This window comes from Oncorhynchus kisutch, linkage group LG10, assembly GCF_002021735.2.
Source record: "Oncorhynchus kisutch isolate 150728-3 linkage group LG10, Okis_V2, whole genome shotgun sequence".
NCBI lineage: Eukaryota > Metazoa > Chordata > Actinopteri > Salmoniformes > Salmonidae > Oncorhynchus > Oncorhynchus kisutch.
The window spans coordinates 46508478-46580566 of NC_034183.2; the positions used below are offsets into that span (position 1 = coordinate 46508478).

At 42.0% G+C, this 72089-nt stretch overlaps 1 protein-coding gene across 1 annotated transcript; it reads left to right on the forward strand.

Moving 5' to 3' along the window:
- The first annotated feature begins 6276 nt into the window (after nucleotides 1-6276).
- Nucleotides 6277-46444, forward strand: LOC109898240 (ATP-sensitive inward rectifier potassium channel 12-like). Its single transcript, XM_020493132.2, has 2 exons — nucleotides 6277-6951; nucleotides 44174-46444. The coding sequence occupies exon 2, from the start codon at nucleotides 44362-44364 to the stop codon at nucleotides 45655-45657; it is 1296 nt and encodes a 431-aa protein (XP_020348721.1). The 5' UTR covers nucleotides 6277-6951; nucleotides 44174-44361; the 3' UTR covers nucleotides 45658-46444.
- The last annotated feature ends 25645 nt before the right edge of the window (nucleotides 46445-72089 follow it).

Genomic DNA, 72089 nt, shown 5'->3' on the forward strand with positions numbered 1-72089 from the left:
AAAATATTTTATTTTACTAATTGCATTAGTACTGTACTAAGTTAGATGTGTTATTTGATAGATTCGCCCGCTCCCCCTACCTCAGGCCTCAGTGGGGAGACCTGAGGTCAACCTATCACCTCCCCATCTCGTACAGTAGCCTGCCTAGCTCACAAACTAGAATCAGGGCACCCACTCCGACAAGGTTAATTGACCCACAGTTCCACACGGTGACATGATATCATTGATTTGATGTGCAAATGAATGATAGAAAACCAATCGCGCAAATGTCACCATTCAGATTACTTTTTTTGTATTTTCTTTGTGCAGGCGCCCCATGCCGCCCCCGGTAAAATGCCACCCTGGGCGGCTGCCCATGTCACCTATACCTAAATCCAGCACTCATGTCGATTAAGGCAGCCCCCCACACCTCTCTGTTTCAGAAGGGTTGGGTTAAATGCGGAAGACACTTTTCAGTTGAAGGCATTCATTTGTACAACTGACTAGGTTTCCTTAGTGCTTCTGCCAAGGTTTTAAAGACCAAAGTGACTGTCCCTACACACACACACACACTGCGATGGATGATTTTGGTGACAGGTATTTCTCCCAGGGCCTTAGCGTGTGGCGTTTTTGTGTGTGTGTGGCCATCCAGATGTATGGAAGACACTGCTGTATAGGACTTCCACTGTGTATCACGACACAGATGGGGCCATATATATGTGATTTTCCTGGTGTATCCTACCACTGTTCTGACAGCATCGCAGTATGCACTGTAGCCTTAATGTTTTATATATTCACCTGCACATGATCAGAGAGAAGGATGCAAGGATCAACAGCAGTGTAGAGGGACCAAGAAATATTGGTGACTGAGAAATAATAGAATAGTGGTTACAGAGAATGAATGGAAAAGGGAGAGGGCGAGAAAAAGCGAGCATGTGATGGTACTGCAGCCCTTAGCTGAATCTGGAATATGGTCACCCATGGCTGACTGTAGGTTGGTTGGGCCCATCCCATGGTTAGGCTGCCCCTGGCTAGGAAGCATATGTCTGCACTGGGCTACCAGGTGTCCATATGGAGACTTTGTTAAATTATTACTTAACAACTCCAGTTTCACCGCATGTTAGTTCACCACAGGCCCACAGAGCAGTCATTTTACCGTTAAAGCTATTGCCATTTTGCCTATTTACTTTTATTTTGTGTCAGAACATAGCAAACCTCAGCAAATATTTTAATATATCTTGTCTGAGCTACTCTAACATTTATTTAATGCCCCAACACACACACACACCGTAACCACAAACATTGTACACACACATCAGTAGCCCATTAGGTAATATCAAGGCCTCCCACACGGATGGCAGTAACCACAAATGTGAATCTGGGCGATCTGGACGCGATGAGATGTCTCATTGGATGTCTAAGACGTACTGTATGTTCCAAACCCTACACCAGCCCCCTGTTATCTCTCTGACTTGGGGCCTTAGAGAGGGGATGGAGGAAGAGGTATCTCATATACTTTCACAGATCAACCAACTGGACGTTTTGATTTCATTCAATTTCCAGCTTTCTGCTGTTAGTTGGGCCAGACAGGAAGCAGCTCCCAACGGATGTGGGTGTCTAGGCTACAAAAGAAAAATCACAAAAGGTCAGAGGAAGAAGGTTGTGTGACCGATATGTGAGCTTAGTAAACAAGTGATACTGGCAGTGGCAAGTGCGGTGAAGGATTTTAGTTACATTAGAGCAGACGAACAGGAATTGAAGGAGAAGGCTACGCTGCCCTTTCTACACACCTGTGCCCCTGTTTCAACATCAGTAACTTAATAACTCATGGGAGACCAAACAATGTGTACTATTTCCTGATGGCTTCAATGCGATGGTAGCCATTTCCTTGACAGCACATGGTATCCATTGTTTAGATATTACTCGCACAGAGTTGGCTCTGAGGACAACTGAGAGAGTAAGAATACATCTGACGAGTGGAAGAGATGTGATGAAGCTTATACAGTTGAAGTCGAAAGTTTACATACATCTTAGCCAAATACATTTAAAGTCCGTTTTTCACAATTCCTGACATTTAATCGAAGTAAACATTCCCTGTCTTAGGTCAGTTAGGATCACCACTTATTTTAAGAATGTGAAATGTCAGAATAATAGTAGAGAATCTTTTATTTATTTCATCACATTCCCAGTGGGTCAGAAGTTTACATACACTCAATTAGTATTTGTTAGCATTGCCTTTAAATTTTTTTACTTGGGTCAAACATGTCGGGTAGTCTTCCACAAGCTTCCCACAATAAGTTGCGTGAATTTTGGGCCATTCTTCCTGACAGAGCTGGTGTAACGGAGTCAGGTTTGTAAGCCTCCTTGCTTGCACACGCTTTTTCAGTTCTGCCCACAAATTTAATATTGCATTGAGGTCAGGGCTTTGTGTACCTTGACTTTGTTGTCCTTAAGCCATTTTGCCACAACTTTGGACGTATTCTTGGGGTCATTGTCCAAATATAATATTCTGTTTCTTGATTGAACAAGGACATTGATAATATATACAGTATCTTGCAGGTTTTTCCATGCATTGTCTAGATTGGAAAGCAGCCTCAGGTAAGACAAGTGGGAGGGGTGTTTCTCTTTGTTAACAGCAACTGGTGTGCGATCTCTAATGTTAAGGAAGTTTCTAGTTTTTGCTCACCTAACTCATGATAATCTGCAGACCAAACTATTTACAAAGAGTTTTCATCTATATTTTTCGTAGCTTGTCTATTTACTACCACAAAACGACTCTATCAGTAATACCGGACTCAATGAGCTGAATAGGACCATAAGCAAGCAAGAATGCACTTGTGTTCATAGACTTTAGATATATATATTTTTTTAACCATTATGTAACCTGTGCAACTAGAGGCGACAAAACTCTTGACTCCACACACAAACGCATACAAGGCTCTCCCTCGACTTCCTTTTGGCAAATATGACCATAACTCTGTCCTTATTTTTTCCTGCTTACAAGCAAAAACTCAAAGGAAGTACCAGTGAAACGCTCAATATGGAAGTGGTCCGATGAAGCGGATGCTATAGGAGTGTTTCACTAGCAAAGACTGGAATATGTTCAAGGATTCTTTCAAAACATTGAGGAGTTCACCACATCAGTCACCAGCTTCATTAATAAAAGCAGGAAGTACCAGTGACTCAATACAGAAGTGGTCAGATGCTACGCTACAGGACTGTTTTGCTAGCACAGACTGAAATATGTTCCGGGATTCACCCAATGGCATTTTAAGAGTATACCACCTCAGTCATCGGCTTCATCAATAAGTGCATCGATGACGTCATCCCCACAGTGACCGTACGTACATTTCCCAACCAGAAGCAATGGCTACAGGCAACATCCACATCGAGCTAAAGGCTAGAGCTGCCGCTTTCAAGGAACGGGACACTAATCCGGACACTTATTAGAAATGTATGCCCTCAGACAAACCATCAAACAAGCAAAGCGTCAATACAGGATTAAGATTGAATCCTACTACACCGGCTCTGACACTCATCAGATGTGGCAGGGCTTGAAAACTATTACGCACTACAAAGGGAAACTCAGACGCAAGCTGCCAAGTGATGCGAGTTTACCAGACGAGCTAAATGCCTTTTATGCTCGCTTCGAGGCCAGCAACACTGAAGCATGCACGAGAGCTCCAGCTGTTTTGGACGACTGTGATAACACTCTCAGTAGCCGATGTGAGCAAGACCTTTCAACAGGTCAACATTCACAAGGCCGCGGGGCCAGACAGATTACCAGGACGTGTACTCAAAGCACGCGCGAACCAACTGGCAGGTGTCTTCACTGACATTTTCAACCTCTCCCTGACCAAGTCTGTAACACCTATGTTTCAAACAGACCACCATAGTCCCTGTCCCCTAGGAAGTGAAGGTAACCTGCCTAAATGATTACAGCCCTGTAGCACTGATGTCGGTAGCCATGAAGTGCTTTGAAAGGCTGGTCATGGCTCACATCAACAGCATCCTCCCGGATAACCTAGATCCACTCCAATTCGCATAATGCCCAAACAGTTCCACAGATGACGCAATCTCAATCGCACTCCACACGGCTCTTTCCCACTGGACAAAAGGAACACCTATGTGCGAAAGCTGTTCATTGACTACAGCTCAGCGCTCAACACCATAGTGCCCATGAAGCTCATCATTAAGCTAAGGACCCTGGGCCAAAACACCTACCTCTACAACTGGATCCTGGTGATAAGGGTAGGCAACAACACGTCCGCCACGCTGATCCTCAACACTGGATCCCCTCAGGGGTGTGTACTTAGTCCCCTCCTGTACTCCCTGTTCACCCATGACTGTGTGGCCAAACACGACTCCAACACCATCATTAAGTTTGCTGACGACACAACTGTGGAAGGCCTGATCACTGACAACATACCAAGACAGTCATGAAGCGGGTACGGCAATGCCTATTCCCCCTCAGGAGACAAAAAATTTGGCATGGGCCCTCAGATCCTCAAAGTTCTACAGCTGCACCATCGAGAGCATCGCCGCCTGGTTGCATCACCACCTGGTATGGCAACTGCACGGCCCCTGACCGCAAGGCACTACAGAGGGTAGTGCGTACAGCCCAGTGCATTACTGCGGCAAAGCTTCCTGTTATCCAGGACTTCTATACCAGGCGGTATCAGAGGAAGGCCCAAAAAATTGCCAAGGACTCCAGCCTCCCTAGTCAAGACTGTTCTCTCTGCTACTGCACAGCAAGCCATAAGACTCTTGAACAGTTAATCAAATGGCTACAAGGACTACTTGGATTGTCCCCACCCCTCATTTTACGCTGCACAACATTCTCCAGTGAAGTCGTTAATGTAAAAGCCTCTGCCAATTCTTGCGATTTCAATATTACAATTCACTTGACTTTATCATAATGTTATTTGACACAAGAATTGTAATTTCAATGCTGCTTACCGCCACATGCTCTCCTTACCACATTGAGGCATTTTGAAAATGTAACTTTTTCAGGGACAATACTGGATGTCAAACCTTACAGTATTGCAGCTGGTGTTGTGCTCTCCAGCATTCCCTTTCACTCTTACATAAGGGGAGGGGGGGGGTTGTGTAACAATTGTGGGTACATTTTTATTTGGGATATGGCCTCACCTCCCAAACACTCCCCACTGAGCCAGAAAGGTTAGATCATCCACAGAGATCGCCCGGACAGGGGGCGGACAGGGGATAGGGAGGCAGACGAGGGTAAGGGGGAGGGTGGTTGGCAGGGGTATGGGGGTGGACAGCGGGACAGGGGGTAGAGGGGTTGAAAGGGTATAGCTATGGGTGGACATGGGCTAGCTAGGAAGCAGACAAGGAGAAGGGTGCAGGGGATTGGACGCACACGACTGGGCTTGGTTTTCCCCATGCAAAAAGCAAAATAACATGCAGTGAGCAAACTAACATTTGAAATAGCCGGTACGGCACATTATATTTTCCAAGGCAAGTTTGCACATACAATAGTGTCACAACTTCATGTCCTATACTTACGTAGATACCCTCTCGCTCCTTCTCTCTTTGCCCCTTATCTCGCACACAGACACAAACACATGCGCTCACTTGCGCACACACCGTGATGCTCGAGAGATTATGATGAATTACGATGTGAGATCAGGTATGATTTATTAGTCTCTCTTTGTGTGTGTATGTGTGTGTTGTAGGGCCCTATTCTGTCAGTGGAACAATCTGCTCCTCATGGTATATAATCCAGACTACCAGTCAGTTGCCTCTCGGGGATTACTACCAGATACAGCTCTCCTAGCACTGACACACAAACACACCCATGCGAGCACACACACACACACACTCACTCTCATACAGCGCATTACTGTAAGATATTAATAGAACAAGACCACACCACCTTAACCCCAAGACAGTTTTCAAGGTGGTGGCATAACAAAAATGCATATGCACACGCACGCACACACACATACACAAACAAACATCCGCAATCTATGTAAGTTTAAACTGGCAACAAGAACTCAACCAACACATGTTTGATTACAGCAACAGGTAGTGCAGGTAATGGACTGTATGTTTTGTGTATAAACTTGTGTGTTTTGGACTCTGCAATATTATAATTAATGTCTATGTATGGTGTTAAGGTCATTGCAAATGTGTGTTACTTAATGTGTGTTCAGTTGTTTGTGTACACTGAGCATCAGGCTGCCTCTCAGTGTCAATGCAGTTCTTCGGGAGCGGACGTGCGCACAGTCTGCAAATGCCAACTACATTGACACAGACAGAAAGGGAGAAAAAGAAACAGAGAGAGGGAGGTTGAGAGGGTGAGTGCGCAAGAGAGAACTGCAGCAGAACTGGATCAGATAGGTAGAGAGAAAGAAGAGGGGGGGTGACTGTATGGATTCGACAAGGTTGGGGGAAACGATTTAAACGAATGGACCCCTCCAGAGAGGGAGAGACCCTCAAAGATTGTTCCGACCGGAATATCATGCTTTTTTCTTTGCATAAAATTGTTACCTAGAGAGGTTACCATTGGGGGTTCTGGTCCTTTCCAAAGAGCTACTTCCCTTCCCAATTTTCCCATATACCTATTTCTGAAAACGAGAGCACACAGAAAGAACCCAGGGCACCTATCGAGTGCGTCTTGGTGGAACAGGTGTTTTGTTGTGCAGCGATACGGTCCCTGTCCTGTCACTTCATTGTGTAGACACATTTTCTGAACGGCGAAAGAGACCAGTGACGACCAGGAATGATCGAGATGAAGAACCTCAGCGGGTTTTTTCGGTTCTGCCTCACTCGGATGGAGTGGTTCTACCCATAAAGGATCTGAAGAGAATTAGCCAGAACCCAGCAGAGAACATGCTACAGTTTGGCTAAAGAACCTTAGCAAGCAGAGGGGGAACTGGAAAAGCTCTGTACCAGAGCAGTTGGAGAAAGGGAACTTTAACTGGAACAAATAGGGATCATCACAAGGTAAGCAGCTGGACAATCAGACTGGCATTGGTTGACACCTGTAATGGAATTAATTCACCACCTATTTCTTCAACAGCTGTCTAGTGCAGATTAGTTACCCTGAAAATCTGACAACTGACGTTTTGGATGTAGACTACATTCTCTGTTAAAATAAGTTGTTGTACAGACCTACACGTTTATAATCAGGTTATGATAAACATGCATATTGTTCTGAGGGCCGTAAAGAGTCAGAGAGGAGTCTAACAGAACAGTATGGATATTCATATCTCTGGTATGGTTCGATGCTGGCATCCTAGCAACTGTATTGAGCAACCTGCTGTTTATCTTGGACATAACGGATTGAAACTGGGGCAACATGCTTAAGCTGTTGTTAAACTGTTCTGAACCTGCATGGGTCTAATGGGAACACACAGAACATTGAGGAGGACAAAGCTTGAATTCATAGTCACATACAGGTACATATATCTAGGCTATTAGTAAAAGAGTCATTCTCCTTTCACTAAACAGTCTAGCCTAGACAATTATACTAGGAAGGAATGTTTCAAAGGCAATCATTATCAGTAGCTGGAGAAATTAGATTCTTCCTGGGAGAAATATTATATTTTTTGTATCTAGCCAAGTAAAATATATTGAACATTTATAACATTTAAAATAATTTCTCCCAGGAACATTATTGAATAGTTCTCATGGTTTTGGAGCTGTTTGATCCAAATATTTTGAGTATATAACAGTATACGCTTGTTTTGTTTAGCTCCTTGAAAGATTAATAAGCTAAATAAAGTTGATGTATCATGCATTTTCCCCCCACTATTAAAAGCAGAACAATAGCCTACTCATTTGCTATTACTGATATTTTATTTTATATTTATTATATATTTATTTACAGTATTTCTATTATTATTATTATTACTCACTCACCACTATTTCATTCGATCACTGAAATAAGCAAATGGCTGTCAATTACGTCAGAAGTTTAAATTAAGTACCTGAAAATACCTTGTACCAGCACTATATGCACAATTGCGTCCTGTAACACACACGTTTTGAGGTGCAATCATATAGTGCACGCATACTCATAATTGTGTCTATTCCTAGGAGTCAGCTGGTCTGAATGGGGATTCAGTTCAAATCAATGGCAGAAATAGCCATGCTTTTATTGTACTTTTTAGTTTTAGTTGAGTTTTAGTTGATCATCTGGTGAAAATGTATGATTACTGAATCACTGTATAGATTGAGATCAACAAGGTGGTTTATTTGGAGTGTATTTGATTCAGGGCAAAACTTACCCCATGAGCCTTTTCTGGATGTCTTCCATTTACAGTGGCATTTGCAATAACACATTGTACATAATGATTACTAGTTCAAATAGACAAGTATTTACTTGACAGGTTTTTCAGATACTCACAAACGTAAGTGGAATTCATTACATACAGCTACAACATATTTGAGACCTTCACAGAAGTTAAAATCATTGTAAAATGTCTGTTTCTGTTTCATACAATTAACATTTAATGAGTGGGCCACTTTACATTTCACCATATTCAATAGAACTTGTAGGTGTTTTTTTGGACAGTTAAATTAGCGTGTGTCTGTTACTGTCTGTCATCACCACCATCTGACACCCTATCAAGACCAGTGCTGTGCTCTCTTTCCCTCTTAGTCTACAGCAATAGCAGCACACACATGTAAACCCCCTTCCGCCTTTCTCCCTCCCTCCCGTTTCAGTTTCTGCCCCAAACCTGCCAGTTTCCAACACCAGCCGGCCAGTCACAAGCCTCCGAGCACCTTGGCGTGAACACCTTCCTAACGAACCAATCAGGTTTCTGTGCACGGCGGTGGAAAACCCAATCAATTAGACGATGATACTTCCAAGCTATGAACTATGGGCACACCTGGATTGTACAATATTTGGACCCTATTCAGTCCCGCTTTTAATGGCGTTCAGCTTATAAAAAGGGTGTCATGTTAGTCACATTACACCTAATCTCTTTCCCAGACACTTCTGCCCAAATGCAGAAGAAGTCTGGTGGACCAACACATCGAACTTGGCCTTCATTAGTTAGGGTTAGGTTTAAAATAAGTTTAAGAAGATAAACTGTAGAAATGGGCAGGGTTTAGCAATAATTAGGACTTTTTGGACTGTTAAGTAGTGACGATGACAAATACTTTGGTCCGTAAGGTCACTACCATAGAAGTCTATGGTCACTCCCACTAAGGCCAACTTTGAATGGTTGATATCCCTGGTTTATAAACGCAGCAAAAAAAGAAACGTCCTCACTGTCAACTGCGTTTATTTTCAGCGAATTTTAACATGTGTAAATATTTGTATTGAACTCAACAACAGACATAAACTGAACAAATGTGACTAACAAATGGAAAAATGTGTCCCTGAACAAAGGGGGGGGGTCAATATCAAAAGTAAGTCATTATCTGGTGTGGCCAACAGCTGCATTAAGTACTGCAGTGCATCTCCTCCTCATGGACTACACCAGATTTGCCAGTTCTTGCTGTGAGATGTTACCCCACTCTTCCACCAAGGCACCTGCAAGTTCCAGGACATTTCTGGGGGGAATGGCCTTAGCCCTAACCCACCGATCCAACAGGTCCCGTGCTCAATGGGATTGAGATCCGGGCTCTTCGCTGGCCATGGCAGAACACTGACATTCCTTTCTTGCAGGAAATCACGTACAGAACGAGCAGTATGGCTGGTGGCATTGTCATGCTGGAGGGTCATTTCAGGATGAGCCAGCACGAAGGATACCAAATAAGGGAGGATGCGTTCAGCGTTGAGATTGCCTACAATGACAACAAGCTCAGTCCGATGATGCTGTGACACACCGCCCGAGACCATGACAGACCCTCCATCTCCAAATCGATCTCGCTCCAGAGTACAGGCCTCAGTGTAACGCTCATTCCTTCGACGAGAAATACAACTCCGACCATCACCCCTGGTGAGACAAAACCGCGACTCGTCTGTGAAGAGCACTTTTTGCCAGTTCTGTCTGGTCCAGTGACGGTGGGTTTGTGCCCATAGGCGACGTTGTTGCCGGTGATGTCTGGTGAGGACCTGCCTTACTACAACAGGCCTACAAGCCCTCAGTCCAGCCTCTCAGCCCATTGCGGACAGTCTGAGCACTGATGGAGGGACTGTGCGTTCCTGGTGTAACTCGGGAAGTTGTTGCCATCCTGTACCTGTCGCGCAGGTGTGATGTTCGGATGTACCGATCCAGTGCAGGTGTTACACATGGTCTGCCACTGCAAGGACGATCAGCTGTCCATCCTGTCTCCCTTTAGCGCTGTCTTAGGCATCTCACAGTACAGACATTGCAATTTATTGCCCTGGACACATCTGCAGTCCTCATGCCTCCTTGCAGCATGCCTAAGGCACGTTCACGCAGATGAGCAGGGACCCTGGGCATTTGTCTTTGTGTTTTTCAGAGTCAGTAGAAAGGTCTCTTTAGTGTCCTAATTTTTTCATAACTGTGACCTTAATTGCCGACCGTCTGTAAGCTGTTAGTGTCCTTAACCACCGTTCCACATGTGCATGTTCATTAATTGTTTATGGTTCATTGAACAAGCATGGGAAACAGTGTTCAAACCTTTTACAATGAAGATCTGTGCTGTTAATTCGTAAAAATCCAAATATCTTTGAAAGGCGGTCCTGAAAAAGGGACGTGTCTTTTTTTTGCTGAGTTTGTGCTGTGTATTCAATAGCCTGCGGAAAACATTACACCAATAAACACTTACCTTGAACCCCCAACCTAAAGAAATAGAAAGTGTCTTTCTTCTGGAGCCAAGAAACATGTTCCCCAGTGCACAAACATGCACACAACAAACATTTGCCATACCCTGCAATACTGAGCCCAGTCATGTCATTGACACATTCACCCACTCCCCTGCTGAAAGATCAGCCACAAAATAGTGGCACCATTGTAACAGGTTGTAATCAATCTCTGGTCTCCACCATGGGAACAGAAGAGGAATATCTGGTGTGGTAGTCTCAGGTTGGACTACTCCAAATCAACTTGGTTCTGACACACACACACAAATACAAGCTTTGCAGGTCCATCAACCCATTTAAATACCTCTCACACCCTACAGTAACCTGTGGATCATGAGAGAACCTTCATAAATCAGCCTAACTGCCTATTTATTGATACTATGTAGTGTCCTGTAGTACTTAGTTTGAAATGAGACCCCTTCGATCATTCACAACACATCCATAAAGCCTCTATATTGCATGATGCTACACTTAATTTAAAGTCAGACCCCTTTCGTCATTTATGTATGTGTTATATCATATGATGCTGTAGTTACTATAAGGTCAATGTATAGTGCCAACTGTAAAGTTTGGTGGAGGAGGAATAATGGTCTGGAGCTGTTTTTCATGGTTCGTGCAAGGCCCTTAAAGTTCCAGTGGAGGGAAACCTTAATGCTACAGCATACAATGACATTTTAGATGATTCTGTGCTTCCAGGTTTGTGGCAACAGTTTGGGGAAGGCCCTTTCCTGTTTCAGCATGAAAATGCCCCCGTGCACCAAGCGAGGTCCATACAGAAATGGTTTGTTGAGATCGGTGTGGAAGAACTTGACTGGCCTGCACAGAGCACTGACATCAACCCCACCAAACAACTTTGGGATGAATTGGAACGCCAACTGCGAGCCAGGCCGAATCGCCCAACATCAATCAGTGCCCAACCTCGCGAATGCTCTTGTGGCTGAATGGAAACTAGTCCCTGAAGTGATGTCCCAACATCTAATGGAAAGCCTTCCAAGAATTGTGAAGGCTGTTATAGCAGAAAAGGGAGGAACAACTCCATATTAATGCCAATAATTTTGGAATGAATAGTGTAGGTTGTCCCTAAGCTGCAGGACCAATGGTTCTTGCCTCTCTTCCTGCTGAAGGAACTGCATGTTGGTTCCATGCTTAAAAGTAACAACAAAGAAAGTTAGTAGGTCTGTTAGGAAATGCCTTTGTCACACCATCTGGATAAAGGCATATCTGTGCTGTGCCAGAAACTCTACAGTACATGAGAAGATGGGTAACTCCATTCAATTAGTATATTCCTCTTTCATTTACAAATCTTATGTGACTGAGACATGGCTGTATCTAGGGGGATGTGTATTTAGCTGAGCTTGCTAGCAATTACTTTGAAGTCACCAAAATTATTAGAAATAACGATTGAGGTAGCTACAGTATGTAATCTACTTCAACGCTTAACTACTACAAACTAATTTAAATTACAATAAAGGTCTGTTTTTCACTGTCCAGTGGCAGCACAATACAGGACATTTGATTTGCAAACTCATCACATGATCCGTGTCTTGTTAGCAACACTAAAAAAGTACTTCCGGGTCAGGAATTTCAGAAATGTTCCATATAAAAGCCTCCCACTTAATAGTAGAAGTGTCTAACCATTCATGATTAAAAAAAACAGTTGTGCCCTTGTATATGTAGTGGAAATTTCCTGTATTTACCAAATCATGAGAGCAAACCACACACAAGTCAGAGTTATCATAAAGTTCATCTTTAATTATATGAGCTCCATCACAACCCTGTGACTCTCAGATCAATACAGTGTCTATAATTGAATTATCTGAGAGTGCTTACAAAACAGTTCTTAGTATCATTTATAGCCAAGACACACCCATCTCAACTCATGACATGACGAATAACAGATCTTAGGAATATTACAAAGGAAGACTTTACTTGAGAGAGGAGTATTCCATAGCCAGACAGCATTAGCTATAAATTATCGTTCAGTTTGCTCTCCTAAAACGAGGTTCTACTTCTCGTTCTTGGTACAACATAGTACCAAGACATTAGGATATATATCAATTGTCATTTTAGACACTCCCATTCTGGACAAGCTCACGGAGACACAGTGACTGGCACACAGACATTGTGGAGCCAAGAGATAATTGGTTCCCCCTCAATCATCCCTTCACATGGTTTAAAAGATATGTTTACATATGAAGACAAGCTTGACCTCTCCCCTCTCTACGGCCCAAGTAACTGACCCCATGACAGAGAAATGATAACTGCAAATGGCCACCACTATAGTACAACAAGATACATTCTATTTGAGAAGTAACTCACAAGCATATAATGAAAATAAAACATCTTATCTATGTTACCCAACTATTCTGATTAATCCCCAACATATACAATGCCTTGCGAAAGTTTTCGGCCCCCTTGAACTTTGCGACCTTTTGCCACATTTCAGGCTTCAAACATAAAGATATAAAACTGTATTTTTTTGTGAAGAATCAACAACAAGTGGGACACAATCATGAAGTGGAACGACATTTATTGGATATTTCAAACTTTTTTAACAAATCAAAAACTGAAAAATTGGGTGTGCAAAATTATTCAGCCCCTTTACTTTCAGTGCAGCAAACTCTCTCCAGAAGTTCAGTGAGGATCTCTGAATGATCCAATGTTGACCTAAATGACTAATGATGATAAATACAATCCACCTGTGTGTAATCAAGTCTCCGTATAAATGCACCTGCACTGTGATAGTCTCAGAGGTCCGTTAAAAGCGCAGAGAGCATCATGAAGAACAAGGAACACACCAGGCAGGTCCGAGATACTGTTGTGAAGAAGTTTAAAGCCAGATTTGGATACAAAAAGATTTCCCAAGCTTTAAACATCCCAAGGAGCACTGTGCAAGCGATAATATTGAAATGGAAGGAGTATCAGACCACTGCAAATCTACCAAGACCTGGCCGTCCCTCTAAACTTTCAGCTCATACAAGGAGAAGACTGATCAGAGATGCAGCCAAGAGGCCCATGATCACTCTGGATGAACTGCAGAGATCTACAGCTGAGGTGGGAGACTCTGTCCATAGGACAACAATCAGTCGTATATTGCACAAATCTGGCCTTTATGGAAGAGTGGCAAGAAGAAAGCCATTTCTTAAAGATATCCATAAAAAGTGTTGTTTAAAGTTTGCCACAAGCCACCTGGGAGACACACCAAACATGTGGAAGAAGGTACTCTGGTCAGATGAAACCAAAATTGAACTTTTTTGGCAACAATGCAAAACGTTATGTTTGGCGTAAAAGCAACACAGCCCATCACCCTGAACACACCATCCCCACTGTCAAACATGGTGGTGGCAGCATCATGGTTTGGGCCTGCTTTTCTTCAGCAGGGACAGGGAAGATGGTTAAAATTGATGGGAAGATGGATGGAGCCAAATACAGGACCATTCTGGAAGAAAACCTGATGGAGTCTGCAAAAGACCTGAGACTGGGACGGAGATTTGTCTTCCAACAAGACAATGATCCACAACATAAAGCAAAATCTACAATGGAATGGTTAAAAAATAAACATATCCAGGTGTTAGAATGGCCAAGTCAAAGTCCAGACCTGAATCCAATCGAGAATCTGTGGAAAGAACTGAAAACTGCTGTTCACAAATGCTCTCCATCCAACCTCACTGAGCTCGAGCTGTTTTGCAAGGAGGAATGGGAAAAAAAAATCAGTCTCTCGATGTGCAAAACTGAGAGAGACATACCCCAAGCGACTTACAGCTGTAATCGCAGCAAAAGGTGGCGCTACAAAGTATTAACTTAAGGGGGCTGAATAATTTTGCACGCCCAATTTTTCAGTTTTTGATTTGTTAAAAAAGTTTGAAATATCCAATAAATGTCGTTCCACTTCATGATTGTGTCCCATTTGTTGTTGATTCTTCACAAAAAAATACAGTTTTATATCTTTATGTTTGAAGCCTGAAATGTGGCAAAAGGTCGCAAAGTTCAAGGGGGCCGAATACTTTCGCAAGGCACTGTATTTGCTTAAAGCAGGAACTATTCTGGGTGCAGCAGTAAAAGTATGTGAATACTCAGTAGGGTCTGTAGAATGTATACATGGTGTCATTTCATGGAGCTCTGAATAATACTAATAATCTGAGTGTTGCTGACATTTTACTCCACCCATTCCACTGGCGGCTGCATCACATCACGTGCACTTGCTGCACTACAGAAAACCTGCTAACCAAACAGTGCAGGGCATGCTCACTATATTAAAGGGCAACTACACTCAAATCTAAGTTTCTTAGACCTCAAAAGTCATCCCCTGATGTGGTTTAAGCATTGTTGTAAACAAAGAATCCAATTTTGTTGTTTTTCTAAAAGAAATGGGGTAAACCAGAAAAAATGGAGGAAGTCCGAAACCTGGATAAACAAAACCAAGAAAATGGAATTTGGGAAAAAAGCTGTAGTAGGCAAACCTGAACAGATTTTAAAAGGTCCTCCCAATGTTTTTTGGGGGATGTTGAGGTCAGTCCCAAAATGGACTATTTTCCCAAGAGGGAAAGGGGTTGGGCCATGCTAGAAATGTTTTTGTGAAATATAATATATACAATTTTGCAGACACTTTTATCCAAAGCGACTTAGTCATGGCATGGGTAAATACATTTTCATGTATGTGTGGTCCGTGAATCGAACCCAATGTCCTGGCGTTGCAATGCACTACCAAGATGCATAACAGGGTTAAGAATGCTTTGTGAAGCCTCAATTTAACATGATTTATAAGGCCTTTATTCAGCGGTGCATTTGCCACCCTTTATAAAGCACATGTTTATGTCATATTTGACAAAGTGGGTTATGTCACACATGGCATACAGTTATAGATTTGTAACACGTATGTAGTATTTATGAAGACTTTATGAAGCCTCTATAAGCTGCACGCAATTTAAAGCGGGACCCATTATTCTTTTAAAAATTATTCAAGCACTGTCAAGTTGGTTGTTGATCATTGCTAGACAGACATTTTCAAGTCTTTCCATAGATTTTCAACATGATTTACGTCAAAACTGTAACTTGACCACTGTAACTAGACCACTCCAATGCAGTGTTGGGCATTGGGCCAGTAATCGAATGGTTGCTAGATTGAAACTCTGAGACAAGGTAAAAAATCTGTCTTTCTGCCCCTGAACAAGGCAATTAACCCACTGTTCCAAGGCCGTCGTTGAAAAAAAGAATTTGTTCATAACTGACTTGCCGAGTTAAATAAACCAAACACCAGTGCCGTCAGAAAATATTCATACCCCTTGACTTATTCCACATTTTGTTGAGTTACAGTTTCAATTCAAAATCAACTGAATATATTTTTGTCTCACCCTTCTACACACACTATCTAACTCCATAATTACAAAATGAAAACATGAGTTTAGATTTGTTTCTCTCACATTTATTGAAAACTAAATACATAAATATCTAATTTCCATAAGTATTCACACCCCTGATTCAGTACATGTTAGAATCACCTTTGGCAGCGATGACAGCTGTGAGTCTTTCTGGGTAAGTCTTTAAGAGATCTACACACCTGGATAGTACAATATTTGCACATGATTCTTTATCATTTCTGTCAAATTGGTTATTGATCATTGCTAGGCAGCTATTTTTAAGTCTTGCCATAGATTTGAAGCCAAATTAAGTAAAAACTGTAAGTAAGCCACTCAGGAACATTCAATGTCGTCTTGGTACGATACTCCAGTGTATATTTGGCCTTGTTTTGGTTATTGTCCTGCTGAAAGGTGAATTTGCCTCTCAGTGTCAATTGGAAAGCAGACTGAACCAGATTTACCTTGAGGATTTTACCTGTGCTTCGCTCTATTCCATTTAACTCCCTAGTCCTTGCTGATGACAAGCATACCATGATGCTTGAAAATAAGAAAAGCGGTACTTAGTGATATGTTGTGTTGGATTTGCCCCAAATATAATGCCTTGAATTCAGGACATAAATTTAATTTACTTGCCAAATTTTTCAGATTAGTAGCAAACAAGATGGATGTTTTGGAATATTTTTTTTCCATACAGGCTTCCTTCTTTTTAGTCTGTCATATAGGTTAGTATTGTGGAGTAACTACAATATTGTTGATCCATCCTCAGTTGTCTCGAATCATAGGTATTAAACTCTGCAACTGTTTTAAAGACCCCATTGGGATATCCCTGTGAGTTAGGAAGGATGCCTGTATCTTTGTAGTGACTGGGTGTATTAAAACCTCTTAGGGTTTGCGAACCGCTAGCGGGACACCTGTCGACAACATCCGGTGAAATTGGAGTGTGCTAAATTCCAATTACAGCATCGTAATATTAAATATTCATGAACATATAAGACACTTGTATAATTTAAAAGCCTAACTTCTTGTTAATCCAACTGCGTTGTAAGATTTCAAAAAGGCCTACCATGCGATTATCTGTGGACAGCGCCCCACATCAAAATATTTTTTCTGTTGTATGATCTAAAATAAGGACGCGCGACAACAAGGTTCTAGCTCCAGCCTGTTTATTAACCTAACCCTCGCATATCGTACATAGGTACGGATACCCCCAAGGGACATCCTACTACATCTTCCCCTCTCCCATGAACAAGAACTCAACATGCATAACCACTGAAGCATAACTGAAATGCAATTTGGAAACCAGTATTATTCTATAACATGCTACTTCCCATCCTGAAACAGTATGAACGCATTAAATCACACAGTATGAACATTAACTTAGATACAGTCTCTTTTTGCTGGGTATGGTCCCCAACAGTATGTTTTCTCTTCACGTAACAGTCTTTCAGCCAATCTGGTGGCTTCACATCCCTTTTTGGGCGCGATTGTGGCTCTGTGAGCATTCTCTCTCCTTCACCCTCATTTTGTGCATTTTCTGTGGCCTCAGTCTGTGTGGCTGGTAGATCTGGAAGAGCTCTAAGGTTCCTTAGTACCTCTTCCGAGCCTGTGTCCACCACATAGGAGCGTGGGGCATCCGCTTTCCTCAGCACTATTGCTGGTGTACCACCACCCCACCTGTTGCACGCGCTCCAGCGGGTTATTCTCTCTGGTCACCCCCAAAACCAATTCTTTCTTTGCCTGCCTCTTCTTCCAGTTCTCTGCTGCCAATGACTGGAACGAACTATAAACATCTCTGACACTGAAAACACTTATCTCCCTCACTAGCTTTAAGCACCAGCTGTCAGAGCAGCTCACAGATTACTGCACCTGTACATAGCCGACCTATAATTTAGCCCAAACAACTACCTCTTTCCCTACTGTATTTATTTTGCTCCTTTGCACCCCATTATTTGTATTTGTACTTTGCACATTCTTCCACTGAAAATCTACCATTCCAGTGTTTTACTTGCTATATTGTATTTACTTTGCCACCATGGCCTTTTTTGCCTTTACCTCCCTTATCTCACCTCATTTGCTCACATTGTATATGGACTTTTATACTGTATTATTGACTGTATGTTTGTTTTACTCCATGTGTAACTCTGTGTCGTTGTATGTGTCGAACTGCTTTGCTTTATCTTGGCCAGGTCGCAATTGTAAATGAGAACATGTTCTCAACTTGCCTACATGGTTAAATAAAGGTGAAATAAATAAAAGTGTCTTTGAGTTCGTAATCGACACACGTTGACCTTCGGTCAGCTCTGGCCTCTCCTCTTCATTTCAAGGCCTCGTTGAGACAATTATTTATCAGTGACTCAAGCCCGGCTCAGATAATCCCTACCATTGTGTCTCTGGGTTGTCGTTCACCCTGCACCCTCAGCTCCAACATAAACATCACTGTCATGTCTACCTCTGCTAAAAGATTTTGACTAGGCAAGTCAGATTAAAATTCTTATTTACAATGACAACCCACTGTTCCCCAGTAGGCTAACTGCCTTGTTCAGGGGCAGAACAACAGATTTGTACCTTTTCAGCTCGGGGATTCAATCCAGCAACCTTTCCGTAACTGGCCCGACGCTCAAACAATTAGGCTACCTACCGCCTCCTAGTAAAGCAATAAAAACTATCAAGAATCTCCGAAAAGCTCCCACATGTAACATATATATGTAGCCTAAGTAACAAGGTTCATGAAATCGATTACTTGCTGGTAACATAACATTCATATACTGACCATCTCTGAAAAGCAATTAGGTGATACCGTGGTAGCAATACATGGTTACATCTTCAGAAAAGACACTAATGCCAATGGGGGTGGGGTTGCTGTTTATATTCAGAGTGATATTCCTGTACAGCGGTCCCGTGTAAGCTCAGTTGGTAGAGCATGGCACTTGCAACACCAGGCTCGTGGGTTTGATACACACAAGGGACCAGTGGGAAAAAAGTATCAATGTATGCACTCACTACTACAAGTCGCTCTGAATAAGAGCATCGAACTGACTAAAATGTAAAGTTTAGAGAGGATATCATGTAAAATCCCATGGAAGTAATATGGCTTCAGGTTCACCTGCCTCACCTAAAGCCTATTCTTGTGGGAAGTTGCTAAGCCCACCAAGTGCTAACAGTCAGTATCTGGATAATATGTGTGAAATGCTTGATAATAGAGGTCGACCCATTATGATTTTTCAACGCCGATACCGATACAGATTATTGGAGGACCAAAAAAGTGGATTCGGCCGATTTATTTGTAATAATGACAATTACAACAATACTGAATGAACACTTATTTTAACTTAATATAATACATCAATAAAATCAATTTAGCCTCAAGTAAATAATGAAACATGTTCAATTTGGTTTAAATAATGCAAAAACAAAGTGTTGGAGAAGAAAGTGAAATATGTGCTAATGTAAGAAAGCTAACGTTTCAGTTCCTTGGCCGGAACATGAGAACATATGAAAGCTGGTGGTTCCTTTTAACATGAGTCTTCAATATTCCCAGGTAAGAAGTTTGAGGTTGTAGTTATTATAGGAATTATAGGACTATTTCCCTCTATACCATTTGTATTTCAATTGTATTTCTGAATGTGCCATCCTGTCTGTTTTAAAGTACTTGCACACAGCTCGGACACCCATGCGTACTCCACAAGACATGCCACCAGAGGTCAACCGATTAATCGGAATGGCCGATTAATTAGGGCCGATTTCAAGTTTTCATAACAATCAGAAAATCTGTATTTTTGGGCGCCGATTTGCCGATATTTTTTAAATATACCTTTATTTAACTAGGCAAGTCAGTTAAGAACACATTCTTATTTTCAATGACGGCCTAGGAACGATGGGTTAACTGCCTTGTTCCGGGGCAGAACGACAGATTTTCACCTTGTCAGCTCGGAGGATCCAATCTTGCAACCTTACAGTTAACTAGTCCAACGCAATAACGACCTGCCTCTCTCTCGTTGCACTCCACAAGGAGACTGACTGCCTGTTACGTGTATATGCAGTAAGCCAAGGTAAGTTGCTAGCTAGCATTAAACTTATCTTATAAAAAACAATCAATCATAATCACTAGTTCACTACACATGGTTGATGATATTACTAGATATTATCTAGCGTGTCCTGCGTTGCATATAATCTGACTGAGCATACAAGCATACAAGTATCTAAGTATCTGACTCAGGGGTGGTAGGCAGAAGCAGGCGCGTAAACATTCATTCGGAAGTGCGTTTTTCCAGCAGCTCTTCGTTGTGCGTCAAGTATTGCGCTGTTTATGACTTCAAGCCTATCAACTCCCGAGATGAGGCTGGTGTAACCGAAGTGAAATGGCTAGCTAGTTAGAGCACGCTAATAGCGTTTCAAATGTCACTCGCTCTGAGCCTTCTAGTAGTTGTTCCCCTTGCTCTGCATGGGTAACGCTGCTTCGATGGTGGCTGTTGTCGTTGTGTTGCTGGTTCGAGCCCAGGGAGGAAAGAGGAGAGGGACGGAAGCTATACTGTTACACTGGCAATACTAAAGTGCCTATAAGAACATCCAATAGTCAAAGGTTAATGAAATACAAATGGTATAGAGGGAAATAGTCCTATAATTCCTATAATAACTACAACCTCAAACTTCTTACCTGGGAATATTGAAGACTCATGTTAAAAGGAACCACCAGCTTTCATATGTTCTCATGTCCTGAGCAAGGAACCTTAGCTTTCTAACATAGCACATATTGCACTTTTACTTTCTTCTCCAACACTTTGTTTTTGCATTATTTAAACCAAATTGAACATGTTTCATTATTTACTTGAGGCTAAATTGATTTTATTGATGTATTATATTAAGTTAAAGTAAGTGTTCATTCAGTATTGTTGTAATTGTCATTATTACAAATAAATAAAAATATATATTTAAAAAAATGTAATTAAAAAAAATAGGCCAATTAATCGGCATCGGCGTTTTTGTTCCTCCAATAATCGGTATCTGTATCGGCGTTGAAAAATCATAATCGGTCGACCTCTAGTACAGACACATGCATACTCAATGATTTGTGATATTGTTGTATGGTGGTATCAAACATTTTGTATATTGTCTATATGTAGTAGTGTAATAATGTTATGATGTACTGTTTTATCTTTGGATTCATATGTAATGTAAGTGCTTTAATATGCTTGGACCCAAGGAAGTGTAGCTGCTACCTTGGCAAATGGGTCTTGTGTACCCATCTACTCCCCTCGCCTGTCTCCTTTCCCTCCCTCCATCTCCTTCTCTGCCTCCCTCCCCTGTCTCTCCCTCCCTCTCCTGTCTCCTCCTCCTCCCCTTGTCTCTCCCCCCTCTGTTTCCTCGCCTGTCCCTCCATCTCCCCTCCGTCTCCCCTTCCTCACATCTGTCTCCCCCATATCCCATCCATTCCCCCATCGCCCCTGTCTCCATCCAGGTGGGACACTGATCTCATTCTGCTGCTGGCTGGACCAGTCTCTGAACGGAGCTCAGATAGACTGAGCCACACCAGGCAAGATCCTCTTAACGCCATATCTGAATACACCAGTTAGTACCGAGCCTATGGCCTAGTGGTGGTTAACAACACACCTGGCGCTTAACAGAGACTGGGGTTCGATCCATGTGCCTACTCTTCCTACTGCGTCTCCTCCTCATTCATCTTCCTTTCTGTCTCCATCCTGTCTTATAAAGCATAAAAAACAGAGTTATATGAGACCAGATTTCTCTCCAGACCATCTCACAGACCAGATAGGAGGTCCTAAACTGGCTGTGCAATATTGCGTATAACATTCTGCTGTTCAGGCAAATGGCCAAGAAAACAAGCAGCCCTGACTGTTCCACTGTTGCCGTGGTGATTCTTTGAGAGTGCCGCTGGGTCTCATGGGAGCAGTTTTGGGATTGGCATGTCAATAGTCTGGTCTGCCAGGGACCTGCAGTTCTTTGCCTTCCCCGATCAGCAAGTGTCATGATGTCCCCCTCCAGCACTGTTCGTCAGGAAGTTTTATATTTAGGTTGCATCCCATATGGTACCCGTTTCCCTATAAAGTGCAGTATGGGCCCTGGCCTAAAGTAATGCACTATTGGGAATAGGGTGCCATTTGTGATGCAGCTTCAGAGTATGAGAACAGTAAGATGATTGCTGTCTCATCTGATTGGGCACAGGTAAACCTGAGATGAATGGGACTTGTAATTATGTATTCATTTCCTTTAATAGCCTTATTATTAACATTCTGTTATGAGGGAGACTTGGACAGGGACAGATGGAAGGACTGTTGTACAGAGTGAATGTCCACGTTCAGTCTGTGGTTCTCTGGCTGTAATTTGTTTGAGTCTCTCCTTGATCTCATCCCTTTATCTAATCTCTGTCTCATTGGTCTTTACAGCCTGGCTGTGTCTCCCCTAGGCTCATACTTGTCATACGGTCTTACCTGCCTCGAGTTTACCCACATTTTTGATGCCTACATTCCTGCTGTTGATGTTATTGTGGACTAAAGTGGAGATCTCGATTGACTAACAGATTGGCTGAAACTAGTAATAGTTATATGGCCAGAGAGGAAGCGAAGAGAGGATTTGAGGGTTGGACAAAGGAAAGACTTTGAGATTCAAACCTTTGAGAGTTGGATTCAGGAAGCGCAGAGGACACAAAGGACTGAGAGAGAGGAGTGAAATCCTGACCAGCCAGAGACAGCCTCATAATTAGAGAATAGCACAGTAAAGCTCCTCTAGTCAGATTATTATATACCGTACATCACTGGAGTCTGGAATAACCTAACCTGGACTCAATCCACCCAGCTCAAACACACACGTACACATGCTCACAAATACACGCGTGCACACAGACACACAATCTTGTATAACTGTCACAATCGTGTGTATAGGTGGCAGGGAAGTCAGGCGCAGGAGAATTCAACTAGGTAAAATGGAGTAATTTAATAAAACAAAACATAACTCCAAAACCCATAAATACAAATGAGACAAAATTGGGTACGAGGACCCGTCGCGCACCAAATACAAACAACTCGAAACTGAACATAAAACAATCTCTGACAAAGACATGATGGGAAACAGAGGGTTAAATACACAACAGGTAATGAATGGGATTGAAACCAGGTGTGTAGGAAGACAAGACAAAACCAATGGAAAATTAATAATGGATCAATGATGGCTAGAAGAACGGTGACGTCGACCGCCGAGACCCACCCGAACAAGGAGAGGCATCGACTTCGGCAGAATAACAATAACTAACCTTGTGGGGATACACAATTCAGTCCCATTCAAAATCCTTTTTTCCCTAACCCTTACCCATACCCTAATAACTAACCTTGTGGGGATACACAATTCAGTCCCATTCAAAATCCTTTTTTCCCTAACCCTTACCGATACCCTAATTCGAACCCCAAAACCTGACCTTTATGGCTATTGTAATTAATTACCAAATGTACTTTTCTAAACTATGTAGAATATTGGCGTATTAAACTACAACTCACTACTACATCGCACAGTTCGGGCTTATTTTCTCTAGAGAAACTGTGCAATGTGTGCATTGAGCTTGCAGAAAAAAACCAAACCTAAATGGAATTCCAATAATTAAACCAATGTTGGTCAATTACTTGTTTAAAAAATTAAGAAAAATCTAAATTTCTGTTAATAGCTCAGCACTACATTCTTATTATTATAATATTTCTATTCCCTCCATGTTATCTTCCTCCATATTGTCATAACACCTCCACTGCAGCTGGATTCCAGATCCAGAGCATTCTGTGGTGCAGGGAGAATAGAGGGAAGTGAGGCTTGGAGGCAGAGGTGGATATTTAGGCCATGGGCTGAGTGTGCTGTGTGGAAGAAGGGGGAGAGGAAAGGGGATGTGCAAGATTCCCTTGGGGTCTCCTACAGAAGTCCCAGGGGATGGGACTGCACAGTCCTTCCTGTCTCCAAAAGACTTCACACAATTAAACAGACACGGAATGAGCACACATCAACACATGGGCCCATGTTAATTTGCAGTGTCCTGATTGATCCTATGCTTCACTAGGGTATCATACAAAATATGTAACTTTCACACATTAACAAGTCCAATACATCAAATGAAAGATAAACATCTTGTTAATCTACCCATGGTGTCCAATTTAAAAAATACTTTACAGCAAACGCAAAACATATGATTATGTTAGGTCAGAGTCAAGTCACAAAAACACACAGCCATTTTCCAGCCAACGAGAGGAGTCACAAAAAGCAGAAATATAGATCAAATGAATCACTAACCTTTGATGATCTTCATCAGATGACACTCATAGGACATCATGTTACATAATACATGTATGTTTTGTTCGATAATGTGCATATTTATATCCAAAAATCTCAGTTTACATTGGCGCGTTACGTGCAGTAGTGTTTTGATTCCAAAACATCTGGTGATTTTCCAGAAATACTCATAATAAACATTGATAAAAGATGCAAGTGTTATTCACAGAATTAAAGATAGACTTATCCTCTATGCAACCGCTATGTCAGATTTTTTTAAATTTATTTTTAAACAGAGCTCAATTCAGCCAAAGAAATATCCGCCATTTTGGCATCAACATTAGTTAGAAAAAACACTATAAATATTCAATTAACTTTGATGATCTTCATCAGAAGGCACTCCCATGAATCCCAGTTCAACAATAAATTATTGATTTGTTCCATAAAGTTCCATAAAGCCCATCATTTAGCCACTTGTTGTTAGCGTGTTCAGTGCAGTAATCCATCTTCATGAGGAGGCACTTCCTCCAGACAAAAACTCAAAAAGTTCCGTTACAGGTCGTAGAAACAAGTCAAATGATGTTTGCAATCAATCTTTAGGAAGTTTTCAACTTAAAACATCAATAAGGTTCCAACCGGAGAATTTCATTGTCTGAAGAAAAGCACTGGAACGAGAGCATACTCTCTCGTGACCGTGCGCCATGAGACCGAGGCTCTCTGCCAGACCACTCACTTAAAGAGCTCCTATGAGCCCCTCCTTTATAGTAGAATCCTAAAACTAGGATCTAAAGACTGTGACATCTAGTGGAAGCCCTAGGAAGTGCAAGCACATCCATAACTATCAGGGATTTGAATAAGCACTGTTTTGAAAATCGATCTCACTTCCTGTTTGGATTTCTTCTCAGGTTTTTGTCTGCCATATGAGTTCTGTTATACTCACAGACATCATTCAAACAGTTTTAGAAACTTCAGAGTGTTTTCTATCCAATACTAATAGTAATATGCATATATTAGCATCTAGGACAGAGTAGGAGGCAGTTCAGTTTGGGCACGCTATTCATCCAAAAGTGAAAATGCTGCCCCCTTTTCCCCAAAAAGTTAATTAAACAAGCACGACACTTACACAAATGACTGGCTTGTTAGACTTCAGCGCGGCTTTTGACATTATTGATCATAGTCTGCTGTTGGAAAAGCTCATGTGTTATGGCTTTACACGCCCTGCTATATTGTGGATAAAGAGTTACCTGTCCAAGAGAACACTGAGGGTGTTCTTTAATGGATTCTCTCGAACATAATCCAGGTAGAATCAGGAAATCCCCAGGGCAGTTGTCTAGGCCCCTTACTTGTCTCAATCTTTACTAATGATATCAATTGGCTCGGAACAGGGCAGCACGGCTAGCCCTTAAATGTACATGGAGAGCTAACATTAACAATATGTATGTAAATCTCTCATGGCTCAAAGTGGAGGAGAGATTGACTTCATCACTACCTGTTTCTGGAAGTGTTGACATGTTGAATGCACCGAGGTGTCTGTCTAAACTACTAGCACACAGCTCAGACACCCATGCATACCCCAAAAGACATGCCACCAGAGGTCTCTTCACAATCCCCAAGTCAAGAACAGACTATGGGAGGTGCACAGTACTACATAGAGCCATGACTACATGGAACTCTATTCCACATCAGTTAGCTGATGCAAGCATTAGAATCAGATTTTAAAATACTGGTAAAAATACACCTTATGGAACACCGGAGACAGAGACACACACACACACACACACATACTCACACTAGCACATGTACTCTTCACATACGTATATCGTTGTATGGTGGTATTATACATTTTGTGTTGTGGATATGTAGTGGTGTAACAATGTCATATGTACTGTTTTATCTTATGTTTTATGTGTGATATATGTGCCTTGATGTGTTTGGACCCCCGGAAGAGTAAGAAATGGGGATCCCTAATAATTACAATACAAAGCTTTGGATAATAGCGTCTGCAAAATGGAATATTAGAAAGTATAAACCATCTTGAACTTTTGTCACATTTTTGTCACATTTTTTTGCATTACAAGTGGGATTGAAATACTATAGATTTAATTGTAATTTTTTTGTCATCAATTGACACAAAATACTCCATAATGTAAAAGTGGAAAGAAAATTCTACACATGTTTTACAAATTAATACACATTAAATAACTATAATATAGTTGTTACATTAGTATTCACCCCCTTTGTTTAGGCAAGCATAAATTAGTTCAAAGTCAAATGTGGCTTAACAAATCACATAATAAGTTATATGGACTCACTCTGTGTAATAATAGGGGTTGACATGAGTTTTGAATGACTACCCCTTCCTCTGTCCTCATTACATACAACATCTGTAAGGTCCCTCGGACAAGTATTGTATTTCAAGCACAGATTCAACTACAAAGACCAGAATCTTTTTAAAAGCCTCATAAAGAAGGACAGTAATTGGTAGATGGGTAACAATAACAAACCAGATGTTAAATGTATCTTTAATCATGGTCAAGCTAATAATTATGATGTGGATGATGTCATAAACCACCCAGACACAAAGACGCAGTCGTCCTTCTGAGCTGAATAAAAATACACAGACTGAAGACGTTTTTTTAATATTCCAAAACATGCATATGTATGCAACAAGGCACTAAATGCAAAGACTTATGTTTGGGGCAAATCAAACAATGTGAGTATAGGATTTGACTTCTTCAGACTAGGGTCTATTTTCTGAGTAACTGCCTCCTTATTCTCAAGCATGGTGGTGGCTGCATCATGGTATAGGTATGCTTAACATCGGCAAAGACTGGGGAATTGTTCAACTGCAACATTCTAGAGCAAAACCTGCTTGTCTGCTTTACACCAGGAGAGGAATTCACCAGGACAATGACCTACAACACAAAGCCAGATCTATCATTTTTATTGAGATTTACCCAAGACTCACAACTGTAATCGCTGTCAAAGGTGTTTCTAACATGTATTCACTCGGGGGTGAATACTTAACTAATCAAAGTATATTGGTTTTATTTTTAAATCATCTTACACTAAATTCAGAATTGTTTTCCCACATTTTTTCCATTGACATTTTCAAATTCAATTAAATCTAATTTAATTCCACTTCATAACACAATAAAATATTTAAAAATTCCAAGGGGGTGTAGACATTCTATAGGCACTGTATTATTATTTTAAAACACTTTTGTAATTGTGCTTCTTTGTACACCTCTTTCTTTCTCTTGCATAGTTGTGTGTGTGTGTGTGTGTGTGTGTGTGTGTGTGTGTGTGTGTGTGTGTGTGTACAGTAAATAAACCATCTTTATGACATGGAAAACTTCATAGGGCTAGGCATCCCGTCAGCGGGACACCTGTCGACAACTTCCGGTGAAATTGGAGGGCACGCAATTCAAATAAATAATCATAAAAATGATGGATATTAAACATTTAGGTACATACAAGTGTCTTATATCGGTTAAAAGCTTAAAGTCTTGTTCATCTAACTGCATTGTCCAATTTACCATAGGCTTTACAGCGAAAGCATAACATGGCGATTGATTGAGGACGGCGCCCCACATCAAAATATTTTTCAACCAGCACAGGCTTCATAAACTCCCAAATAGCGATTATATTTTCACTTACTTTTTGAAAATCTTCAATCTTGCAATCCAAAGGGTCTCAACTACAACATGCATGGTCATTTTGTTAGATAAAATCCTTCTTTATATCCCCAAAAATATTTTTAGTTGGCGCCATCGATTTGAGTAATCCACTCGTTCAACATGAAGAGAAAGGAATCCAAAAAACTACCGCTAATCTTTGTTAGAACAAGTCCAAATACATTTCTATTTAATCCTCAGGTACTCTACAATTTAATTCAACTATAATACGGAAAGAAGTATGTTCAATAGAAAAGCAAAATAAGCAGGTCCCAGTACCAAAACTCAAAATTATTAATTTTTTGCGAAGAAACAAGCCTGAAACCTTGAACAAAGACTGTTGACATCTAGTGGAAGCCATAGTAATTGCAATCTGGGAGCTGGAATTGCATATGACCATAGCTTTCCATTGTAAAAGCATAGGCTCTCAAAACAAATGTTTATTCTGGTTGGTTTTTCTTTGGAGTTTCTTCTACTATATCTACTAGAAATAATTTAACCATTTCTACAAACTTCAAAGTGTTTTCTATCCAATGGTACAAATTACATGCATATCCTGGCCACCAGGCCTGAGTAACAGGCAGTTTACTTTGGGCACGTCAGTCAGACAGAAAGTGGAGAAAATAGACCCTAGTCTGAAGAAGTCAAATCCTATACTCACATCAGTCTATATTGTAGAAATCTTGGTAACACTTTACTTGACACCCAATGTCATAGCATGTTATAACAGCTGACCTAGCACTACCATATATGTACATCTGTTGTGACACATGTTATTTTATGGGTGGTTATGACACCTACATAAGAGTGTCAAAACCCACATTTATTCAAATTTGTTTTTTCATTGCCAGGAAGTTTCCTTTCATTTGAAAGTTTGTTGTTGTTGTAATGAATTCTTTAAAGTCATGTTTTTTTTCATCATATTTTAAATAACTTGTAGAAAATACACTTTATGGCTGTCAAAAAGCATTATGACCATGCTGTGTCACTTTACTTGGACTAAGACAATACACTTTATGACACTGTCAAGAAGCATTATGACCATCATAATCAGATAGGCCTATCACATACATGCCCTTATATCAGTCATCAGTCAAAAAGAGGGTGTCTTGTCCTGCTCATGAAATCTGCTCCTGTATTCATCCCAGTCATCAGCAACAGAGCATTGGGGTAGGTGCATGTCTGACCACAATGTGTGCGCAATTACAATGACAATTTTTAATATGATCAATAAAAACATATTATATAACATTAACATACTGTTGACAAGTAGGCTATGGTGTAACAATAGTGTAATGGCCCAATGTTTGTGGTAGGTTTCGTGGGTTTTGAAACACTTATGTAGATGTCATAACCAGCCATAAAATAACACAACATATGTCACAACAAGTCTAAATTACAGTCAAAAGTTGGACACACCTACTCATCCAAGATGTTTCTTTATTTTTACTATTTTCTACATTGTAGAATAATAGTGAAGACATCAAAACTATGAAATAACACATGGAATCATGTAATAACCAAAAAAGTGTTAAACAAATTAAAATATATCTTATATTTGAGTAGCCACCTTTTGCTGTCATCAAAGTAGCCACCTTTTGCCTTGATGACAGCGTTGCACACTCTTGGCATTCTCTCAACCAGCTTCATGAGGCGCCTTGATAAAAATTAATTTGTAGAATTTCTTTCCCTCTTAATGCGTTTGAGTCAATCAGTTGTGTTGTGACAAGGTAGGGGTTGTATATACAGAAGATAGCCCTATTTGGTAAAAGACCAAGTCCATATTATGGCAAGAACAGCTCAAATAAGCAAAGACAAATGACAGTCCATCATTACTTTAAGACATGAAGGTCAGTCAATACGAATTTTAAGAACTTTTAATGTTTCTTCAAGTTCAGTCGCAAAAACCATCAAGCGCTATGATGAAACTGGCACTCATGAGGACCGCTACAGGAAAGGAAGACCCAGAGTTACCTCTGCTGCAGAGGATAAGTTCATTAGAGTTACCAGCCTCAGAAATTGCAGCCCAAATAAATGCTTCACAGAGTTCAAGTAACAGTCTCCTCTGAGAGATCTGTCTATGTGAATCAGGCCTTCATGGTCGAATTGCTGCAAAGAAACCACTACTAAATGACACCAATGAGAAGAAGAGACTTGCTTGGACCAAGAAACACAAGCAATGGACATTAGACTGGTGGAAATCTGTCCTTTGGTCTGATGAGTCAAAATTTGAGATTTTTGGTTCCAATCGCCAGAGGTGGGACCAAGTCATTGTTTTACAAGTCACAAGTAAGTCTCAAGTCTTGGCACTCAAGTCCCAAGTCAAGTCCCAAGTCAAGACAGGCAAGTCTGAGTCAAGTCTCAAGTCCTAAACTTTGAGTATCTAGTTATAATGTGCTCTTCACCAAATGTAATACCATTTCATATGTTTAACAAGAGTAATAGTTAGTATATTACATTTCTGCAAATCATGAATGATTTAGAAAAATATATATTTATTACTTTCCAAATAAACGTTATATTTCCATGGAAATACATGGTTAGCCATGAGTAAGACATATGTTGTAGTGCTTATTGTAGTGCTTTCTCTTTCTCTCCAGATATACTCTAGACACCTAAAACAATCCTGCCACAAAGTTACAATAATTTATTAAAAGGTACATCAAACAACTGCTACTGAACTTGAAATAAGCCTTCAATTTTAACACTGGCTTGAATGTCTGAGATAAAATTACAGATCCCTGTCATGTCTGTTCCTGCTCCTCCCCTCCGGCGTACGACGTCACCAGAGTAATAACCACCGGTCCTGGGATTCGTCATTACGCACACCTGGCACTCATCATTACGAGCACCTGTGAATCATTATGATTCACACCTGGACTCCATTACCTTCATAATTTTCTCCCCTTTATATGTCACTCTCCCATGTTCACTCACCAGTTGTTCTTGTGTATCGGCATTCTGCCTTAAGTTAGTGTCGTGTTCTTGGTTTTGTTGTTTGATTAAACACGTTGCACCTGCTTCGGACTCACCACTCCATCATTACAGAATACCAACTCAAAATATGGAAGCAGCAGGACACCCGGACATCTCCCAAACGATCAATGAACAAGGTGAACTTCTTCGTCAACACCATGATCAGCTGGCTCAACTGGGGACGGCCATGGAAGATGTTCTCCGCAGTCTACAACATCTCAACAGTGGAGGATATTCTAGAGCTAGTCTACCCAACGAGTCAGCACACCAGCCCATTCAGCAACCCGCTCAGGTCAGCGATGCCCGTCTATCCCTCCCGGAGAAATATGACGGGACATCATCCAACTGCTGTGGCTTCCTCCTTCAGTGCTCCCTCCATTTCGCACATCAGATGGGAGCCCCCACCACCGAGAGGTCTAAGATTGCCACGGTTATTTCTCTGCTGACTGGGAGGGCATTGGAATGGGCTACGGCCGTCTGGGAAAGAGGAGAGGATCTGGAGTCTTATAAGCGGTTCATGGCTCTGTTTAAATATATTTTCAATCATCCCATGGAGGGCAGAGAGGGAGGTGAGCTTCAGCTCCAGCAGGGGAATCAGACGGCTGCTGAGTATGAGCTTACCTTCCGGGCAGTAGCAGCTTCCAGTGGATGGAATGAGCCGGTGCTTAGCACATTATTTAGAAGAAGTCTGCCTGAGGAGGTCCAGACGGAACTGGCCTGCCGAGATGACAACCTCACCCTGGACACACTCATTGCGATGTCCATCTGTCTGCATAGCCTCCTCCGGGAGTGCCTGCATCTTATCGCTTCTCTCCCTCTTCGGCGCGTGTTTGGGATCAGAGCCTGAACCCATGGAGGTAGGGGTCACATGCCTTCCCGCGGTGGAACGATGCAGACGGCCACTGTGGCCAGGGAGGGCATAAGCGCCAGCGGTGTCTGTTACTAAAGAATCCGGCATCCACTAGAGCAGAGGGACGGTCACGTGATGTTACATCACCTGGACCAGGAGTGAGTATTTCATCTACTGCTCTTCCTGTTAGACTCTTTTTAGTACCCATCACTCTGGCTGACTGTCCCTCATGCCCTTTGTCTACAGCTTTACTGGATTCCAACGCGGCTGGGAGCTTTATGGATTAGACCCGTGCCTCCTCTCTGAATATTACTACCTACCCGTTCTCCTCTCCTTTTCTGCTTCAAGGTCTCGGCTGTCGGTCTCTAGGATCCAGAACCATCACACACTTCACCCAACCACTCACCCTCACCAGAAAAACATCCCCTTCATCACAATTGCACCAGTTCACAAGATCATCCTCGGCCTACCTTGGCTTCAGCGCCTTAACCCTACCATCACATGGTCGAGGATGAGAATCATTGACTAGTCACCTGAATACCGGAAGACCTGTTTCCCTGTCCCATGTGGTTCCACATCGGTTGAGAGTCCTGTGGTTGCCCAACATTCCGGCTGAATATCAGGATCTAAGGGAGGTATTCTCCAAGACCCGCGCTACATGTCTCCCTCCTCATCGCCCCTGGGACTATGCAATTGACCTGTTTTCCGGTGTGAGAATATCTAAGGGGCTTTTATGTCATTTTGAAATAATAAATAATAATAATAATCGCTTTTTTTTAAAGTAACAATATTTTGGAGATTTCATTTTCAATTAACCTAGAGTGAGCAAGAAAAAGGCCATCCTTGAACATGGGGTGCAAACAGCCCTTCTTGCAGAATCAGTCATTTGTAAATAAAGCCAGTTATTTACAATTATTTATTTCTGGAGAAACCTAACTTGATTATTTAGCAGACATCACTTGCTTATATTCAGTCAACACATATTTTAAGAATATTTTAACTTTTTAGTTTCTCCATGCTTGTCTCAGAGCTGCGCGAAACGGTGCTGAAATATATGGCCACAACGAGAAGGTTATGTATTCTGTGCCCACCGGGGTCTCTCTCTTTGGGTACACATCCTTGGAATAGCAGAACAGCATAACGGTCCGGGAGGCCCTTGCTGTGCCTGGTGAGCAGTTGGTCAGGTTCTGTTGTCAGAAGAGGAATGGAAATGTCAGGGTGAACCGAAAACGAAGATGATGAGCAATCAGCAATTGTGGTGGTCTGGAGCAATAAAGCCGTGACACTGGGTACCTCTAAGTCCCGCGGTGTAAGCTCACAACTTTTAAAAGAGGAACCACTGTATGCTGCAAACAGCCCTTCTACTTGTCCAAGACTATGGTCCTCTCACTCTTCCTCATCAACAAGAGACATAGCTTGCTCAATCCTTGCAGAATCAGTTCTGGCAAAACATGTAAAAGTAGAAACAAAAAGGCTGGTATTGGTAATGCAGTGGGTTAAATGGAAAAAGTATTATTGTTGCAGTCAATTAGACTAAATTATGAGAAAAAGTTACATTCAACTCAATATTTACATTTGACTCTTTGTGCCATTTCCTTAGCTTCCTCCTTGACCAGCACATGGTGCTCCACTCACATCAGAGAAAAATCCAGATCCAATGCAGCTGCTTTGAGGTAGACTGGATCTGAAAAGGGGGCAGTGATTCCATATTGTGTCCTGGCCATTTTCACATTGAAGATTCCAAGAAATATTTTGTTCAGGGATGCCTGGGGACTTCTGACCAGGCAGCTCAAGAAATGGACTTGAGGCTTCTGCTGCTCCAGGTGGTGATTCAGGGACAGGACAGAGGGAACAACAGAACTGATTGTGACTATCTTCTCCCCTGTGTCATATCTGTTGCTTCTACAAACGGCTTCAGGATGTCCTCCAACTACTTCAAAGTATTTGACTCCCGTACTGTGAACAACTTGTGCCCAGTCTTTTCTGGAACATGACAGAGCTTTAGATGGTCACATTGGATAACTACCTTCACTTGTCTCAGTGTTGAGTTCCATCTTGTGTTGACAGCAGCAGAGATGCCTCTTTCCCCAAATTCAGCCTCAAACACCTCTTTGAATGTTGTGCTTGTATGCAGCAGTGAGCTGATTTTTGATAACTTTGAAAGAGGAGTCATCACTTTTGTTTCTTTCAAGCCATCTCCCACCACCAGCTGGAGAGTGTGGGCAAAACACCGCAAGTGCCGAACCTTAACACACACACTGTCTGTGTGTGGTTACATAAGGCTAACATATGTCAATGGTTCTAGGAACAGCAGTAACACCAGGCAGGATTTAGGCTACCAACTGCCTAGCCAGTTGTAGCTCAATCTTGGGTGCAATGATCACGTTCCCGCACTGACTGACTGTGTGTAGGTGCATTGATTTAATGTTGTGTTAGCCTACATGCTACACTAGCAAAGTTATATATTGCTGTTGGCCATATTAGTCACGACTTACCGTTCTTTGTGCAGCTTCAAATGTGAACAAAGTTGGAAGTTGTTGCGCCTCAGTCTGTCATTTTCTTCCTGTATGTTTTGCAAGTTGCAATCAGTTTTTTTGTTGACAACAACGTAGTCTTTATATCGGAAAATAATAATTTGGGGTATCATCTTTCCAAGGGCTCCATCTGAATTCACCCGCCGGCGTTCCACTGCACTGCCACGCACAACTTTTTTCTCTGCTTGCACAATTTAACTGGCTGCTGTCCGATTCAAACTGTAATCCGTTAAAGAGTTGATGCGCTGCACACTATTTTGAATAGCATAATTTTTTATATTTGGGCTTGGGGAGGGTACCAAGGCAGTTCGAGTCAAAAGGCTCAAATCCAAGTTAAGTTAAGTTAGGAGTCATTGGTGTTAAAGTAAAAGTCGAGTTGCAAGTCTTTCTTGATATTGTCAAGTCAAGTCTAAAATCATCATATTTGTGACTTGAGTCCACACCTCTGTCAACCGCTGTGTCTTTGTGAGACTCAGAGTAGGTGAACGGATGATCTCTGCATGTATGGTTCCCACGGTGAAGCATGGAGGTGGTGGTGTGATGGTGCTAACAATGTCAGCAATTTATTTAGAATTCAAGGCACACTTAACTAGCATGGCTACCACAACATTCTTCAGCGATACACCATCCCATCTGGTTTGCACTTAGTGGGACTATAATTTGTTTTTCAGTAGGACAACAACCCAACACACGTCCAGGCTGTGTAAGGGCTATTTGACCAAGAATTAGAGTGATGGAGTGCTGCATCAGATGACCTGGCCTCTACAATCCCCCGACCTCGGACCGCAGAGTGAAGGAAAAGCAGTGCTCAGCATATGTGGGAACTTCTTCAAGACTTTTTGAAAAGCATTCCAGGTGAAGCTGGCAGAGAGAATGCCAAGAGTGTGCAAAGCTGTCATCAAGGCAAAGGGTGGCTATTTGAAGATATGACTCCATATCTGTTATTTCATAGTTTTGATGTCTTCACTATTATTCCACAAAGTAGAAAATAGTAAAAATAAGAAAAACCTTGAATGAGTAGGTGTTCTAAAACCTTTGACTGGTTGGGTTCATACTCTATAGCGAACGTTGAGGAACACACACACACACACACACACACACACACACACACACACACACACACACACACACACACCTGTGGTGTCCCGTCTGCATGCTGACAGCTCTGAGAGTTTGATTTCAGTACAGATCAAAGCTGGGAATTATGATATCCTCTCATTTCAACTCAGTACATTCAAAAAATTCAATAAACATTTCATAAATATTCTGTGAAAATAATATTAAATTCTCTAAATCATGAGATTCACTTGACTCTATAACTTTGCTGTGAATATTCAGATCGCAGATGACATAAACCAAACCAACAGGTAGCCTAAATGTCTGTAACTACATGTCAGTCAAGCCAAAGTACAGCAACAAGATCATCTTGGAATGGCCTTCATTCATTGGACTTTAACACCCCCTTGAAATATAACAGTCATAAATACCAAGGAGACACTCATGGAAGGACTCTAATTTCGGTGTCTATCTGTCTTTCTGTCTCTCTGTCTATATTTGTTTCTTTTTTTGACGTACCGTATGTGTTGTTTTGAGAGTTCGGACTTCAGAGTGTGTTTGTTAGCCAGTCACATAAGTGGGTCACATAAGTCAAGGGTGGGGGGGGGGGGGTCAAATATACAGGTCTGATTACAATTGGCTATGTGCTGAATCATCTCACTGTACATGTTTCTCTCTCTACAGTGCTCTCTGACTCACTTAGCCAGTGTGCCAAATAGCACTTATTTTGACCAGGGCCCATAGGGCGCTCTGAAAGTTTGTGTGTGCTCCTCTGTTCAGCTCTCATTTATTTTATTCCTCTCCCACTAACTCTGTGATAATTTAATTGCGATTGGACCCAGCAGGCTTTTAATAATGACTTGAAATGTAAAGTGTGTAATTAATACATGGTCTGTGTACTGTACATTATAGACAATATTCAGCCCCACTTCATCAGAAAACCCTTAAAGACAAGAGTGGCATTAAGTACAAGACCTGTTCTAAACTAGTCTAGCCTAGTGGCCAGACAGAGACTAATATATATTCCAATGTCCAGCCATAGACTAATATACAGTATATTCCAGTGGCCAGCCATAGACCAGCTCCTGTCCTGTCCCTCTACTGTGCAACATCTAACACCGCTGTGTGTCTATTCGTGGCATTAAAACACTCATATGATCTGCGAGTCATCTGGCAAGAGTGCAGCCTCTGCATATAGCTACGTGTGACTCTGCCATCTCATACGGCTGATCAGGTTCAGATGGCAATTAACTCATGGTTTCACTGTCGAAGAAGAGGCAAGTAAATGTTGGGTAACATTACGTGTTGCACAGGAACAGTGTAATGGACTTAAATGCTCACTCTGTAAAATGTGCGTAATGCATTACATTTAAGGGTGGGCCTTTGAAAAATACTTATTTTTGTCAGAGGCCCACCCTTGAGTTCTATTTTAAAACTGTAGAGAGCAACAATATCATTCTTTAAGCATGATTTCAAGCTATAATACATAACTTGTTTACCAAGTCTCCTATGACAACAAAAACATAATTTGTTTCTTATGATTCTAAGACATTAAAAGGGATCATAACAGAAATCAACATTTTGTAATAATGGAGCTGTGAGTCGGGAAGTAGGTGCAGGTGAAACGTTTAATAAAACAACAAAACCAGGAACGAGACAATTCCATGTGGCTACACGCCGGAACACAAGAATAATACCATCTGGTGAGTGAACATAAGAGAGTGACATATACTGTATATACAGGAAGTACCGGTACTGAGTCAATGTATGGGGGTGCAGGTTAGTCGAGGTAATATGTACATGTAGGTAGAAGTAAATTGACTATGCATAGATAATATAAAATAAACAGCGAGTAGCAGCAGCTTAAAAAACATGGGGGGGGGGGGATCAATGCAAATAGTCTGGGTAGCCATTTGATTAGCTGTTCAGGAGTCTTATGGCTTAGGGGTAGAAGCTGTTAAGAAGCTTCTTGGACCTAGACATGGCACTCCGGTACCGCTTGCCATGCGGTAGCAGAGAGAACAGTCTATGACTAGGGTGGCCAGAGTCTTTTTTTTATTTTTAGGGCCTTCCTCTGACACCGCCTGGTATAGAGGTCCTGGATGGCAGAAAGCTTGGCCCCAGTGACCGAGCAGTTCCCATACCAGGCGGTGATGCAACCAGTCAGTTGGTGCAGCTGAATAACTTGAGGGGGAATAGGCATTGTCGTGCCCTCTTCACGACTGTCTTGGTGTTTTTGTAGGTGTTGTGGACACCAAGGAACTTGAAGCTCTCAACCTGCTCCACTACAGCCTCGTCAATGAGAATGGGGGCGTGCTCGGCCCTCCTTTTCCGGTAGTCCATGATCATCACCTTTGTCTTGATCACATTGAGGGAGCGGTTGTTGTCCTGGCACCACACTTATGGATCTCTGACCTCCTCCCTATAGGCTGTCTCATCGTTATCGGTGATCAGGCCTACCACTGTTGTGTCGTTGAAAAACTTAATGATGGTGTTGGAGTCGTGCTTGGCCACTCAGTTACAGGAGGGGACTAAGCACGCACCCCTGAGGGGCCCCCGTGTTGAGGGACAGCATGACAGATGTGTTGTTGCCTACATTTACCTACCGTTACCACTTGGGGTGGCCTGTCAGGAAGTCCAGGATCCAGTTGCAGAGGGAGGTGTTTAGTCCCAGGGTCCTTGGTGGTGAGCTTTGAGGGCATTATGGTGTTGAACGCTGAGTCAGGTTTGTCAGGTTTGTAGGCCTCCTTGCTTGCACATGCAAGTGTTCTATGGGATTGAGGTCAAGGCTTTGTGATGGCCACTCCAATAACTTGACTTTGTTGTCCTTAATTAAGCCATTTTGCCACAACTTTGGAAGTATGCTTGGGGTCATTGTCCATTTGGAAGACCCATTTGCAACCAAGCTTTAACTTCCTGACTGATGTCTTGAGATGTTGCTTCAATATATCCACATACTTTTCCTTCCTCTTGCTGCCATCTATTTTGTGAATCACTCCTGCAGCATGATGGTTCATCAGAGGTTATAGTGGGATTTCTTATAAGCGTCCGGGTTAGAGTCCCACTCCTTGAAAGCGGCAGCTCTACCCATTAGTTCAGTGCAGATGTTGCCTGTAATCCATGGCTTCTGTTGTTTGGGGTATGTACGCACGCTCACTGTGAGGACAACGTCATCGATGCACTTATTGATGAAGCCGGTGACTGATTTGGTATACTACTCAATGCCATCGGACGAGTCCCGGAACATATTCCAGTCTGTGATAGCAAAAAACTCCTGTAGCTTAGCATCTGCGTCATCTGACCACTACCGTTTTAAGCGAGTCACTGGTACTGGTACTTCCTGCAGGAATCAGGAGGATAGAATAGTCAGATTTGCCAAATGGAGGGTGAGGGAGAGCTTGTGTGTGGAGTAAAGGTGGTCTAGATTGTTTTCCCCTCTTGTTGCACATGTAACATGCTGGTAGAAATGAGGTAAAATCGATTTAAGTTTCCTTGCATTGAGTGCTGTCTTAGTGCCAGCACCGGTTTGTGGGGGTAAATAGACAGCTACGAAAAATATAAATTAAAATTACTTTGGTAAATAGTGTGGTCTACAGCTTATCATGAGATACTCTACCTTAGGTGAGCAACACCTAGAGAATTCCTTAATATTTGATTTCGCGCACCAGCTGTTATTGACAAATAGATATCGACCGCCACTCCATATATTACCGGAGGCAGCTGTTCTATCTTGCCGATGCACGGAAAAACCAGCCAGCTGTATATTATCCATGTCGTTCAGCCACGACTTGGTGAAACATAAGATTTTACAGTTTTAATATCCCGTTGGTAGGATAGTCCTGAACGGGGTGCTCATCCAGTTTATTCCCCAATTGGACAGGTGAGTTACCCACTCACCGACAAATTCTCACAAGGCACCCCAACCTGCTTCCCCTGCATCGGCGTCTTCTCTTTATGCGAATGATGGGATTTGGGCCTGGTCGGGTATCGCTTATTTTTTTTGATTTTTTTTTTTTGAATTTTACCCCTTTTTCTCCACAATTTCGTGGTATCCAATTTTTTTTTTTTATAGTAGCTACTATCTTGTCTCATCGCTACAAGTCCCGTACGGGCTCGGGAGAGACGAAGGTTGAAAGTCATGCGTCATAACCCAACCAACCACTGCTTCTTAACACAGCGCGCATCCAACCCGGAAGCCAGCCGCACCAATGTGTCGGAGGAAACACCGTGCACCTGGCAACCTTGGTTAGCGCACACTGCGCCCGGCCCGCCACAGAAATGGCTGGTGCGCGATGAGACAAAGATATCCCTACCGGCCAAGCCCTCCCTAACCCGACGACGCTAGGCCAATATGTGTCGCCCCACGGACCTCCCGGTCGCGGTCGGTTATGACAGAGCCTGGGCGCGAACCCAGGGTCTCTGGTGGCACAGCTGGCGCTGCAGTACAGCGCCCTTAACCACTGCGCCACCCGGGAGGCCCTGGTTGGGTATCTCAAGTGAATCTTTCGCACTCATTTAAAATCAGTTTGAGGTGAGTAATGCTGTTCTGATATCCAGAATCTCTTTTCGGTCATAAGAGACGGTGACAAAAACAAAGCTAAGGCCAGCTTCCTCAGGCAGAAGTTTGCATCCTGCAGCTCCAACTCCAAAAAGTTCTGGGACACCGTGAAGTCCATGGAGAACAAGAGCACCTCCTCCCAGCTGCCCACTGCACTGAGGCTAGGTAACACGGTCACCACTGATAAATCCATGATTATCGAAAACTTCAATAAGCATTTCTCAACGGCTGGCCATGCCTTCCGCCTGGCTACTTCAACCTCGGCCAACAGCTCCGCCCCCCCCACAGCTCCTCGCCCAAGCCTCTCCAGGTTCTCCTTTAACCAAATCCAGATAGCAGATGTTCTGAAAGAGCTGCAAAACCTGGACCCGTACAAATCAGCTGGGCTTGACAATCTGGACCCTCTATTTCTGAAACTATCTGCCACCATTGTCGCAACCCCTATTACCAGCCTGTTCAACCTCTCTTTCATATCGTCTGAGATCCCCAAGGATTGGAAAGCTGCCGCAGTCATCCCCCTCTTCAAAGGGGGAGACACCCTGGACCCAAACTGTTACAGACCTATATCCATCCTGCCCTGCCTATCTAAGGTCTTCGAAAGCCAAGTCAACAAACAGGTCACTGACCATCTCGAATCCCACCACACCTGTGCTATCTAACCTCCAAACAAGCTTCAATGCCATACAACACTCCTTCCGTGGCCTCCAACTGCTCTTAAACGCTAGTAAAACCAAATGCATGCTTTTCAACCGGTCGCTGCCTGCACCCGCATGCCCGACTAGCATCACCACCCTGGATGGTTCCGACCTAGAATATGTGGACGTCTATAAGTACCTAGGTGTCTGGCTAGACTGCAAACTCTCCTTCCAGACTCATATCAAACATCTCCAATCGAAAATCAAATCAAGAGTCGGCTTTCTATTCCGCAACAAAGCCTCCTTCACTCACGCCGCCAAGCTTACCCTAGTAAAACGGACTATCCTACCGATCCTCGACTTCGGCGATGTCATCTACAAAATGGCTTCCAACACTCTACTCAGCAAACTGGATGCAGTCTATCACAGTGCCATCCGTTTCGTCACTAAAGCACCTTATACCACCCACCACTGCGACTTGTATGCTCTAGTCGGCTGGCCCTCGCTACATATTCGTCGCCAGACCCACTGGCTCCAGGTCATCTACAATGCTATATGCTACATGCTATATGCTATATGCTATAGGTAAAGCTCCGCCTTATCTCAGCTCACTGGTCACGATGGCAACACCCATCCGTAGCACGCGCTCCAGCAGGTGTATCTCACTGATCATCCCTAAAGCCAACACCTCATTTGGCCGCCTTTCGTTCCAGTACTCTGCTGCCTGTGACTGGAACGAATTGCAAAAATCGCTGAAGTTGGAGACTTTTATCTCCCTCACCAACTTCAAACATCAGCTATCTGAGCGGCTAACCGATCGCTGCAGCTGTACATAGTCTATTGGTAAATAGCCCACCCTTTCTCACTTACCTCATCCCCATACTGTTTTTATTTATTTCCTTTTCTGCTCTTTTGCACACCAATATCTCTACCTGTATATGACCATCTGATCATTCATCACTCCAGTGTTAATCTGCAAAAATTTTATTATTTGTCTACCTCCTCATGCCTTTTGCACACATTGTATATAGACTCCCCCTTTGGTTTCTACTGTGTTATTGACTTGTTAATTGTTTACTCCATGTGTAACTCTTTGTTGTCTGCTCACACTGCTATGCTTTATCTTGGCCAGGTCGCAGTTGCAAATGATAACTTGTTCTCAACTAGCCTACCTGGTTAAATAAAGGTGAAATAAAAAAATATATAAAAAAAATGTACAAAATTATGTACAAACAACGTGAAAAAACACAGAAAATAGCACAATTGGTTAGGAGCCCATAAATCTCCTTTCTATTCATGCATACTGGCATCATAGTACATTGTACCTGTTGGCTGTAGCCCTTCCCTGCAGTCAAATGACCTAGTGGCCTCATGGGTCTAATGTTATTCATATTTTTCCTAATTAATACACTTTTACGTTTTTTTTGTGTTGCAGAAACTCCAGTGTTTCTATGTTAAACAGTTTTGTTATATTTCAGTCTTCTGTGATGCATATAAAATGTAATATTAGGATGCAAACATTTCAACTCTATATCTGACATGGTGTCTTCTTTTTTAAATTGCCCATAAGCATGTGTGTGAGGTGTATACTTTTGTGTCAAAGTAAATTTGTTTAAGACTACCAAGAAACACTCTGTGTGACCCTCATTTCGCCCACTACAGTAAAATTAATAAAATTATACTGAAATGTCTATCGGCACGTAGGTACAGAACAAGAGGAGAGCAATAACCACGGTGACAGCAGCAGAGGGTTTTTCTTTGGTTATCGGGGAGATGGCGGAGTCATTTGTTGGCAGACGTTTGACGAAACAGACAAGCTCTATTTAGACCAGTATACATTTCTCCCTCTCCCTCCCTTCTACAGTCCTAAGGTTCCCCCTGTTTTCTGCCTCCTTCTCTTCCCTTTCTTCTTCCTTGTGTCCTTCCATAGTGCCTCCCTGTCTTCCCTGACCTCTATCCCCTTTTAATCCTTTCTGCTCACCTCTTCACTCCCTCTCTCTGGTTTCTCTATGTTCCATTACAGTACTTCACTCTCACCATCACTCGCCCTCTCTAGCTTATCTTCCTCAGTCTGTCTCGCTGTTGGTTGGTTTCTCTGTCCATGGGCTGTGTTCCAAATGGCATCCTATTTTCTGTAGAGGGCTCTGGTCAAAAGTACTGCACTATATAGGGACTGTGATGCCATTTGGACACAACCATGCTCACGGGAAGGAGGCAACTCAATAATCGATTTATAGCCATATTCTAGGAGAGGAGGAGATGGAAGAGGGAGGGAAGGAAAGACTGCCCCCGGATGATTTTACGTTACCTGTGTACTGAGACAACACCAATTAGGAAATTACCACCTCACAAACCAGCCCCCAAAGTTACCACATCTTAGGTATAGCTACAGAACACCAGGCACCCAATCTCAGCAGCCCTCAGTCTTGGTGCGGTGACCTGTTTCCATGGTGACTCCTTTAACCACTCTCTTACATTGAGCCATCCCACAATACCTCAGCAAATCAGGTTCCCTTTCAGTGACTCGTGTTTACTGGTTGGTCGATAATAGAGAGAGAGAGACTTGAGAGAGGGAGAGCGAAAGAGAGTAGGAGAGGATATGACAGAAAGAGAAAGAGAGAGAGTCAGAGAGAGAGACTACGAGAAAGAGCGAGAGAGAGAGAGAGAGAGGTGCCTGTTAGTAAAGGAGGTCAGTCAATAATGATGTGGTCCATATGCCATAACTTACTTCTTGTGTCGCTACACATTTCACTGCAATATGGTATCAGTTCTGTTTCCGTATTCAGCACCTGATGAACACCTAAGAAACCCCCTCAAAACATTGTTTCACTGAAATTATCTGCTTAGCTGCGTTGACATGAACTGTGCTGGAGTAGCAATGAAATGAAATGGTCTGTACAGTACTTGTGTTGAAAATAAACGCAGTCAGAACGCAGTGAGCTCTCAGAGTCTGAGCTGTGGAAAAGGGGGCTCAATGTGACTGGCAGCTATTATTAGAGAGACATATCACACTGCTCAGCCACTAGGCTACAGAACAGCCAGAGCCAGACCAGGGGGTGCTGATGACGGGTGATGGTGGTGGTGGGAGGTTACTATAAAGGGAATAGGGTTTAATTTGGGACACAGAACTAGTCTACTGGGGAGTTTAAAAACTACTATTATAATCCTCAAGACCAGGACCCCAGCTGAATGGATGCTTACCATTTGCACAAGAAAGAGTGTGAACTTGGTTTAATTAGCAACATCTGCTGCTACTAAGGTGCACCAAGCCCAAAGTGATAGAGTACTACGCACCACACCATTGTAGTGATAAAACACTTGAAATGCCGCTGAGTAGATGAGTCTTTGAGGCAGAATGGGAGGGGTGTTGTTTAACATGGCCTGCGTGTAATAGCTTCATTTTTATTGAAGGGTTGCATATAGAACACACATCAATGTTTTAGATATTTCAATTGTTTCATTTTTTATCATACAAACAGTAGATAATATCAGGATCCTGTGTGTAGTAGACTAACCTCTGGCTTCTCTCGTCTCCTCAGGTCAGGAAGGGTGTGTCTAGGACCCATTTGGCCCACTTGGACAGAGATCTTTTTTGGCAGAAGGGGGGAGCTGCCTGTAGCCATTTCCTGTGATCCCTATTGCTATTTCCCGCATCTTGACTACCACTCTGTCTGTTGAGTTGGAGCAGCGACTCTCTGGTGCCCCACTAGTTGAGTCTGGCTCGGTTATGAGTGTGGTTGGGGCGCACAGCTACTGCATCGTGTCCTCGGAGGAAGACGTCCTGCGTCTCGGTGCCATGCCTGCTGTCACAGTGGGCAACGGCTTCGGCAAGATCCACACGATGCGCCGCAAGTGCCGCAGTCGCTTCGTGAACAAGAACGGCCAGTGCAATGTGCGCTTCTCGCACATGGACGAGAAGTCGCAGCGCTACATGTCAGACATCTTCACCACATGTGTGGACATCCGCTGGCGCTGGATGTTCCTGATGTTCACACTGGTGTTTGTGGTGTCCTGGCTGGCATTCGGCCTGGCCTTCTGGGTCATCGCTTTGCTTCACGGGGATATGGACAACCCGGGTGGTGGAGACGATAACTTCAGCCCCTGCGTCCTGCAGGTCAACAGCTTCGTGGCCGCCTTCCTGTTCTCTGTGGAGACCCAGACCACCATTGGTTATGGCTTCCGCTGCGTGACGGAGGAGTGCCCCTCGGCTGTCTTCATGGTGGTCTTCCAGTCCATCTTCGGCTGCATCATCGACTCCTTCATGATCGGCGCCATCTTAGCCAAGATGGCGCGGCCTAAGAAGCGTGCAGAGACGCTGCTTTTCAGCAACAATGCAGTGATCGCCATGCGTGACGGGAAGCTGTGCCTTATGTGGAGGGTGGGCAACTTGAGGAAGAGCCACATGGTGGAGGCCCATGTCCGGGCCCAGCTCATCAAACCTCGCATCACCGAGGAGGGTGAGTACATCCCCCTGGACCAGATCGACATCAACGTAGGGTATGACATGGGCATCGACCGCATCTTCCTGGTCTCCCCGCTCACCATTGTGCACGAGATTGATGAGGAAAGCCCCCTGTTTGGCATCAGCAAGCAGGACCTAGAGTTGTCTGACTTTGAGATAGTGGTGATACTTGAAGGGATGGTGGAAGCCACAGCCATGACAGCGCAAGCTCGCAGCTCCTACCTGTCCTCAGAGATCCTGTGGGGTCACCGCTTTGAGCCTGTCGTCTTTGAGGAGAAGAGCCAGTACAAAGTGGATTACGCTCACTTCCACAAAACCTTTGAGGTGCCGTCCACCCCCCAGTGCAGTGCCAAGGATATGGCGGAGATAGAGGACGAGGACAAGGATCCTACGCCCACCGACAACTCTTTCTGCTATGAGAATGAGCTGGCTTTTATCAGCCGGGACGAGGAAGAGGATGAGGAGGGGAAGCAGGATATGGACAAGGTGCCAGAGCTAGAGAGACTGGAGGCCACCGTCGGCCTAGACCAGAGGTCATATCATAGAGAGTCAGAGATATGACCTTAGACCTTTGACAATATTTTTCTTGTTACTCAGTTCTAGCAGGTTGTTTTCCATGTGAATACATGCAGAGTAATGCAAGTGCCATATAAAAACCATGACTTGTTAGCATCCCGCTACAGCCATAAGGAAAGAGGAAATCACTCTAGTCAGACTAGAAACAGCCAGGAGTTGAGACAGCAGTGCTGCTTCCTCATAGCATGGAATAACAGGAACGTTCATAAAAAGACCCCTCTCTCTTTAGGAAAATTTTGGTCATGAGATAGTTTGAGGTAGGAGCTTTATATAATGCAATATTCATTGTCTATTAGGAAATAATATCTTAGCTATAAAAAAAATAGAGAGATTTCGTAGTAAAGTGTGTGAAGTATTTCCAACAGATCAAGAGGGTATTTTGGGGGATTCTTATAACTACCCCTGTATTGTAGTTTACAGAGTCAGTCAAAGAGGGAGAGTGTGTTGGAAATAGAAACACTGGATACCTACTGATGTTTAGCTAAACATTTTCTATATGCACACCTGTAGTTGTAAAGGTGCTTTCCATAAATACTGCCTGTAGCTAATTAGCTATTTGAAAAATATATGAAACATAACCTTCACATTGGAAAAATAGTGATTAAATGCATAAATGTGCATTGTGTATTTTGCATTTCTATGCAATTTGAATCACTTAGAAAGTAAACCATTTATATTATGAAAGTAGCTTTTGTTATATTACTGGGAACCTACACTACCGTTCAAAAGTTCGGGGTCACTTGTTTTTGAAAGAAAAGCATATTTCTTGTTCTTTAAAATAACAATAATTGATCAGAAATACGGTGTAGTCATTGTTAATGTTGTAAATGACTATTGTAGCTGTAAACGGCAGATTTTTATGGAATATCTACATAGGCACACAGAGGCCCATTACCAGCAACCATCACTCCTGTGTTCCAATGGCACATTGTGTTACCTAATCCAAGTTTATCATTTTAAAAGGCTAATTGATCATTAGAAAAACCTTTTGCTATTATGTTAGCACAGCTGAAAACGGTTGTTCTGATTAAAGAAGCAATACAACTGGCCTTCTTTAGACTCGTTGAATATCTGGAGCATCAGCATTTGTGGGTTCGATTACAGGCTCAAAATGGCCAGAAACAAAGTATTTTCTTCTGAAACTCATCAGTCTATTCTTGTTCTGAGAAATGAAGGTTATTCCATGCAAGAAATTGCCAAGAAACTGAAGATCTCGTACAACGCTATGTACTACTCCATTCACAGAACAGCGCAAACTGGCCCTAACCAGAATAGAAAAAGGAGTGGGAGGCCCCGGTGCACAACTGAGCAAGAGGACAAGTACATTAGAGTGTCTAGTTTGAAAAACAGACGCCTCACAAGTCCTCAAATGGCAGCTTCATTAAATAGTACCCGCAAAACACTAGTCTCAACTTCAGAGTTCCTCTGTCCAGTGTCTGTGTTATTTTGCCCATCTTAATATTATATTTTTATTGACCAGTCTGAGATATGGATTTTTCTTTGCAACTGCCTAGAAGACCAGTATTCTGTGTGAGGCGTCTGTTTCTCAAACTAGGCACTCTAATGTACTTTTTCTCTTGCTCAGTTGTGCACCGGGGCCTCCCACTCCTCTTTCTATTCTGGTTAGAGCCAGTTTGCACTGTTCTGTGAAGAGAGTAGTACACAGTGTTGTACAAGATCTTCAGTTTCTTGGAAATTTCTCGCATGGAATAGCCTTCATTTCTCGGATCAAGAATAGACTGACGAGTTTCAGAAGAAAGTCCTTTGTCTCTGGCCATTTTGAGCCTGTAATCGAACCCACAAAGGCCGATGCTCCAGATACTCAACTAGGCTAAAGAAGGCCATTTGTATTGCTTCTTTAATCAGTTTTCATCTGTGCTAACATAATTGCAAAAGGGCTTTCTAATGATCAGTTAGCCTTTGTAAAATCATAAACTTGGATTAGCTAACACAACGTGCCATTGGAACACATGAGTGATGGTTGCTGATAATGGGCCTCTGTATGCCTGTGTAGATATTCCATACAAAATCAGCCATTTCCAGCTACAATAGTCATTTACAACATTAACAATGTCTACACTGTATACTGTATTTCCGATCAATTTGATGTTATTTTAATGGACAAAAAATAGCTTTTCTTTCAAAAACAAGGATATTTCTAAGAGACCCCAAACTTTTGAATGGTAGTGTAGATAGAAAACAATAGGTGGGCACAATTCACTATCAAGTGAACAAAACACAATGTTTGCTGTCTAAATCACTCTCTAGCAATTTATTTGTTTTGAACAGGGAATCGGATTGATTTAGACAGCTCCAGTTATTGCACACAGCTGAACGGCAGACCAGGCAGCAACATTGACAGTTGCATGTTAGCTCGCACCAAAATCTAGCACAAATAGAACAAAGCAGTGTATTAAGGGGCTACACTCAGCTACACTTGAAAGTCAAACAAATTAACCCATTAGCCACTACCCAAAAGCTAAAGATTGGCTAACAAAAGAGCAGTAGCCTAAGCTGAAAATTAGTCTACATTTCAGCTGATAATACTACAATGTGAGTTGGCTGGATGACTGAGGTTAAAGACAGGATAATATAGAACTGTAGTATTGACCCACTGAAAGACAGTCTTACCAAAAACCTTCAAACATTGGAAATAAGTGAAAAGTGGGAAGAAAAGAAGAAGGAAAAAAAGAAGAGAAGAGATTAAAGTTGGCCGGTAATGTAAATCAATGTAGATAAAATACGGTACAGTACTAAAAATGGGTATATAATTTGCACAGTTAAGACTCCTTCCAGTCATCACATTGGCTGAGGAGACATCAATCAAGACATGGGCCATGTTAATTAGGCACCAAAAGAGAATAAAAACAGACAAACAGGAACCGCAAATGTTTGTTTACCATTGCATATGTTTTGAAACTTTGAGTGCCCTAATGAACACGGCCATGAGTTTGCTTAAAGAAGAGATACCATTCGACATCATAAACAGACCCAGAGGAGGAAATAGTGAGAAATAGAATAATGGAGAGAGACAAAGGAAGATTACATTAGTGACCTGTTCTCCCACAAGGGCTCTTTGCAGACAGACAGCACTTGGAGAAATGTCTAATTACAGTACGGAGGGGATTATGTAACATCATTTAAATGAATGAAATGTGTTGTAGAAATAACAAGACTGCAAAACTTGTCACCACGAAGTAGAAAAACTCTGGGTGCGAAATAGAGTGGATGGATCATGGTTACGTCCCAAATGTTACCTATTCCCTACATCAGGGCTACCCAACCCTCTTCCTGGAGATCTACCATCCTGTGGGTTTTCAGTCCAACCCTAATTTAACACACCTGATTCTACTAATTAGCTGCTCAACAGGACCTTAACTAGCTGAATCAGAACAGCTAAATTAGGGTTGGACTGAAAACCTACAGGACAGTAGATCTCCTGGAAGAGGGTTTGCCAGCCCTGCCCTACATAGTGCACTACTTTTGACCAGGACCCATTGTACTTATTCCCTACATAGTGCACTACTTTTGACCAGAGCCCTATAGATGTGTAGGGAATAGGATGCCATTTGTGACGCAACCCTTGTTCTTTCTGCTTTTCATATCTGAACTATGCACGTTAGATACAGTTTTAAGAAAAGACGAGTGAAAACTAATAATCACAAGAAAACAATACCATAGTCACGACATGGGTCATTCAGTTAGGTTCAACACAACAGTAAGTGTACACCAGACAGAATTGGACATATATCAGTAATACGGTAGTAGATCAGACCCTCTCTTAGGTTAGGTTGTGTTACTACTGTTTTACTTACACCGATTTATGCCACTCTGGTTTTGAATGGGAATCAAGACGTGTATGGTGGTAGGGACTATACTACAGTGGTTTATGTTCATTTAAAACTGTATTGTACAGTCCTGCTATCCAGAATTAGCAACGTCTATCAAGGTCCATTCATATAAGCATTATTCTCAAGGTGGAGCTTGCTGTTGGCTTTTGAGGGTGTGTATCAGAACCTCTCATGTTGTATCCAATCCAATCAACTGACTCTTGTTATTCAGACCCTGATTGGCTATAGACAGAAGACAGGCCCAAAATAGACCTCCTGATGCTTCTTTTCTTTCAACACTTTCAAGCAACACAAAACTTTGGCTTCAAGCCCTAACTACCCATCGGGACTCTTCAAATGAAACCTAAACCAAAGTTGTGTACTTGACTGTGCAGTCAGAGCCAGATACGGCTGGTATTAGTGCATGATATTGAGCAATACTCGTCCATGTACTGTACTGTATGTGTCAGGTTGCGATATCCGAAACGGCACCCTATTCCGAAATGACACTCTATTCCTTAAATAGTGCACTATAGTGCTCGAGCTCTGGTAGAGTAAATTAAAATAGAGCACTACAGTACATAGGGAATAAGGCGCCATTAAGGGCGCACCCTCAGTCCTCCCTACAAACCCAACAGAGTCCCAGGACACTGCTGTATGGAGGATCCACAGACAGGTCAAACGGGTTACGGTTTTCTAGTATATTTTTGTAGAGTACCAGAATTCCTTGTCCCTCCTACTGCACAAAGTAACTCACTATATAGCCCTATATGACCTATAATAGTTTTGGTGACAATCTTTCAGAGTAGGCATGAGGGACATAGATGTATTGTATAGAATGGCCATCAACTTTTGAAAAGCAATGTTGGATGGATGCCAGTCAGATGGCTAATGAACTTGGAGGAGTAGTGGTTTGATGAAATATTCAAGTAATTGTCGATTTTTTTGTTTTGTTTCAGCACTTTGTATAATTCACACACTATCTGATCTGTTCAATTGTGCGGCTATATTGCTTTGTTCACAATAATTCACGTGGAATGGAGAGAACAGTATCTACAGTGCCTTGCAAAAGTATTCGGCCCCCTTGAACTTTGCGACCTTTTGCCACATTTCAGGCTTCAAACAAAGATATAAAACTGTATTTTTTTGTGAAGAATCAACAACAAGTGGGACACAATCATGAAGTGGAACGACATTTATTGGATATTTCAAAAAAATTTAACAAATCAAAAACTGGGCGTGCAAAATTATTCAGCCCCTTTACTTTCAGTGCAGCAAACTCTCTCCAGAAGTTCAGTGAGGATTTCTGAATGATCCAATGTTGACCTAAATGACTAATGATGATAAATACAATCCACCTGTGTGTAATAAAGTCTCTGTATAAATGCACCTGCACTGTGATAGTCTCAGAGGTCCGTTAAAAGCACAGAGAGCATCATGAAGAACAAGGAACACACCAGGCAGGTCCGAGATACTGTTGTGGAGAAGTTTAAAGCCGGATTTGGATACAAAAAGATTTCCCAAGCTTTAAACATCCCAAGGAGCACTGTGCAAGCGATAATATTGAAATGGTAGGAGTATCAGACCACTGCAGATCTACCAAGACCTGGCCGTCCCTCTAAACTTTCAGCTCATACAAGGAGAAGACTGATCAGAGATGCAGCCAAGAGGCCCATGATCACTCTGGATGAACTGCAGAGATCTACAGCTGAGGTGGGAGACTCTGTCCATAGGACAACAATCAGTCGTATATTGCACAAATCTGGCCTTTATGGAAGAGTGGCAAGAAGAAAGACATTTCTTAAAGATATCCATAAAAAGTGTTGTTTAAAGTTTGCCACAAGCCACCTGGGAGACACACCAAACATGTGGAAGAAGGTGCTCTGGTCAGATAAAACGAAAATTGAACTTTTTGGCAACAATGCAAAACGTTATGTTTGGCGTAAAAGCAACACAGCGCATCACCCTGAACACAACATCCCCACTGTCAAACATGGTGGTGGCAGCATCATGGTTTGGGCCTGCTTTTCTTCAGCAGGGACAGGGAAGATGGTTAAAATTGATGGGAAGATGGATGGAGCCAAATACAGGACCATTCTGGAAGAAAACCTGATGGAGTCTGCAAAAGAAATGAGACTGGGACAGAGATTTGTCTTCCAACAAGACAATGATCCACAACATAAAGCAAAATCTACAATGGAATGGTTAAAAAATAAACATATCCAGGTGTTAGAAGGGCCAAGTCAAAGTCCAGACCTTAATCCAATCGAGAATCTGTGGAAAGAACTGAAAACTGCTGTTCACAAATGCTCTCCATCCAACCTCACTGAGCTCGAGCTGTTTTGCAAGGAGGAATGGGAAAAAATGTCAGTCTCTCGATGTGCAAAACTGATAGAGACATACCCCAAGCGACTTACAGCTGTAATCACAGCAAAAGGTGGCACTACAAAGTATTAACTTAAGGGGGCTGAATAATTTTGCACGCCCAATTTTTCAGTTTTTGATTTGTTAAAAAAGTTTGAAATATCCAATAAATGTTGTTCCACTTCATGATTGTGTCCCACTTGTTGTTGATTCATCACAAAAAAATACAGTTTTATATCTCTATGTTTGAAGCCTGAAATGTGGCAAAAGGTCGCAAAGTTCAAGGGGGCCGAATACTTTCGCAAGGCACTGTATACATTGTAATTCTAAACTAGCTCTCACAGTCTCACGTCAGAATTAGACATTCATCCATTTGATGCTCAAACGTCAAATTTCTAAGTTCTTCCAAAGTCAAATGTTGTACCCAGTGTTTAAGGTACTTAGGCATAACTCCACATAACATAACTCCACATAACATAACTCCACATTTTTAAGGTTGGGGTTAAGTTTAGGCATTAACTCCGAAATCTTAAGGTTAGGCATTAAGTCCGAATGGTTATGGTAAGGGTTAAGGTTTAGGATATGCTTAAAACAAAAATATCAAAAACAACCATTGACACCAGAAGCAGACGCCTATGCCTACCCACCATCACTGTCTACAATGCCTAAGCAAAAGCAAAAGCCACTAGAGTAACAGCGCTTACTGTGGCCCCTAGTGGCCAGTTTCCACGTCATATCAGATGTTGGATGTCGAATACTAACTTGTGTCACAGGTGACCTGGCTGGTAAATTCTACAGCATCATATTGCTTTGTCTTCTAGGAAGGTTAATGAAATACATGGTGAGAAAAATTGTCTGTGCACAACTTTGGGTCCTGGTCAAAAGTAGTGCACTTTGAAGGGAAAAGTGCCTTTTGGGACAAAAACATTTACTTGCTGCTACTACTGTACAAGGTGTCATCTCTGTAATAATGATGGCAATGGGCGATCATAGAGATGCAAAACCATCATCAATATCTGCTTTATCTACAGCATCATGGGGTAGTGGATTACCATTGATATTTAGTGAGACTAATTAACACTTTTAATACCCAATTCCTTAAATAGTGCACTACCTATGCCCTGGACAAAAGTATTTCACTATGTAAGGAATAGGGTGCCATTTGGGACTTAGACTTAGTTGTCCATGACTCTTAGTAATGCTACCATATGGGTCCGTAGGTAGGACAGTCTGTTTATGTGCAGTGGAAACTTACTTCCTCACTATTTTCACAACACTACTCTATTTTTATATCAATCTTGCTGAGCTGTTTTTTTTCTTCTTTAATATCTCTGAATATGCTTGGAGGATGAGGAAAGTGGTTGGGTTAGCTTGATACTTGAGCACAAACTGAAACTGCAAACCTGGGGATGAGGAGAGGGAATTGGGGGGGGGGGGGGGGGGGGAGATACAAACTGAAACTGCATTCAAATCGAGCTCTGAGATTTTAGCACGTCATAACTACTGATCTATAATCTCTAGATCTAGATGTAAAATACCAATAACATAAGCTACCACATGATACCAACCGGAGAGTTGTGGAGATATAAGAGACGTCCGAGCTGCTTGCTAAGCCTCTGACTTAAGAAAGGAGAAGGGATACTGTAACTGACTCGACGAACCGGTTGAACTTTAACCACAATCGGACGTCTTCCAATGACTGAACGAAACCCGAGATGCTGACTTACACTGACTGGGTTGTTCTTGATACATTTTTCCCCTACCTTTTCGTTTATTTCAATGAACATGAATGATGAAAACGTTAATAAATAATTTTAACGTTTTAAATGTCTATTTTCTCAATTACATAATGATTTGTGATGTGACTGAAGAGAAAGAAGTGTGGGAGTTAAGAGGACAGAAGAGAAAAGAGGGAAGAGAAGAGAAAAGGAGTGAGACAGAGAGAATAGAAAAGGGAGAAGGAGAGAGAAAAGAAAGAGACCGGTGGGATTTACGGTGTCAGAGACCCCTACACACACACACACACAACACACACTTGCATGTGGAGAGGATCCAGAGTTACAGTCTAGATTGATGTGTCAGTCCTTTTAAAGGTCCCTTTTAAGGTACAGGACAAATCAACTTTGGGTCAACTTTGGGAAATACATGGAAAGTGTAATCTGCTCTGGGATAAATAGTGTGTGTGTGTGTGTGTGGAACATATTATGTTGTATGTATACTACCATTCAAAAGTTTGGGTCACCTAGAAATGTCCTAGTTTTTTTAAAGAAAAATGTTTTTTGTCTATTAAAATAACATAAAATTGATCAGAAATACAGTGTAGACACGGTTAATGTTGTAAATGACTATTGTAGCTGGAAACGGCAGATTCTTTATGGAATATCTACATAGGCATACAGAAGCTCATTATCAGCAACAATCACTCCTGTGTTCCAATGGCACGTTGTGTTAGCTAATTCAAGTTTATAATTTTAAAAGGCTAATTGATCATTAGAAAACCCTTTTGCTATTATGTTAGAACAGCTGAAAACTGTTGTCCTGATTAAAGAAGCAATACAACTGGCCTTCTTTAGACTCGTTGAGTATCTGGAGCATCAGCATTTGTGGGTTCAAAATGATAAACTTGAATTAGGCTCAAATGGCCAGAAACAAAGTATTTTCTTCTGAAACTCGTCAGTCTATTCTTGTTCTGAGAAATGAAGGCTATTCCACGTGTGAAATTGCCAAGAAACTGAAGATCTCGTACAACACTGTGTACTACTCCCAACAGTGCAAACTGGCCCTAACCAGAATAGAAAAAGGAGTGGGAGGCCCCGGTGCACAACTGAGCAAGAGTACATTAGTGTGTCTAGTTTGAGAAACAGACGCCTCACAAGTCCTCAACTGGCAGCTTCATTAAATAGTACCCGCAAAACACCAGTCTCAACGTCAACAGTGAAGAGGCGACTCCAGAATGATGGCCTTCTTAGGCAGAGTTGTAAAGAAAAAGCCATATCTCAGACTGGCCAATGTAAATAAAATATTAAGATGGGCAAAAGAACATAGACACTGGATAGAGGAACTCTGCCTAGAAGGCCAGCATCCTGGAGTCGCCACTTCACTGTTGACGTTGAGGCTGGTGTTTTGCGGGTACTATATAATGAATCTGCCAGTTGAGGACTTGTGAGGCGTCTGCTTTTCAAAAACAAGGACATTTCTAAGTGACCCCAAACTTTTGAACAGTACTGTATATATCCAAAAAATGTAACATTTCTTATTTTTCAAATAGCTATGTACCATGGTTATGTATTGATTCCTGAAAATATGGGGGGGGGACAGCACAGCTGGGCCAACAACAAAATAACACAGCAGTAGCATCCCAAATGGAACTCTACTCCCTACATAGTGCATACCTTATGGGCCCTGGTCAAAAGGGATGCACCATATTGGGAATAGGGTGCCATTTGGGACGCTGACAATTACTTAGCAACCAGTACCCACCCACTGGGCACAGACGTCAATTCAACATCTATTCCACGTTGGTTCAACGTAATTTCGATGATTGAACCAGTGTGTGTCCAGTGGGCAGTTACCAGCTGCCAGTTTAACCACCTCTCCATTAAGCTCTGTGGCTTGACCCTTGATTGTTTGTGTGTGTGTGCGTGAATACAGAGACACAGCAGTGACAGCAACATTTGCGGTTGAAATATTTTGTCCATTTTTGTGTGTGTGGCTGGGATTCAATCTGATCTCGGGTTATAGGAATTGCGGCTTTTAAAGGCAATTTCCAATTGAGCCGACATGCAACATTTACTGTGATTACGATCTCCGCAAAAGCAAGAACATACATTGCCTTCAAAAAGCTGAAACTCCTATAACCTGGGATTGAATCCTGGCCTGTGTGTGTGTGTGTGTGTGTGTGTGTGTGTGTGTGTGTGTGTGTGTGTGTGTGTGTGTGTGTGTGTGTGTGTGTGTGTGTGTGTGTGTGTGTGTGTGTGTGTGTGTGTGTGTGTGTGTGTGTGTATTCAATCCAAGCATGTACAAAAGGATCAATGGAAATATTATTCTCTCCAAAAAAAAACATCTTCGGATCAGTCAGATTAGATTAGTGATGATGATGTAATGTCACCTCCATAGTTCCCATGACAGCCAGAGTGCGGCGGTGCCATGGCATCAGCGTGAAGCCTAATCTGGTGCCTAAAACTGGCCGGTGCGTCCTGTCGATTAATCCCTGACAAGATCAGAGGCCAAAGGGTCGTGTGCCATTGCTTCCCAAATGGCACACTATTCCCTTTATAGTGCACTACTACACACACACGAAACGCAAGTGGTTTGCAGGGCACTCACTGCCAGGGGAAATCAGTGCTCAGACTCATTAAGATGCCCTCTCTCTCTTAGTTTGTACAATACCAAAAAGACAAAATGTTGTAATTTCATCCCATAGTGTGAATGTGTGCAAAGGTGTGTTTTCAACCACGTGTTTGTGTTAAAGTGTTTACATACCCTCACGAAGGGACAACATCCAGTGTATTTGTGTGTGTGCCTGTGTCTATGAGTGAGTGTCTGTTTTTGCCTCTGTGTGTGTGCATCATGCGTATGTGCATAGCTGTATGTAAGTTTCTAGGTGCCTGTGCATGTATAGCTGTGTGTGTACCTGTGTTGCAGAGCATGTTGTCTAAATTGGAAGGTCACATAACTGCTATTGGTGGGTCAGTAAGAGTTCATTAACACCATATCAGGCCTGAGGCTATCCACTTGGTCACCCAGTCACTGACACAATAAAACCTGTCTTTTAGAGAGGGCTTGACACACACGCATACACACGCACACACACACACACACACACACACACACACACACACACACACACACACACACACACACACACACACACACACAGGCACAGACAGACACACTGACTCAGGGCTAGATTAAATCTGAAATGTTGAATATCCGAGTTATAGCGTGATAAAAAATGTTTCTCATCCTACAGAAACACACTCTCTCTTGTTAATCGTGAGCAGCACAAATGTGTGCATAAATATGTTTGTTCTTCATCATGCCATAGGGCTCTGGTCAAAAGTAGTGCAGTATGTAGGGAATAAGGTGTAATCTGGGACACAGTCAGAGAGTGGGTCGGTCATTTCTTTGACCACTCCGTCTTTAATTGCTGTACTTCTGTTCTGTACCGGTTCTCCTTGCCTGAGGCTCAGTATGGGAGGAGAGAAGAACGAGGCGAGGGAGGGATGGAGGGAGGGGCATGTCGCAACGCTAAAAGCCTTCCCTCTCCTCTCACATTCCCTCTGGAGGAGTGACCTCTCTTTTGATGTGGAGGAGTGAGTCATCTTTTCTTCTCCTTCTCTTCACTTCTTTCTCTCTCGCTCCCCCCTCTTCTGACCACACTGTAAGGGCTGTGATTACTGAACTGCTAAATTGGGTTTGTAGAAGTGGACATGCTAACCTCCAAAAACATTTCTGTGAGGTTGCACAGAGGTAACAGTGGCTTAGCTGTGGGTGTATGTATGTATGTATCTGCAAGAATGAAATGATATTGGCTTACTGTATGGTGTTAATATCATCACATGCTTTTCCCCCCATCTCTCTCTCTCTAACTCACTCACGCTCTCACACATACACACATTAAGGATTTTCACATGCCCATCAGCTAAACTACACGGATAATTGCTTGAGTCCAACTTGCAATCTCTCCCACACTCACACACAAGAACACACCATCCCACACACACACACTTTAATGAAAACACAGACACCATACACACTACTACATGGTAGTGGGAGGAGAATGAGAGATTCAGATTGACTCCACTCAGTGCTGTGTTCCCATGGGGACAGAGGTGACATAACGCCTAACAGAACACAACCAAACCCGATGACAAACACCGAAACAAAACCACTTGAACACTGTGTGCGTCTGAAATGGCACCGTATCCCGAATGAGACCCTTTACTCAGTACTTTGTTGAAGCACCTTTGGCAGAGATTACAGCCTTGAGTCTTCTTGGGTATGACGCTGCAAGCCTGGCACACCTGTATTTGGGGAGTTTCCCTCATTCTTCTCTGCAGATCTTATTAACTTCTTGAGGGCCAGTGGCAGTATTCGGTATTTCGGATGACTGACGTGCCCAAAGTAAACGTGCCCAAAGTAAACGTGCCCAAAGCCTGGATATAGGATATGCATATAATTGGTAGTATTGGATAGAAAACACTCTGAAGTTTCTAAAACTGTTAAAATAATGTCTGTGAGTATAACAGAACTGGTATGGCAGGCAAAAACGGAGAATCCATCCGGAATATTTTTTTTTTTTTAGGTGTCTGCCCATCCAAATATTTGTTTATCGGAAAATCAAAGGAATACCTTCCCGATTGCAGTTCCTAGGGCTTCCTCTAGATGTCAACAGTCTTTAGAAAGAGTTTCAGGCTTTAAAAAAAAAAATGGGCTAGAATTTGTAGTTTTTCGAGGTGGCTCCCATTTTGACTGTAGCATTGTGGCGCGCTTGGATGAGTGCACACTTCGTTATTTATCTCCGGTAATGAACATACTATTAATTTTATCATTTACGTACATATTAGGGTACCTGAGGAGTGATTAGAAATGTCGTTTGACGAGGGAAACAGGTGGATTACTGAATCAAGTGCGCCAACTAAACTTACTTTTTTTGGGATATAAAGAAGGACTTTATCGAACAAAACGACCATTTGATGTGTAGCTGGGACCCTTGTGATTGCAAACAGAGGAAGTTCTTCAAAGGTAAGTGATTTATTTATTGCTATTTCTGACTTTTCTGACACCTGTGCTGGTTTGGAAAACGTTTTAAATGCTTTTGTGTGTGGGGCGCTGTCCTCAGATAATCGCATGGTATTCTTTTGCCGTAAAGCCTTTTTGAAATCTGACAAAGCGGCTGGATAACAAGAAGTTAAGCTTTTAAATGATGTAGGACACTTGTATTTTCATGAATGTTTAATATTACGATTTTGTATTTGGCGCTCCGATTTCACCGGATGTTGTCGAATTTGATCCCGCTAACAGGATTTCCGCACTAAGTTAAGTTCTGTCAGGTTGGATGGGGAGCGTCGCTGCACAGCTATTTTCATGTCTCTCTAGAGATGTTCGATCGGATTCAAGTCCGAGCTCTGGCTGGGCCACTCAAGGACATTGAGACTTGTCCCGAAGCCACTCCTGCGTTGTCTTGGCTGTGTGCTTGGGGTTATTGTCCTGTTGGAAGGTGAACCTTCACACCAGTCTAAGGTCCTGAACGCTATGGAGAAGATTTTCATCAAGGATCTCTCTGTACTTTGCTCTGTTCATCTTTCCCTCGATCCTGACTAGTCTCCCAGTTCCTGCCACAGAAAAACATCCCCACAGCATGATGCTGCCACCACCATACTTCACCATAGGGATGATGCCAGGTTTCCTCCAGATGTGACGCTTGCATTCAGGCCCTAAAGTTCAATCTTGGTTTCATCAGACCAGATAATCTTGTTTCTCATCGTCTGAGAGACTTTAGATGCCGTTTGGCAAACTCCAAACAGGCTGTCATGTGCCTTTTACTGAGGTGTGGCTTCTGTCTGGCCACTCAACCATAAAGGCCTGATTGGTGGAGTGCTGCAGATATGGTTGTCCTTCTGGAAGGTTCTCCCATCTTCACAGAGGTACTCTGGAGCTCTATCAGAGTGATCATGTGGTTCATGGCTACCTCACTGACCAAGGCCCTTCTCCCCTGATTGCTCCGTTTGGCCAGGCTGCCAGCTCCAGGAAGAGTATTGGTGGTGCCAAACTTATTTCATTTAAGAATGATGGAGGCAACTGTGTTTTTGGGGACCTTTATAACGCTGCAGAAAATAGTTTTTTGCTCTGACATACACTGTCAACTGTGGGACCTTATACAGACAGGTGTGTGCCTTTCCAAATCATGTCCATTCAATTGAAATTAGCACAGGTAGACTCCAATCAAGTTGTAGAAACATCTGATGATGTTTGATCATTGGAAACAGGATGTATCTGAGCTCAATTTCGAGACTTATAGCAAAGGGTCTGAATACTTATGGAAATAAGGTATTTCTGTTTTTTAATTAGCAAACATTTCTAAAAACCCGTTTTCTCTTTGTCATTATGGGGTATTGTGTTTAGATTGATGAGGAAATGTATTATTTAGTCCATCTTAGAATACGGCTGTAATGTAACAAAAGGTGGAAAAAGTCAAGGGGTCTGAATAATTTCTGAATGCACTGTATCTGCAGGTAGGTGAGTGACAGAGACTGTTGAGGGAGGCTGACCCTGTCTTGTCCTTGTCTGTGTTGTCCATTAATCTATATTCATGTATTCCTTTGGGCTGATTTGCTTATGGAATCCAAGTAGAGCACATCACTCATACAGTAATGAAAGCCTCCTCTGCCTCCATCCCGGGAGAAATATTCAATTACACCAACAGACCAATTCAATTACCAGAAGTGCTGACGGGGGCCTGCGGGCCACACACGCACACACCTTCACACAGTCACATAAGCCTATACACACACACACACACACACACACACGAGGTCGACCGATTCTGATTTTTCAACGCCGATACCGATACCTGTTATTGGAGGACCAAAAAAGCCGATACCGATTAATCGGACGATTTTTTTAATTTTTTTATTTGTAATAATGACAATTACAGCAATACTGAATGAACACTTCTTTTATCTTAATATAATACATCAATAAATTCAATTTATCCTAAAATAAATAATGAAACATGTTCAATTTGGTTTAAATAATGCAAAAACAAAGTGTTGGAAAAGAAAGTAGAAGTGCAATATGTGCTATGTATGAAAGCTAACGTTTAAGTTCCTTGCTCAGAACAAAAGAACATATGAAAGCTGGTGGTTCCTTTTAACATGAGTCTTCAATATTCCCAGGTAAGACGTTTTAGGTTGTAGTTATTATTGGAATTATAGGACTATTTCCCTCTATCCCATTTGTATTTCATTAACCTTTGACTATTGGATGTTCTTATAGGCACTTTAGTATTGCCAGTGTAACAGTATAGCTTCCGTCCCTCTCCTCGTTCCTCCCTGGGCTCGAACCAGGAACACAACGACAACAGCCACACTCGAAGCAGCGTTACCCATGCAGAGCAAGGGAAACAACCACAGGCTCAGAGCGAGTGACGTTTGAAATGCTATTAGCGCGTGCTAACTAGCCAGCCATTTCACTTCGGTTACACCGTCATGAATCTAATATAATTAAAGGGACATTCATGGAAAAATTCAATATCTACAAATTCATATTTTTTTAGGTTTCCATCCAATTGGGATTTTCATGATGGATTTTCATGCAAATATAAAAAATCCAACAGGAGATTTCCGTCAAATTGGCTTGTTGTGGATAAAAGGCTGTGCCTGATGACATAATGCACATAAAAATAATTCCCATGTACCAAAAAACAACAAGATAAATGGGTTTCCATCACATTTTCAACTTACTGATGGTTTTGTCACAAAAACATTTGCGTTTATATAGCGAACGTGTCCAGGTCTTGGTACCTGCGCTCCTTCTAATAGCTTGCAGAAACGGTGCGGATAGGCTAGCATACATGATGAGATTATAATGGACAAAAGAGTGTGATTATTTTTATTTGTCAAACTGAAGCCAAGCTTCAATCAACATGTCACCAGAATAAGACCCTCAATATTTCATCACCGTGCATGTTCATCATAACTTATTTAATCTGTTGCCTATATGCATGCTTTCTTGAGTCGTAGTGGGAGGACCACACAACATATCATCGCGTGACACCAAGTTTACTTCGATATGATAGTTATTAGATCAATATTTGCACATAAAGTAGTTTTCACCACCATTTCTCGCATAATACATTTTACAGACACAAAAAGATCCCACCTTGTCTAGCGTATTTTGTTTTGTCAGCATTTGGAAAGTTTACCAACAAATTAGCTTTTTCCATCAGGCCCGTCGTGATTATTATTATTATTATTATTTTATTTTTTTACATGTACTTTACTGCATAAAAAGGTTGGATGGAAACCTGGTTAATTTAAAAGATAGAAAACCATGATTACAAATAGATCAAATTCAAATATAATGGACATAATGTCTCTGGAGAGTGGGTTGATGAATGGTGACCTATCCACATCTGGCACGTTTGCCCAAACAAGGCCTCTCTCCTGGGTTAAAGCCATCCACAAGCACCCTGCCATAGCGCATAGAACATCTGTGTCCTGTTTTTTTTTGTTGCATTTTACCTTTATTTAACTAGGCAAGTCAGTTAAGAACAAATTCTTATTTTCAATGACGGCCTAGGAACAATGGGTTAACTGCCTGTTCATGAGCAGAACGACAGATTTGTACCTTGTCAGCTCGGGGGTTTGAACTTGCAACCTTCTGGTTACTAGTCCAATGCTCTAACCACTAGGCTACCCTGCCACTAGGCTACCCTGGACCATCTCACTTTGTTTGGTGATGTTTTAGGGGGTCCACATGAACACTCTGGGTGCAAACCATATGGCACCCTATTCCCTATATAGTGCACCACTTTTGACCTACACACACCTTTACATAAACACACACCAGACAAACAGACACACACCTTAGCAATGGGGGGGCACAGGCTGTCGCACGCACAGACACACACAGAGACAGCGCCTCTGTTTTAGGAATGAATAGGGGTTGTGTCTGTTTAGCATAATGAAGGGCTCCCTGTCAGCTCACAGAACCATGCATTATTCATACATTATTATTCATCAGTCTATCAAATCGACGAGGCACAGGCAGACACCTGCAACTCAGAGGAAGTCATGCAAACACACACTTTAGAAGTAGGGGCCACGTGCTGCCGCACACACACCTTAGAAGTGGGGGTCACAAGTGGGGACTGTCGCACACACACACCTTAGAAATAGGCTGTCACACAAACACCCGAAGTCCCGTTCAGGAGTATATAATATTACTGTACTTTCAGATAAAAATGTATTAAGTAGATTGAACAGTGTGGAAAACAGTGTGATGGTCGCCATTTGTGAACCTGCTGCTTCATCATGGACACACTCACAGAAGTGTGAAGAGAGCCTTACACTGGAGCAGGGACTGGCAAATGCACAGATAAAAGGAATATACACAGTAGTGAATATTCAGTACACAGTAGTGTTGCATCAAGAATGAAACCAATGGCAATAGTGCTGAAGTCAATGGATCCAATAGTTTTTCTAAGAAAATCTAGAGGGTATTTAGGGGATATTTGGGAGAGCCAGAGGGGGGAACACCGCTAAACTACCACTAGATAGCACAATTTCCAAACATAATTCAGGGTAATTTATATATGTTGGGACAGCTGTTTCGACACCAATGAGATATCAAGTCTTTAGTATGTCCCGCCTTATGGATTACAACTGCAACCGGTCTTCCGCTGGGAGCCCTCTGGTACGCTCACCCTGAGGGCATCTGAAGATTGCCAGGACCATCCAGAAGTAGGAGGGTACCAGTGTCATCAGGGTGCTGAAGCAAAGACTTGTGAGGACAAAGGCTGAGAAGGATGCAACTGCGGCCTGCAATTCAGGGAGTTCCTGCGTATGGGCATTCCTGCATCTGCAGGAACCCCTATTTATACTTCTACTGGTCAAGTTTTAAGCTAGGACAGGCGGGAGGCGGGGTCGCTCCAGTACAGTATGTGGCGTTAATGCACAATAAAGTTGGATGCCAGCTGACGAAAAAACACACTGAAGAAGAGGGGACAACAATGGTAACTAGCTAGCCGTACACCAGTAGACAACGTCCTTCGACCCCGCCTGTCGGCCATCATTTTCACGCAGGTACACACAGAGACAGAAATCAGTAGCATGGGCAGCCACATGCGATTTAGCAACATTAATTGGACTAAATTGTTTTTGGTATCTTTAAGTTTTCAGTGTATCAAACAGAGCATATATAGCCTTGTTGAATTGTTGATGTTTAAATGTTTAAGTTAAAATGGTGCTGGACTAGAAGAGGCAGTGCTCCTGTTGTCTTTGTGCTGACTCCGTTGTTCTAAATCAGTTGCTGTTTTGTAAACTGTTGCTTTACATTAATTCTTGTGACTAGCAATCCCGGATTCGGGAGCGTAATCATAGCCTCAAACGAATTAGCATAACGCAGCGGACATAAATACCCCTAGAAAATGTTCCTATTCATGAAAATCACAAATGAAATATATTGAGAACAGCTTAGCATTTTGTTAATCACACTGTCATCTCAGATTTTCAAAATATGCGTTACAGCCAACGCTAGACAAGCATTTGTGTAAGTTTATCATGGCATAATGCTATGCTAGGCTCTGCTGGCAGCAGGCAACATTTTCACGAAAATAAGAAAAGCAATCATATTAAATAATTTACCTTTGAAGAACTTCCGATGTTTTCACTCAGGAGACTCCCAGTTAGATAGCAAATGTTCCTTTTTTCCAAAAATATTATATTTGTAGGCGAAATAGCTCCCGTTTGTTCATCATGCTTGGCTGAGAAATCGACCGGAAAATGCTATCACCACAACGCCAAACTTTTTTCCAAATTAGCTCCATAAGACAGAAACATGGCAAACGTTGTTTAGAATCATTCCTCAAGGTGTTGACATATATATTCGATAATATATCCGTCGAGGCAATTGGTTTCTCATAAGAAGTGATTGGAAAAATGGCTACCTCAGTATTTTACGCAAGATTTTCTGCGGGAGACATCAGGTGACCACTTGCTAAATGTGGTCCCTTACGGCTATTCTTCAACAGAAATGCGTAAAAAGACGTCACAATGCTGTAGACACCTTGGGGAATACGTAGAAAACGTAAGCTCATTCGTGGCTCATTCACAGCCATATAAGGAGTCATTGGCATGAGGCGGTTCAAAAAATGCAGCACTTCCTGATTGGATTTTTATCAGGGTTTCGCCTGTAACATCAGTTCTGTTGCACTCACAGACAATATCTTTGCAGTTTTGGAAACGTCAGAGTGTTTTCGATCCAAAGCTGTCAATTATATGCATAGTCGAGCATCTTTGTGACAAAATATCTTGTTTAAAACAGGAAAGTTTTTCATCCAAAAATTTAAATATCGCCCCCTAGTCGTAAAAGGTTTTTAACTTGCTTGACCATCCTGCAGGTGCTATAACTGTTGCTTACATGTAATATTTGCTTTGTGGACTTCACGGGACAGATGTTGCTCTATGGTTTTGTGATGAAATAAACGTACAGTATGTTTATGTTGAATTTATTCCGCCACTGTGTGACTTGTCATTTTGTTGTCACTGTCTTATTGTATAATCAGTGGCGTATGAACTAATGGGTTATAGAGAAAACATAATTATCACAACATAATATTGTAATATGGCTTTTTTACTGCCTTGGCTTGCTCAGTAATTTTAACCCACGTACCGCTACTGTGTGCGAATTGTTAAGACTAGGAAGCATGTGACAGGCTTAAGTCACAATGTCTCCTATGATGTGAGTCTTGGCTTCTCACCAGCAGAAATAATATTTAGAGGATAACACTGCATGGTTTCTGATATCATTAACAACTTTACTTAAAAAGCACATATGGGCCCTTTTTTTTTTATACATGAACTTATATCATGTTTTGTTATGTGGTAGATCTTTTACCAGCTCAAAATGGCTAAGGGCTCTATTCAATCTGGATAACGGAAATTCACCTCCAAAGCCCAAATTACATTTAAAGTCAATGTTCATGGTAAAACATTGCATGTCTATCTTTACATATCAATTTCGAAAAATCTATAACGCTTCAGAGATGCGTATTGAAGAGCCCAAATAAATCACTCTTTCCATTGTAAGATGATACTTAAAGCTGTTTAAATACTTATGACAAGCCTATGACACTCATCCAGTGGCGGCTGGTGGGAGGAGCTATAGAAGGATGGGCTAATTATAATGGCTGGAAGGAATAAATGGAACAATCAAACACATCCATTTATTCTATTCCAGCCACTGCACACATCGTAATGTACCTGTATGCCTTAAAGTATTACCACAACTTTAAATTACAACGTCCTGTGTAGCTAAAGGTATGTTTTGTGTTTTCATTTAGATTTGAGATTTGTTATCAGTCATCATGCTGAAAACGTGTAGAAATTAAATTACATTAGCCATATACAGCTCAGATTCTGGAGGCTCACCTGGCAATGGTGTAATGTTGGATACTGTGTAAAGCGTTTCTGTTCAGTGTATATAGACAGTACCAGTCAAAAGTTTGGACACAGCTACTCATTCAAGGGTTTTTCTTTATTTCTACATTGTAGAATAATAGTGACGACATCAAAACAATGAAATAACACATATGGAATCATGTATTAACCAAAAAGTGTGAAACAAATCTAAATATATTTGAGATTCTTCAAAGTAGCCATCCTTTGCCTTGATGACAGCTTTGCACACTCTCCGCATTCTCTCAATCAGCTCAACATTAATGATCCCACATTTGTTTAAACGTCACACCCCTGTGGCACATCCTGTGATCTCAAGAGACCAACAGATGAGTGAACATGAACAAATCATCCCACACCCATGCTAATTATAACACCCAGCATATCCCAAGACATAACAATTACTATAATGGATCTATCTTTAGGAACAACAGGTACCTTTAAAACGATGTTGGGACAGGTGGCTCGGAACAAGTTTAAGACTTCATTGTGCTCTGGGCTTCCTGGCTGAATGAGGCAGGAATGGCATGACGTGTTTGCTGACAAGGCATTCCAATGCTGAGGGAGACTGTCAATCGGTTGAGCTGGAGTGAGCACAGAATACAAAGTTAATGTCCTTAAGCTGATGTTTTCATTAATTGTTTGTAAGGGATTCTTCCGAAGAGGAGAGGCGAAAAGGATCGGAGGACCAATATGCGGCGTGGTAAGTGTCCATGGTTCTTTTAATACGAAGATGTACACATGAACAACTGAATACAAAAACAATAAACGTGGAATGACCGAAACCCAAAACAGTACCGTGTGGTGAAAAACACAGACACGGAAACAAACACCCACAAACACACAGTGAAACCCAGGCTACCTAAGTATGATTCTCAATCAGAGACAACTAATGACACTTGCCTCTGATTGAGAACCATACTAGGCCGAAACATAGAAATAACCAAATCATAGAAAAACAAATATAGACTGCCCACCCCAACTCACGCCCTGACCATACTAAATAATGACAAAACAAAGGAAATAAAGGTCAGAACGTGACATTGTTTCTGTATATGATGCTATGTCTATGCCATGTTTATCTTCTTGTTGTGATTTCTAAACACAGTGCATTTTCTGTATGTAAAGCACATTTCTGTGAACAACAGGCAAAATGTATTTAATACACATATGGTTTAAGTATGGTTAAAATAACCAAATTTACGCTGTATGGAATACACAAATATGCATTGTAAATACCAAAGGGAAGAGTAACTGCGAACTTGTCGATGCGTCTGATATTGAGGCTGTTTCCATGGTTATCTGTAGTAGGCCCCTCAGGCAGGTTGACATTGTACATCTGCCCCTAGACAGAGACCTCTACGTGGGGCACCTTCCTCTCCAGCGCTTGCTCCAGATGGAAGTTTGCGATGTGGTCAAAGCTCTGGTACAGTGCCCCTGGCTGCTGCTGATACTGCCACTCCACTATGTTGCTGGCCACTTCCACATTCCTGCTGAAGGTCTCTTTGTCCCTGGCCTTCCTCAGCATCTCCTGGATCGCGTTGACTGCGTTGAGGACATCCTTGCTAAGTCCCTCGATTGTGAGCGTAGCTTCCTCGCTGGAAGAATTGTATTCTATCCTCACAGTCACTTCCATGGCACTATGCATGTCGTGGATGCGCTTGAGTCAGACAAGTTTAGGATGGAGTCATCGTTGATGCTGTTGCTGACTTGCTCCTTCAGGATCAGGTCCTTGATCCAACACCTGGCTTGGTCCACTCTGGCCTGAGAGCCACCGCAGATGTGGAAGAAAGCTGGATCTACTTCCTGGCCCTCAATGACAAAATCCTCATCCTTTTGTGGCACGTCACCTTTACCCCAGGTGAACAATGCTGTACCAATATTGGACACAGTACATTATTTAGATGAAATCTTAGGGTATTAGTCAATGAGAGCTAGTACTACGGTTAACTTTGTTTGGGTCTATGTGGCAGTAAATGTTAGGGGGTAAAGAAAGGCCCACATGGTCAAATATAATGCTGTTCCACAGTGCACTGGGGGATAGCATTATACCATGTGCTGGCCTTTCCTTTCTTTACCAACATAATAAGGTAGCCTTTACATTACATTTTTCCCCAGATGCTCCCCTTCTCTTGAGTGTCAACGCATGTGCCCTCCTTCTTCACCATAGATTTGTGGAACTCTGTGAGCATGGCAGGCTGGAAGATGACCATCCTGACCAGCTGAAGTGTGTTTTGGGACCCACCACCTCCACAACAGCATCCAACATGGCGTCAGCCACCTGGCCCGCCTGTACATTGCCCTGACCTTCAATGAGAGAACAGGATATTTGCCACACCTAGCAAGTGTGGATATGAAGTTCAACAACATGCAACATTTATATTATATTGCTGCAAGTAATTGCCCAGCAATGAGACAATAAAGATTTTCTGAATCTGAATGTGCTTGTTAGCTTTTACTGTCTAGTGGAGGGCAAAGATTTAAAAAACAAAGCACTTAGCAAACAGCTAGTATTTAAGTGGGCCAAGTCCCGTTCCTTCAATCTTATTGATTCTCACTGTTGCAAAATTCCATTAACTTTCCACAAGTTCCCAGGTTTTTCCCAAAATCCCAGTTGGAAGATTCCCAGAATCAGAGAGGAATAAGAAGGAAATCCAGACAACTCTAACCAGGATACTCTAACCAGAAAACGTTTGACCTCTGTCATTGCCAACAAAGGGTATATAACAAAGTATTGAGATAAACTTTTGTTTTTGACCAAATACTTATTTTCCACCATAATTTGCAAATAAATTCATTAAAAATCCTACAATGTGATTTTCTGGATTTGTTTTTCTCTAATTTTGTCTGTCATAGTTGAAGTGTACCTATGATGAAAATTACAGGCCTCTCTCATCTTTTTAAGTGGGAGAACTTGCAAAATTGGTGGCTGACTAAATACTTTTTTGCCCCACTGTATCCTCCATGCAAATGAATGTTGAAAGAAGAGATATTTAAAAGTTTATTGCTTAAAAGTTTGCATGTCCAAAAGGCATCCATTTTGTGGATCGACCCAGGTCCCTTATGTAATCGGCTTGACTTTTTCTCCCTCCTAACTAGCAGTGTTATTAAAAGAAGGGATGCACGATATGTCAGTGAACACATCGGAATCGGCCGATATTAGTTAAAAATGCCAACATCGGTATCGGCCTGATGTCTACTTTAACAATGATGTCAAAGCTGACGTGCATACCTATATGACGTACAGCTTTACCTAAGGATTGGGGATCAATGAAATGGGGTATCAGTCTACTCAATACCCAATATATTTTTCCCCAACATCCTCCTCAGAGTTATCAGACTCCAAAATATCCACGCGGTATTGTTTTTCCTCGGGAATAGTGTTCAATTCATATAGATTGACAATAAATGTGGCTCAATTCACAGTTGTTTCAGAGTCCTGCAATAAGAGCTATGATGGTAATGTTCTCTGTGTGTCACTGAGTAGACTGATACCCCATGTCAATGATCCATAATCCATAGGTAAAGCTGTACAGTGAAATAAGTATGCCCCCAATGCAATCCTAAAGTATCCAGTGTTCAACAGAGTTCAACAGATTTTTGTCAAATTAACAAATGATTGTCCTTTGTTGATTTTATATAACAATATTCCAACCTTGCTTAGCATGATCTATTCAATTAGCATGATCTATTCAATTATGGACCGCAAAGTCCACTATTGTGGATAATCCTTATTGTGGCTAGCTTCACATATATAGGTCCGACCACCATTAATCAAATAAGTGTCTTATAAATTAGGGTTATTTTAAATGATGACACTTAGCTACATAGTTAGCTAGCTAACTATATCTACTAAAACAGATTGTGTTGTTTTGCTATGTTTTTGGGGAAGAACATTGTTGGCATCCATGAGCTAGCAAGCTTTTTTTTAATGACCAGCACTGTAGGTGCACGAGACAACTTTACCAGCATCATAGCATACAGTGAGGCAAAAAAGTATTTAGTCAGCCACCAATTGTGCAAGTTCTCCCACTTAAAAAGATGAGAGAGGCCTGTAATTTTCATCATAGCTACACTTCAACTATGACAGACAAAATGAGGGGAAAAAATCCAGAAAATCACATTGTAGGATTTTTTATGAATTTATTTGCAAATTATGGTGGAAAATAAGTATTTGGTCAATAACAAAAGTTTACTTACTCCTGGTTGGAGGTTCCAGATTCCTGCTTATTCCCTCCTGATTCCGAGAATTTTCTAACCAGGTTTTCTGGAAAACAAGGATATTTTGGGAAAGTTACCCCATTTTTGCAACTACCTGGGACAGAAATCACCCACATCTGTATTATAGAACGAGCTCCCTAAGTAACAATGAGATGACAATTCTGCATGATATAGACAATGACGTGTGGATCTAATGACGACCCATGACTGCATGGAACTCTATGGAACTCTGCTTGGAACAATGTCTATTTGCGCCCCTACTGGATTGAAATTACAAATGTAATGGCTGTGCTCAATGCAATGGCACTTATAAATGTAGATCCTTCAAATACCCACAAACAGGGAAATCAATCCCAATCAAAGGTGTTATTACGTGCTCCACTAAGGCAGTTATTTATCTTATAACTTGTCCTTGTGGTAAAAATTATGTAGGTAAAACAAAGCGCGAATTAATAGTACGTATCTCAGAGCATCGTAGCACCATTAGGTGTAAAAACTTTACTTATCCAGTTGCGGCCCACTTCTTGGAGGCAGGCCACTTGATTTCGTCTCTGCGTTATATTGGCATCGAACATGTCACACTCCCTAGGAGAAGGGGTGACCTTGATAATTTATTGTTAAAACGAGAGGCTGCCTGGATCTTTAACTTAAAGACCCTTGCGCCCTTCGGTCTCAACGTAGACTTTGATCTGAAGCCATTCTTGTGATTATTGTGACTTTGCCATTGTAATTGTTTGTAAGCTTGTGTAGTCAAATTAATCTATGATCGTATGCTATCCATTTGTATGCTGTTGTTTGTATGACATTTTAATATTTGTATGCTGTTGTTTGTATGACATTTTAATATTTGATAATTAACCAATGATATTAAGCCACTCTTGGCCATGATTACAGACACCTGTGTCTTTTGACACTACATAAACGAGTCATCCCGCAGTGTTTGTGATTATACCCTGATGAAGACAGCTTGGCTGTCGAAACGTGGTAATTAAATGTTTGCATCTGAGCTGCTAGAGTGTGCGTCTCTCTTTTATTTTCAAGTTTTCTACTCCGCTAGCCAGCACCTCGTCTAAATAGGTCTGCGTTTATTTTTCTAGATCATTGCATGGAACTCTATACCACATCAAGTAACTCATGAGTTAAAAAACAGATAAAAATACACCTTATGGAACAGCGAGGACTGTGAAGCAACACAAACATTGACACATGCATACAAACACACGATAATATATGCGCTATACACACATGTAAACATGGATTTTGTGTTATACATATGTGGTAGTAGAGGCCTGAGGGCACACACTATGTTCTTAATATATGTTATGAATGTATTGTAATGTTTTTAAAATGTATAACTGCCATAATTTTGCTGGACCCCAAGAAGAGTATGATGGATCCATAATATATACAAATACAAGTAATTGCCAAAATAAAGGAAATGCCAACATAAAGTGATTTAATAGGGCGTTGGGTCACCACGAGCCGGAACAGATTCAACGATGCATACATTCTACAAGTGTCTGAACTCTACTGGGTGGATGAGACGTCATTCTTCCACAAGAAATTCCATTCTTTGGTGTTTTGTTGATGGTGCCACTTGTTGATGGTGCCACTCAGGTGCCACTCCAGAATCTCCCATAAGTGTTCAACTTGGTTAAGGTCTAGTGACTGAGACAGCCATGGCATATGGTTTACATCGTTTTCATGCTCATCAAACCATTCAGGCACTCGTGCCCTGTGGATGGGGGTATTGTCATCCTATGGGGGCATAACTATGGTAGCCAGAAAAATGGCCTGCCCAGCATTTTTATACATGACC

What these genes read in the sequence shown, in the direction of transcription:
- LOC109898240 (XM_020493132.2), top strand. Translation starts at nt 44,362, where the DNA reads ATGAGTGTGGTTGGGGCGCACAGCTACTGCATCGTGTCCTCGGAGGAA.